At 25.4% G+C, this 72,089-nt stretch overlaps 4 pseudogenes; 3 read left to right on the forward strand and 1 right to left on the reverse strand.

Moving 5' to 3' along the window:
• The first annotated feature begins 15,561 nt into the window (after nt 1–15,561).
• Nucleotides 15,562–16,116, forward strand: LOC145832188 (ubiquitin-conjugating enzyme E2 D4 pseudogene; annotated as a pseudogene).
• Nucleotides 16,117–25,083: 8,967 nt separating this feature from the next.
• On the reverse strand, nt 25,084–25,643 carry LOC145832189 (ubiquitin-conjugating enzyme E2 E3 pseudogene; annotated as a pseudogene).
• A 21,945-nt stretch (nt 25,644–47,588) lies between these two features.
• On the forward strand, nt 47,589–48,245 carry LOC145832190 (ubiquitin-conjugating enzyme E2 2 pseudogene; annotated as a pseudogene).
• A 13,181-nt stretch (nt 48,246–61,426) lies between these two features.
• Nucleotides 61,427–62,297, forward strand: LOC145832191 (ubiquitin-conjugating enzyme E2 2 pseudogene; annotated as a pseudogene).
• Nucleotides 62,298–72,089: the final 9,792 nt, after the last annotated feature.

A 72,089-nucleotide genomic window follows, 5' to 3' on the forward strand; every position in this document is an offset into this window, starting at 1 on the left:
ACTTTTAAACAGTAGCATTAACAGTGACGTGTGAAGTTTTAGAACTTTCTACATTCATAACATTATGCAAATAAGTATGGGCACAATTATATGGCAGTTGTAGTAGAAAAGTCAAAATATGACCAATTAGTATACTTGTAAAGATTCAATACTTTTGGTTATTTAACTGCCTGAGTTGTTATCATTTGAGACAACGTTTTTATTTGCAATTTATTGTTGTTTAGGAGGAAATAAAATTACATTTCAGTTTTAATAAGTCTTTATACAGTATAGCTCACAGATATCATATTACAACAAATAAGATACTGTCTTTATCGCTTTTCAGATATTACTGTGATTAATAAATTTTGTTTAAACTAGAAGTAAATTAGATCATTTTATTTTACGCAGCTTCTAATAGTATCTTTGAAAAAGGTCCAAATAAGTATCACATTATAAAGTTAAATTTAAGCTTTTATTGATAAAAAGAGTAAATTACAATGAATATGTACCTAGTGAAATAAAACGAATATCAATGTTGTATGATAGGTTACAAGCTTAAATAAATTATTTATATTTGTGTTACAGCAAATAATAAATAAAAATCGATAAGAAAGGAAACCTTAAATATAAAACTAAGTTCTATAATATGTTTAAAACAAAAAAATTTTTGAACTTTTTTAGCATAGTTTTGTAAAACAAAAATAAAATAAACATTTTTGTTAAAATGTAACTGATTATAGAAACTTCTTCCTTTTAAATTATAACGTTCTAAATGCTAAAAAGTTTAAAAAACTTCATATATAAAAAAAAAACTAGTATCATCTAACAAAAAAAAAACTTAATCTGAACAAGAAAATCTTTATTCTAAGTTACAATACCACTACAAACAGTTTTTAAACTTTTGTATTTCTTATTTTGTTTAAATACTTTGTTATTGGTTTGTAAACTGATATAATTTAGTTATCAGTTGTATTGGCCATTATAATCCAATTTATAAAATTTTGACTTTGGTATGTCTGTTTTTTGAATGACGTTTTTAAATTTTATGGTTCAGTTGCGTAAATAACTAGTCTTTATATAATCTACAAATACAGTTTATTAAACTATGAAGGCAACAGTATTTACTAACATGTAGAGTCTTTGAAACTTTTACATTTAAGTATAATTTTAGGAATTCGGAAATTTCAATAAAAATTATTTAATTTCTTTTATTATATATTTAAGTTTTTATGTATTTAAGTATATGATTTTAACTTAGCATTAATAAAATTAAACTTTTTTATACTTAAATTTAATTATTTTTCTACTATACATCGAATAAATTAATGCTTATTTTTGTTTTTTATCAGTTCGACGTCTGTCTTAATATTTATTAACAACAGCCTTATTTTTAAGTATTTTGTAGAATTAAATAAACAAAACATAATTTTCTAGGTATAAGCAAGCAGTCATTTTTAAATTAATAAACTTTATTAAATATTATAATATTAAATTTTAAAATAATATTTTACAAAAATTTAACATATAAATTTCTCTAAATAATATTAAAATTTAATGTTTTTGAAGCTTTTGTTTCGAAATTTGTTTTACACTTTCCAGAAACTTAATACAATTACAACAATTCAAATAACATAATGATTGTGTTTTCCGAATATTTCAAATATTTACAGATAAGTGTGACATAATTCAATCAAACTTACATTTTACATAATGCAGTAAATAAGTAGGTTAATTGTCGGTATGTCTGCTGCGTGAACATTAAGTTGTATAAATTAAATCTAATTAGAATTTATAGCATAAAGTTACTAGTATATCAAGATTATATTGTTGCTGGGTTAGATTTAGAAAATATCTAAACTAAAATTTAGTAGTCTTTTAAAATTTGTAGATAACTAACAAAGAAAACAACTCTTCAACTAAAGCATAATGTTAAATATACTCCTTTTAAATCATCCTTTTCGCGGATAAAACAAGAAAACTATACCAAACAAGCCAAAACAACTATAAGAAACTCTTAACTAACAACATAACTAAAACTTAAAAAACTTTAAACGAAAATTTAATCGAACAAATAGTTGCCGAATCCTAAGAATTAATTACCAACAGAAATTACAAAAACAAACTATCAACCTCGGACGCCTTCATAACAGTAAATGATCACACGAAACAATTCCCTCTCAAAGTTAAGTGCAGACTATTAAACCCAGACAAAAACGAACTTTGGAGGATAAGCAAAAACATCTCAGAAAGGGCTGTGACGAAAATAAGACACGCGTCAAGATTTTTCTAGTGGAAAAACTCTTTTCAAGTAATCGATTGTTTTAATAATGTCCAAAATATATCGAAAAAATGCTTTATAAGTTTCGATATTGTGAATTTTTACCCCAGTATCACTAAAAATTATTTGACTAACACTATAAACTTTGCAAAAAATACACTACAATAGAAGACAGGGAAGCTAAATTAATTAAGCAAACATGCAAAACGATTTTGACTTTTAACAAAAAAATCTAGATCAAAAAAGACAACAACAACCTATTCGACGTTCCCATGGGCTCCTTTTTCGGCGCCAAGTTATGCGATTTAATCGGACTATATGCATTGCGTAAGCTTGAATCTCTTTATGATATAAAATATATCAGCTTGTAGAGACGACGGACTTGCAATTATCCAACCAAAAAACAACCAAGATTTAGGAAACAAAAAGGAAAAAACAATAAATATATTCAGAGACATTTGTTTTAAAATAACGATAGATACCGGCGCAACTATATGCAACTATTAAGACATAGCATTAGACGTTTCAAACAACTTATTTAGACCGTGCAAAAAAGAAAACACAGAAATTAGATACATCAATAGAAACTCTAATCATTCTAAAATCAATAAAAAGAACTTACCGACGATGATCAAAAATAGACTGATTAAATTATATAAAAACAGAAATATTTTTGACCAAATGCAAAAACATACCAAAACGCTTTAGACAAATCAAAGTTTAAACATAAACTGACTTATAAGGAAAATTTTAACAAACAGAAAAAGAAAAGAAACAGAACAAGAAAAATAAATTATTTAAACCCACCATTTTGCGAATCAGTAAAAACAAGTATAGGAAAAATGTTTTTTGAATTAATCAGCAAATATTTCAATCAAAACAACAGTCTAAACAAGTTAATAAATTAAATAAAAACAACTGTAAGTTAGCGTACAGTTGTATGAGCAACATAAAAATATTAATCCAAGGACACAACAAAAAAAACTTTAAATAATGTAGAAAAAACTGAAAATACTAACAAAGAAGATCCACTATGTAATGTAGAAACAAGAACTTATGCCCGCTAAAAAACAAATACCTAACCAAGAACGTTACTATAAAGCTACGGTTACGACAAAAAAAGAAATAAAGCAATACGTAGGGAGCACGGGATGAACTTTCAAAACAAGGTAGTATAGCCATAATAGTGATATGAAAGTTTACAAGGAGAACGGAAGCGAACTAAATATATTTGGAAACTAAAACACAACAATCCTAATTACGACATCAAATAGAAAATTTTACACCACATCGGGTACATAAGGAAACCGCAGAGAATCTGCAGGACCTGCACCTATGAAAAAATGGAAGTAGCGAACGCTGACGGGGGAACTTCTTTAAACAAAAGAAAAAAATTAGTTTGTTCTTGTGTACATTTTAAAAAGCTTTATTTTGAAACTAAAGGCATTTTGATAAGCAAATTACTATTTCAATTTGTACAAGCAAATATTCAAACCAATATATAATTACGTCTCAATACGATAGTCAAACTTTTTTTAACGAGTAAATTTCACATAATACTTTAGTTAAAGAATTGTTTTCTTTGATAGTTATCTACAACTTTCGAAAGACTACTAAATGTTAGTATAGATAATAGTTTTTTATTTTTACTTTTTACTTTCAATTGACACAAAGTGACAATGGCAGCATATGAAAAGCTGAATTTTAATTATTCAACTAAGAACATTCCTTTATGCAATAAGATAGAATACAAAATAAAGTTAATGGAAAAAATTAGAAGTTTCTGTAGACGAATTAGAATCAAACTTTACTTCTGCACCAATGATGAAGATAACACAGACATGATGGAAAATAAAGAGACATATGGTTTCAAATCAAAATTCACACCTAAGCAACCTGAAGAACTCAAGAATTTTGAAAATGAAATGTTCGATCTAATTAATCAAGTTAAATTTAGAAAATCTAAAGACAAATTCCAACAAGAGCTTCAAAAAGACTTAAGACAAATAGGCAAAACCAAAAGCCTAATAGTACCAGCCGACAAGACAAACAACTACTACAAGATTCCTAAATTAGAATACGACAGCCTATTACTAAAATCGATCCGAAAATCATATAAAAAAAGTGACAAAACAGTTATGAATGAGATAAATAAAGAAGCCAAAGAAATAGTAACAAATCTAAAACTTGAAAAGAAATTGGTAAACCACTTACCTAAGCAACAATGCTATATAACGCTAAAAGACCACAAAAAGGATTTCGCCAGCAATCCCAAAACAAGATTAATAAATCCTAGCTATTCAGACATAGGTCAAATTAGCAAAGGTATAATTGACAGAATCAACAATGTATTAAGAAAATCAACCAAATACCTACAGTGGCGAAGCTCCCAAGAAGTCTTAAACTGGTACAAAAAACTAAAAAAACACAAATACAAGTTCATGAAGTTTGACATTGTGGAGTTCTACCCATCTATAACAGAAAAGTTATTAAGAAAAGCCTTAGCTTTTGCAAAAGAAAGTACAAAAGTAAGCGAACAAGAAATTAAGATCATCTTAAACGCATCTAAATCTGTATTACATAACAAAGAAGAAGTATGGGTAAAAAGAAAGAGTAACACAGAAGAGAATGAACTTTTCGACATCACCATGGGAGGTAAGCATGGAGCGGAAATATGCGAACTAGTAGGTCTCTATATACTACATAAACTCAGGTATGCGCTCCCAAACCTAACAACAGGATTGTACCGCGACGATGGCTTAATGGTCATAGAAAAAAACAAAAGTAATGTTGATATAGAGAAAATTAAAAAATCCATGCACAACATATCAAAAGAAATGGGAATAAAGTTAGATATTGAAAATCCTTCACGTAAAATTAACTATCTAGACTTAAGCTTCAATCTATACAACCACACATTCCAACCATATCGAAAAGAAAACAGCAAAATTGTATATATTAATTCAAAGTCCAACCACCCTCCAGCAATACTGAAACAAATCCCAAAAATGATAGAAGAAAGAATTTCCAAAAATTCTAGCAATGAAAATCTATTCAATGAAATAAGTAAAGATTACAATGACGCAATAAAGTTAAGTGGCTATAATTACAAAATAAAGTTCAAAGATGAAGATGATGAAAAGAAACAGCCTAGAAAAAGAAAAAGAAAAATAATATGGTTTAATCCACCATACTGCAAATCAATAAAAACAAACATTGGCAAGAAATTTCTCCAAATAATAAACAAATACTTCGGAGTAGACAGTAAATTCAAAAAATACTTGAATAAGAACAACATCAAATTAAGTTACAGCTGTTTGCCAAACATTGAGACAATCATAAAGAATCATAACAAGAAGCTCACAAACTGCAACAAAAATGATGAAGATGAAACATGTAACTGCAGAAGCAAAGAGAAATGTCCTTTGAAAGGCGGTAACTGTAGAGCAAAAAATGTCATATACCAAGCCACAGTAAAAACAGACAATGCAACTAAATCATATATTGGCCTAAGCGCCAACCAATTTAAAAAAAGAGTGGCAACCCACAGAACTACAATAAATAGCAAACCAGAAGATAAAAATTATATCCAATACAAACAAGCAACTGAGCTATCAAAATACATCCACACATTGAAGAACGAAAATAAGAATTATGAATTGACTTGGACAATACTGGAAAAAGAATATGAATCAAGACCGAGAATCGAGACGTGCAGGTTGTGCTTGAAAGAAGCATTAAAGATCCTACAAGCAGATAAGAACTGTATTAACAAAAGATCAGAAGTAATGAGCTCTTGCAGGCACAGAAACAAATTTTTATTATTCTATTGGAATGAGTCTAAAACCTAATAATTTAAATATTTTTAGCATTTTAATCATCCGTTAGTTTTTTTCAGAATTTTGTTAAGAATTTGTTGTGTTTCCGTTTATATTAGTGCATTTAGTTTTTTAATTTCTTTTATTTTTATTTATTAATTAATACCAATATTTAGTTCACCTAATTATGCATTTTTCATTAAAATTTGAATAGTTAATGTTTATTTATTTTTTACGCATCAATGAGTTCAGATTCACATTACTGCCAATGTCTAAATGTTATTTACTGTTTTGAAATTATTTGAAAAGGTCGGCTTAGGCCCACTGAAACCGGTAATAAACCAAAGCAGTGCTTAAACATTTGTTTTTATTATATTTTTACTTTTTGAATAATTTTTAATTTTATATAACTGTTTAGTAACTTACATTTTTCTAAATCCAACTTAGCAACATTATAATCTTCATATACTAGTAACTTTAAGTTATAAGTTTTTATTGGATTATATTTAGTTTTTGTTATATATTTTTTTTTAATTTCATTTATTTAAAATTTAGCATAATGTCTTCCTACATGTTATTATATAATTTTTTTACAGATTTTAAACAACTGAAGATCTCGTTTTCAAACGATTGAAACATTGTATTGTAAATAAAAATTAAAGTTTGTTATTGAATAAGAATAAATCAATTAAAAAAATAAAAACTTAGCGACCAAGGTAGGGGTTAGAGGTTACAGTGATAGTAAAAACAAACATATTATTATTATTATTATTATATTGTTTATTGTGCAATGTTGGACTCAGGCATCAAAACCTGAGCCACTTAAACAGGACACACAAAAAGAGAAAAAGAAAATAAACTTATATTCAAAACTTTAAGATAAATTATACATATATATATATATACAAACATAATTTAAATGGAAACACAAAGTTAAACACAATATGATAAACAAATGAACTAAATTGAAAATTCAGTTCAAAAAATTCAAATTTATATATTACTTAGTACACACAGTAAAGAAGTTTGTCTAAAATCATGGCTTATAAAACAATATTCATAACTACAAAATATATAAGTAAACTAATAGTTTGTAGGGGGGAGGCGTAGGGAAACGAATATTTTTCCTTTTGTTACAGTGGAAAATTAGTTAATTTTACTGGTATTTATCGTATTTAAGTCAAATCTTTTTAGCTTTAAACGAAATTGTTCTACCCTCTCACAAGATACTATATCCTGAGGTAGTCTGTTCCACATAGCTTTTGCTCTGTGAAAAAATGCGCCTTGCCACTGACTGTTTTGAAAATCATGTTTACATTTTATTTTCAAATTATTTCCTCTTAATATAATTAAAAAAAAAATATAATAATAATAATAGAATAAGTTACCGTACGAGAGTAAGGGTTAGGGTTAGGGGTAACAGTGATAGTAAAATAAATAATTAAAAAAATAAATATCAAAAAAACAAAATAGCAAATAAAGAATAATCAATGTAAAATTGTCTGCTCATGCAATACTGTCTTCGTGCAATAAATGCCTACTTGGAAAAAAATAGTTTTTTTAACTCTTAGGACAGAATTTGTTTATATCTGAATAACAATTAGTTTAGCACAAGAACATCTGTGGTATTTATTCCGATAAGCTTAGCTTATCAGGATCTCCAGGATTTAATGCCTTTTAACTTTACATCTTAAAATTTAGTTTATCTAATTTCAAAATTTTGTTATTTTAACAAACCAGTTTTAATTTTGAACTTGATTAATATTTACTTAAAAAAGCTAATAATTTTTCAAAGTTTTTAGGCTAGCTCTTAATTAACGCTACAAATAACATTGTATTTTGTTTGAAATCCGAAACTAGTATATATCATAATTTGAACCAATGTTAAACAGAAAATTTTTGAGATAAGTTTGTTTAGCTATGCATTATGTGACAGGATATCAAACTGCATTTGATAACTATTTATCTTTAATGGAAAGTTTAGAGTTAAAATTGTTGTTCATCCAAGCGTTTAAGAGAAAGCCCACAAGTTCAAGTGTGTTACTGGTACACACTTGATAGAGTTTAGATAAAGAGAAAATAAAGAGTAGTCACAAGTTTACTGATGCAAGTTTACAATTCTATATTACAGCCACAAATAAACTCTAATCACTTCGAGCAGGCATTCATTTCTAGACAAACTTGCTGCTGATAACATAGTGTGCAAATAGACATTAGTATTTTTTGTTGTTTAATTTAAAGTTCTTTTTTAAACAATATTTTTTTTCTATCAACCAGTGTTTTTTTAATAAGTTCTAAGTATTTAGATGTTATATTATTTTCTACAACTTTAAGAGTATATTCTCTCAAAATTGTTTGTTTTTAGCCCCATTTATTTAAAACACTCTTAACCTTAAGTATAGTTTTTATTTTGTTATTGTTGTTTGCATAATTTTTAAATACAATATGTTCAATAATGACATGTCTAGTTAGCATACAGTAGCATTAAGAAGTATTTAATATCATTAATAGTTAGGTGAATGTTATCCTTTATTTTTTAAGGTCTACAAATTTGTTTGTAAATATGTTTTAGCCAGAAAGAATATTATATAAGTATACCAACATCCACAGGTTCTAATTATTAAAACTAAATAAACTATATATTATAGTTTAATATATAATTTATTAAAATTACATTGTATTATATTCCCTCAATTCATAGATAAAATTGTTTTTTATAAATTAAAAATAATTTTTTTTATAAAATATTATCTTAAAATATAGCAATTTAAGAGATCAATTTTTTATAATAAAAATAAAAAAATGTTCAGGATAGTATTTTTGTCTCAAATAATTCAGGGTTACCAAAAAACTTATATCCTGGAAAAACCTGGAATTTGACATTTTAGGCTTAAAATAACCTTGAAAACAAGAAATTTTAGAAAAAAGAGTAATTTTGAACAAAAATATTTAAAAGCATGGAATTTTGATAACATTTATATGTGAGTAGTAAAATTTTGAATTAACACAAAAAACATTGCATAGAAAAAGATATTTTGTCAACATCAAAATTTTTTATTACTAAAAAACACATTTTAAGAATCTTTAACATATCTATACAATGTCAATATCTTATTATTAAAATAAAAATAGGCATTAATTTTGTATTTTTAAAAACCTTAATAAATTTTGAAAACCTGGAGAAAATTTTCAAAAACATTTTTCAACCCTGGAAAGGCAACCACAATAAACATAAATTTGTACATCCCATATTGACCCTATTGTAGTCTTCATATTTAATCTGCTATATCTCAAAAATTTGTTTAAAAATAATAATATCATAAAACTAACTTGTAGCTTAGTTTATACTATACTATAGAAGATCAAGTTGTGAAAAATTTATTATTTATTTAGCAACCCCTAACCCTCAAGTTTAATTTATCACATTAGTAAAAAACATTTATAAAATTAAACTGAATGTTACTAAATAACTCATAATAATCAGAATTTAACTTAAGTAGTGGTATTTTTATTAAATTTTTCGCTCAATTAATTTATCATATGCACTTTCAAACTAATTTTGAAAATATAACCTGTTATTGTTAAAAACTTTTTTTTTCTATACTTATTATTTATTATAATTTAATTTTTATTTTGTAGTTGTAATGTATATAAATATATGCCACTACTTTTAAAGCTTAGAATCTATTTTTTATGAAAGTGTATCTCACTTTCACAGTCACACACTTAGGGAACTTAGGGAATTTAGGGAAACTCAGTAAACTATCAAGTTAAAAAAAAATATTAAGAAACTCTGGGAGTTTTAACTCCTTTTTTTTAACTCGGGCAATTTTTTTTTTTTCTAAAAATTTTCAGGAAATTTTAAGAATTTTTAAAAAATCTCAAGGAAAATGTTTTATAGGTCTAGAATGAAATTTATTTACTCCAATTTCAATATTTTGTTAAAAAAAAATAATTTTATTTATTTTTAAGTGCTTATTTAGAACTTTTTTAGCCTTGAAATTGAAATTTAAATATTCTTAGAACTAACATTGTCAATTTTTAAGAAATAATAAAAATTTTAAGGGGTTAAAAAAAAACTCAGGAAAACTAAGGGAAGTTTAAGGTTACTCAGGTCACTCAGAGAAGATTTTTTGACTTGAAGAATGGCAACACTTGTATCTGCACTTAGTTTAAAAAAAGTTTAGATATATCTTATTATATTAAAAGTAGTTATATATACATCAAAAAATACTTAAATTTTAAAAAATTGTACTAAAAATTGTTCTAAAACTTTATTTAAAATTATAAGCATGGAGGCCACTTAACCTAGAATATTGAAAAACCTGGAGTTTCAGAAACTTTTAAAAGACCTGATATTCATAAATTAGAACCAAAATAGTATTGTATCAATATTGTAAAATAATTAAAAAATAGCCAGAAAAATTATCATTTTTAAAGAGTTATTTTTAATAAATACTAAAAGGTTATATACATATATATAGTCAACAAATTCTATGAAAACAAAGCTTCTTTGTTGTTTTTTGAGGATTAAAAAAAATCTCAGAATGACTCTAGAAAGTTTAAGGCCATTCAGGATAGTTTTAAATCATTCAGGGTATTATTCTTGTCTTAAAAAAAGCCAAGATACCAAAAAACCTGAAAACCTTAAAAAACCTGGAAATTAACATTTTAGGCTAAAAAGACCTTGAAAATGAGAAATTTTGAAAAAACCTGGGATTTTTAACAAAAATCACTAAAAACCTGGAATTATTAGCAAAAATGACTAAAAAACCTGGAATTTTTAACAACTGTTATATGTGAGTAGTAAAATTATGATTTGACACAAAATACATTGTATAGATAAAGACATTTTGTCAACATCAATAATTTTTATTTTTCAAAAACACATTTCAAGAAGCTTTAAGATATCTATACAATGTAAATATCTTATATTTAAACTAAAAACAGACACTAAATCTGTAATTTTAAAAACCTCGTGAGGTTTTGAAAACCTTGAGAAAATTTGCCAAAAATATTTTGCAACCCTGAAAAGGCAACCACAATAAATTTAAGTTTGTACATCCCATAAGGACCCTTTTGTACTCTTTATTTTTAATGTGCTATATCTCAAAAATTTGTTTAAAGTGATAATATCTTAAAAAACTTGTAGCTTAGTTTAAACTATACTAAAGAAGATCAAATTGAGAAAAATTTTATATTTATTTAGCAAACCCTATACCCTTAAGTTAAATTTATCATATTAGTAAAAAATATTTACAAAATAAAAATAAATGTTTTTAAGTTACTCTTAACAATCAGAATTTAGCTACAGTATTGTTTTTTTTTTAATTTCCGCTTAAACAGATTTACATATGCATTTTCAAACTAGTATTAAAAATATAAATAGTTATTTTTAAAATCTTTTTTTTTCTTCAAGTTATTTTGTAGTTGTAATGTATATAAATATGTGCCACTGCTTTTAAAGCTTAGAATATAATTATTTAATGAAAAAGTATCTGCACTTAGTTTGAAAAAACTTTGAGTAGTTTTAATCATATTTAAAAGTAGTTTTGCATCCATAAATACTTAAATTCTAAAACTGTATTTAAAAGTATATGTACGAAGGTCAGTTAACCTGGAGTCCTGGAAAAACCTGGAGTTTAGAAACTTTAAAAAAGCCTGAATTTCATAAACTAGAACCAAAATAGTATAGTATAATTGTTGTTAAAAAGTTATAAAAATTATCAAAAATATTAATATTTTTTAAATTGTTATTTTTAATAAATACTAAAAGGTTCTAGTCAACAAAATTTTGTCCTATAAAAACGAAGCTTAAAAAGACATTAATTATTTAACGAATAAACTGTAAAAACCATTCTAAAAAGCTTCTGTTGACTAGTAGTACTGTTTTATTAGCTGATTTTTGATTAACTTCTTTATTGTTTGTTATTAATTTGAAATTCTAATAGCTTTTTATACTTTACCTGTGATGTTTCAAAGTAAAATAAATTTATAAGTACAAAGATTATTGACCAGTGATAACATTAGTTATATTTGATATTTACCTTTTCAATTTTTTAATTTATTTATTTATTTTCCTCATAACTATATTTGATATATTTGTATATGGACCACAAAAAAAGCGCTCAAAATGTTTGGTCCTATGACTTGGTGAACAAAGAACTTATAAGTGTTTAACTGGGTTTAAAGTCTTCCTCAGGATATATATATTATTTTAAATGTGATTTTTTATTTGCTTATTTAAATTATTTAAAATATTTTGAGAACTAGGTGACTTAGAGGTTTGTATAACACTTTTTCCTTAAAACCAAACAAGCTTCAAATGTATCCATAACCGCACGCTGATTTTCGGGATTTCTTAAATTTTTCTTAATTATGGTCACTTCGTGGCCTTTTTTTAACAATAAATTCACCTGACTTGATAGCTGAAATTGCCCCAAGTGGTGATATTAGTTATTTAAGAAAACCAGGTCTAGCTAGGTACTACTAATATTGATCTATTACTAGTAAAAAGATGCTGTTTTTCATTATCTTACACATATGGAAGGTTTTATTTAATTAATATAATATATTCTGATAAAATCTTACAATCTACGTAAAATAATTTGTTGTACTATATTTTGTGATAAACAATAAAAATCCTAAGTCAGTCAAGTTTAGTATTTTTAATTTGATTCAAGTTATACTTTGATAACAAGTAAAACTTTTTTTTTCACACTTACTAATTCATACTAATTAGTACAGTTTTTTATCTTAAACTCAGCTTTGAACTATAAATAGACCTAAAAAGCGTACTTAAAAAACCTAGATAGATTCGAAAAACCTGGAAAAAATTTCCCAACAAAGTTTGGCAACCCTTCTTTCTTTAACTATGAAGAAGAATAATAAACAAGAGGTGTAAGTAGCTTGCATCAGAGGCGGAGTTTATTATCCAAGAACCTTAAAAAGATTCAGAATTATTCAGGACAATTTAAGGCAGGTAAAAAGCAGTGTAATATTTACTCAAGCGTGTAATTGTTATCATGTAACAAATAGAACTTTTATGCGCTTCAGTGCTCAATTGACATGACAACTATTGGCATTTTGCCAACTCTGGTATAAAGTCACTCAGAGACTAGAGAATTTTTTTTTGAGTCAAAGAGAGGCAAACATGTTAGATTAAAAGTTTGTTTAATATTCTTTACTTAAAATAGAAAATTTAAATATGGAAAAACAAAACTTTTGACACATTTCATTGGTTATATTTAAGTTTTTAGTATCCAGGAAACATTTTTCTTATCATGATAAGCAAAGATCTAGTAACTGTTTGTTTAATTAAGTTTTTGAGAAACTTTGACTTAAAAAAAATTGTGTGTGAGTTAAAAATTTGAAGTTACAAATTCATTTAGTTTTATACAACCAAAATAGTATGCTGAATAATGTGAGCATATTTAAAATCAAGCTCAAAGAGCTGCCCGAAAAAATAAAGTTTTCCCAAATCAAATATAGTTTCTAACAAGTAGTACATTTAATAATTTTTGTACCTACTTTTAGGATAAGTTTAATGGCCAGTATTTTTATGTTAATTTGCTATATAGAATTAGCCCTAATTTGTGCAAAAAAAAAGTTTGCTACCTGTTATAAGTTTATAAAATATATTTCATAAAGATAGCTAGTTCAAAGATAAAGATATGGAAAATTTGTCAATACCAATAACCAACTTTTAAATTTCATTAGTTAAATTTTTCGCTTGCTTAATTTTATAAAATAAAAAAAGTTTTAATTACGAGAAGGCTATAAATTTATAAAGATAATTCAATTGTGTTGATGGAATTTTTGGATATTTTACTAAAAATAGATTATCTTATACACAAGATTTTTTAGTCATATATACAGGGTTGCCAAAAGAACTCGATTCCTTGAAAAGCCTAAAATTTTACAATTTCGGCTAAAAAAACTAGAATTTTAAACAAGAACTAAAAAATCTGGAGTTTTAAACAACTTTTACACTTTAAGTAGTATATTTCGTTTTGAAAATATATCATTGAGATAAAATCTTTTTGTCATTTTAATTTTCTTTATTAAAAAGAAATATTTAAAGTAGCTTTACAGTATCTTTTTAATGTTTTTATAATGTTTAACTCATTTTTTTACCTTAAACTAATAAAAAACCTGAGGGCTTGTACTTTATTAAATCTAAAAAAAAAATATTTAGAAACAAAAATAAAATTTGCCAAAACCATCTAGCAACCCTAAAATTAGTTTATTGTGCAAGGATTTTTATTTGGTGAGTTTAAGCAACTTTTTGATTCTGTTTTTTTCTTAAAAATTGTGCTTGATCGTCAAGCCATTTATCATTACTGCTGGAGAAAAATTAAAAAAGTACTTGTATTTAAAAGTTGAAAAATTTGCACAAACGAGGGAAAGATTTTTTTTCAAATTCCAACTCAAAAAACTGACAAAATGTTTTAATTACAATTTCAGGTATAATGTAGATAATTCGTCTATTAGTCTGTCAATACAGTTTATTGTTTAAAAAAATTTTACTCTTGTAGTTGGGGATGTAAATATTTCAAAAACCAAACTCTAAACAGGGTTCTAAAAAGCCTGAAAAAACTCGAACCTGATTTTTTTTTGTTTTTTTGCAATTTTGTACAAAAATCACCGTAAAACTTTGAATTTTAAACAACTTTTACAAGCAATAAGATTAAGATTTGACACAAAAATCTGTCGAATAGATAAAAATATTTGACTTAATCAAACATTTTTTATTTCAATAAATACAATTAATTTAAGCTTCAATATTGTTATACTACTTAATACACCTTAAACTTATTTTTTTACCTTGAATTTATTTTAAATTAATAATATATCCTAAAATATTTAACTTTTAAAACCTGGAAAAACTTTAAAAATCTTGAGGAAATTTGACAAAAACATTTGGCAACACTTTTTAAACAAATGTTTACACAATGCAGACGCTAGATTCCATGCAGCTAGGGACTAATTGTATATATTGACTGTCTTTTGGATTCAGGGTTTTTTTGTTTGATGTTATTTCAAAACACATTAACATACAAACAAGGTGGTAAGATTTTCGGTTGCGACTGACTGACGAATAATATTAGAAAAAAATTTAAGTCTATCAAAAGCTTATTGTATGGTAATCCTATAAGGTTTGATCAAACCTTGTCTTAACTCAAGTTTGTCTCACGACATAAAAAAGCCTAGGCTTAGGTTTTATGTTTTTTTCTTTAATTATTTTTCATATCTTATTTATACAGCAATATGAATTAGTTTTTTTTTCAATAATGAATACAAAAACTCTACCAATTTTTTCTTTAATATTTTATCATGAAAATTATCAGTTTTTTATGTTTTGCAGCATTTGTTTAAATATTGATTATTATGTCATCCAGTCACACAAACAAAATCGTAGACAACTTTAAGCTTTTAAGGTTAAGAAAAACAAAAAGGAAATGTTCTAGAACTATCAGTGCTATGCCAAACGTATCGTCTTTGGATGCTTACAATAAATCGGTACACTGCCAAAACTTCAAGATTGCTTCTGTAGATGACAATGATCATGAAACTACCGTTGCGAAACAAAGACTTCAAAAGGAGCTGAAAGAATGTAATTTAAGCTCTCCAGGTTACATAAGCGCTCACTTGAAAGATGACAACTTGTTTGAATGGGAAGCGATGATTCAAGGACCTGTAGGAACTCCTTATGAAGGCGGAACCTTCATTTTAGACTTGACTTTTCCGGCTGATTACCCATTCAGGCCACCGAAGATTACTTTTAAGACCAAAATATACCATTGCAATATCAACAGTGACGGTTATGTCAGTTTAGACCTACTTGGTTCTGGATGGAGCGGGGCTTTGACTGTACGAACAATATTGTTGTCAATTCAGTCGTTTTTCACCGACTGCAACCCTGATGACTGTCTTGTGCCAGAAATAGCAGCTCAGTACATCAACAATCGTGAAGAACACGACAGAATTTGCAGGAATTGGACAAAAAAGTACGCAACTGAAGAAGCTGACTTTTAGTGTCTTCATCGAATGAAGTACTGTGACTTATTCGAACATTTGTATTTTATAACATTTAATGTTAAAGTTAATCTGTTCCTAAGTTGAGTAGTATTTCGATAGAATAAACTTTAGAGAAAACTAAATAACTGTTTCTTTAATATGTTGGTATTTGCAAACAAGGTTGCCTGAAAAGTACATAACTTTTTTTATTGATAAAAGTTTGGTGATCTAGTAGCTTTTTATAATAATAGCCACAATGGCGATTGTGGTCAGAAATATTTAAGAGTTTTAAGATTTGCTAAGCCTCGTTTTATGTTAAAACTATCTTTCAGGTTTATAAAGTATGCATTAGTTCAATTATTTTAGAAATCTTTAAAATTATGAAAACTAAAACATGATGTATTTTTACAATAAATCTCTTAATTGTATTAGGGGTGTAATTAAAATACTATGATAATTTTCGTAAAATTAGCTCTATAATGTAGAGTTATCTATTTAAGTTTATAAGGTTAGTTTAAAAATAGTTAAAAGTATTCCTTTTAATTTTAGCGTTTACCACTAAGGCTTCGTGAAAACTTCGATAACAAAATTGTCAACCTTATTTCAAGTTACATAATATAATTTTTAAGTAGCTTTAGTTAAGTTTATACGATTAATAAAAAGTATAAATAAATATATTTCAAAATTGTTTAACTAAATGACCTTAAAATACTCTACTACGTTTTAATATATGTTAATTATCTTCAACGCACGCTAAATTGCTATTAACGTGTTAACAAATTGTTTTTACGCAGGTTTAAAAGTTTAAACTTTTAACGCATTACCATACTTTTAAAACAAATTGTTAAACAAAGTTAAAGTTGTTTGTTGCTTAACTAAGAGTGTTGACGATCAGAGCCTTAGTTATGGACAAGTACTAACAAAGTAAGACAAGAGTAGGACTACTAAAACTATTTTTTTATAAGCACAATAATAGATAGTTACTGGCAGCTTTATTATAGTTTTTGGACTTAAAAAAAAGGTCTAATATTTTAGTGCTAAGATCTGGTGCACGAAGAACACCTATACTTTTATTACAATAGTTGTTGTCGTCATTTTTTTTGATTTATTTGACCTTAGCTGAAAATGTAAACACTTTCAGCTCAGTGGTGGGTCAGGAAGATACCTTTTAAAGTATGTTTATATATGTTGAATATATATTAAACATTTTTTAAACTTAGTTTTTGGCCTCAAAAATGTTGCTTTTTTTATATTTTTAACAGTATTTCGGTATTATAATGTTTTTATGTAGTACTACTTTTGTCATATTCTTAATTTTTGTTTACAAACGGCTACTGAGCTTTAAAATATTTGTAAAAGTTTTGTTAACGAAAATGCAAAAATTGTGGTTTTTGTTGTTTAACCATTAACAAATAAAATGACTTGTATAAAGAACTAAAAAAAAGTTTGTGTTGGTTAATGAACCTGTTAAACTTTTCGTTATACTGAACTTTGAATATATAATAGTTAGCCAACTGAAGGTAGTAATAAATAGATGTTATTAAACTTATTTAAATATTCTAATCTTAAAATTTAGGTTTTTTTGTAGTACAGCTCTATATTCTTTAAATCTTGGTGAATAAATATTTTCCTAAACTATAGCTTTAAAGTTATTTTATTCATAATCATTTTTTCCCTTAAACTATTTAATTAAAAAGAGTTTTGATGAATTTGCCGTTTTTTCTGCTACAAATTATAATAATACTATATTTTGTTTAGGATTCGATAACCAATTCAAGATAATATAATTTTAAGAAAGCAATTGAATTGAAAGTTCTTTATAAACTGAAAAATATAAAATTTGTGCAAGCTACTTGCTTGAATGGTACAAACCTGTGTTTGGAAAAATTTTGTTAAACAATCTACTAGTTCATAATCAAGCTGATTTTAAAGAATGGTTTTAGTCAGCAGATATTTTAATTTGAAAATGTATATACACATTAAACCCATACGGCTTTTAGCTGATAAAACCTGACAACAATTAAGAACAAGTTTAAAAACTTTATAAGGATCGGCGTTACAAGAGTGCTAATAAGTTGCTATGCTAACCATAATGCTTTATAAGCTGTAGTTGTTAATATTAACTTAAAATAAAAGCTTGCGTAATTTTTTTTAATTTTGTTAAGTAGAAAAATATAACGCCTAATATGAAGTGTTAAAGATGATAAAATGAAATTCACTACTTAATGAAATTGATGATGGCCGAAATAAATACTGGCTAAAACTGATCAAACGAGCGCAGACTATAATCTCACAACAAGCTGACAATGTCTGAGACGTTGGGCTGTGAATGATTTAGCTGTGTCATTTTTTCAACTTTACCCACAAACTGTCGCTTCAGTACTTCGTACTTAAGCCAGCTTATTTAAGATCACAATAGAGGTTTCTCGCGACTATTCCTGCCTGATGAGTCATAATAAGGACGAAACCGGTCGTAGGATTGTCTCGGATGCTGTTGTTGTTGATCTTGCGGTGAAGTTCATTGTTTATTATCGATTGCATAAAACATCTCAACTTCGTTGATGATGGCCGAAATAAATACTGGCTTTAGTATACAAGAAAAGCTTATCAACTGTTAAAACAATTTAATTGCAAAAAATTCATAAAGTTCTTTAAAATTCACATGAAGTTATAAACTTAATAACATAAACTCATGTAAATATGTAGCAAAAAATTTATAAAATATAATAAATATTTGTCGTTACATTCTGAATTGAAGCTTATATCTTTTAGATTATACTTTCACTATATGACATTTGATTTCGATTTGGTAATGTTTAAAATTTTATCTTATTTATCGTAAATATCAATTAAAATTCAAAAAAAGAGAGCTAAAAATTTTAATTATAGTTAGAAGAAAAAATACTTGTTTAGGTTTTTTATCGGCCTTTTATTTTACTTGTATAACATTGATTATAGTCCTAATTAAAAGGAATTAATTAGTATTATTTGTCTATTTTACTATATACTTTCTATTAAAGACTTGTTAAGCAACTCTATCAAAAAATTGTTATAGTTTAACTAAAAACTTTAAAATTAAAAAACAAAATTCATCTCAAAATATTATTTAATCAATTAGCTTATTTTTATTTTTTGTTTTGAAAATAGTATTATAAGAGAATGGTCACATGAAACTTCAACTTCATATTGTTATATATATTTCAAAAGGTCAATTCTCAAAACCAGTTTAGACATCAGAAATAGTTTTAAAAAATACAACTAGAAGTTTTAATGATTAAGACAACGAAAAAAAGTATTTAAAAAAATTCATTTGTTATAATTGATAATTCACAAGCACTAAGAGTGTTTAAAAATGAAATGTCAGAACTAAATTATCAGATCTCAAACTATCATAAACCTATTAAGTTTTTAATAACATACAAGCAAACACTTAATCAAAATACTACTAAGGTATTTAACAGGTTTTATTTGTACAATATTATCTGTGAAGATGTTCATTTCAAAAAACATTGTTAAATGTTAGTGAATATGTTAGTTATATGTATATCTTGTTTCTTTCAGCTTTTTCTGAAGTTTTCCTGTTTCGACGGATTTTTGCACAGAATCGTCTTATACAGAAGCATTATTTACGTTGATGCATTTTACAGACTTTTTGTAAGCATTCAAATACGATATATTTTCTTGAGCTTTGTCAGAATCACTGTTTTCAAAATCCTTCCTGAAAAAGCTAAATCAGTTTCAGAATCGCCTACTATAAACTTTCATCTATCCATGATCCCTTATGCTTCGTTTGCTTGACTGAATGTCATTTAGTGATATTTAGACAGTAATAATTTGTATGTAATGTTTTTGATTATAGATTATTGAAGCAAAAACTGAATTGATTTGTTTTTACAGTTAGAAATATAATTTTAAATGAAATAAAACCCATACTATTATTTGATTTATATCACTTATCCTTTGTAAGTCATGTATTTTTATCTATAAATTTAATAACTAATACTATTTGGTCTTTTAGAAAGTGTCTTTTTGCAATCAAAATCAACTATGTTACTTTACTAATATTTCGTACCTAGCAGTCAGAACTAAACCTTTACTCTTGTTTATGGACTAAAATAAAGTAGTCTGTCTATAAAAGGAAAATAACATAAATTTAAGTAGAACACTTACAAAAATTTAACGTTGCAATTTAGTAATTATTCCAAAATATTTCAATTAACCTCTAACTTACTGACTAAAATTTTAGTCTAAGTGCCCGGTTACATATTATAGTCCATACAAATTAAAAGTCTTTTTTTTTAATCCTAAAACTTAGAAGAATAGAATAGCCAATCGCTTTTAATCAGTTTCAAATCTTTGAACTTATTTTTAAAAAGAAATCAAGGAATTCGCGTATGATCACTTAGGTATAAAAACCTATGCTTTGTTCCCAATATGGTGAGAAAGCTTTTTATTTTATTTCTGTATAAAACCGGTTTGAATTTTAACACCATATAAGTAAATAATGAAGCTAAAACTCTTTAAATGTATACATATGTGTTGATCTCAGCCCTAGCATTAAAAGTTTCAAGAACTATTTAAAATACTTAAATCGAACATCTCACATCAAAAGGGTAATAGTGTACTAAATGGCTGTTTTGTTATTTGAACATTTTGTTTTCAGCTATTACGTCGGGTAGGTGTCAGAAAAGCACAGCGTCACTTTAGCACAGAGTGACACTTTAGCACGGCGTCACTTTAGCACAGAGTGACACTTTAGCACGGCGTCACTTTAGCACAGAGTGACATTTTTGTACGTAAAAATTTCAAATCTTTTAAAATATTTATTTAAATAATATTTAACTATCTAAAAAAGTAACTTAACAAACAAACAATTGTGAAAATTTGTTTTAACACCTTAAAAATTTTTGTCTTAAAAAATTATTAATAAATTTTTACTATAGACTTAAAATGAAATAAGAAAGTTTTTAATCTTTATATTTCTCACTTTTTATTTAAACCCCACGCTTAAAGTTTAGTCTTATTAGAATTAGTTTAAGGATTTAAAAAAAAAATAATGATACTAGAGCTTGTATTTATTGCTAAATTTATTAAAAATATGTTATGTCGAAAATTTTAAAGTAAAAGTATCAAAATATTTTTATCTAAAATTAAATATTAAAACAAGTTAATTAAGTTTTTGAATTAAATTTTGTCGTAGTTTTAAGTAAAGCTTAAACTTGTAACTCATTTAAAGCTTGTTAAATTTTAGTTTACATGTTGCATAGTTCTTTTTTAGATTTTTTAAACAATACAGTACCTAATGTGATTTAGGCAAAGAAAAAATGCAAAATAAATTCTGTGCTAAAATGACACTCCGTGCTCAAGGTTCACTTCGTGCTAAAATGACGCCGTACTAAAGTGACACTCTATGCTTAATTTTCACTCCGTGCTAAAGTGTCACTCCGTGCTAAAGTGTCACTCTGTGCTAAAGTGTCACCCGCGCTTTTCTGACCCGTTCCCATTTCGTTAGAGACTAGTAAATTTAAATAAGTTTTCATTGTTATACAGTTGCTTTTTTATAGAGTTCTTTTTTCAGTGTATTGTTAAAGTTAACATTCTGTTTGCAATTTATTGAATTATTGTAGTTCAATTATATATAAGTGTCTTTGTCTAAGTGTTAGTATATAATAAGAAAATAGTCATTTATTAATAAGGTGTTTTAGATATTCATTTAACAAGTTATGTTGGACATCAACGTGAAGGTCTTATTACTTTCACGTCGATTGCCTTAAAATTGAACTCATTAAAAGTTATTTTTTTAAAAAATTTCGTTGTTTTGTTAAATCACAAAACTCATTCCTATAAAAACCACTTTAAATTATAATATTAAACAACCGCTAGTTGACGCATTTCGTTTTGAACTCAATATAGAATCAACCACCGATCACGCCGGGTTTTCATGCCTTAATCAGCATGTTACATCATACAATCATGTCTTGACCAGGTGATGTTATGTAAGAGAAGCGTATAAAAAGAGCCGAGCGAACGAGAAGGCAGATCATTTGGATTTCAACGTTAACAAGAAGCACCACTACGCCGGTTTCAGTCCGAAGCGACAGTCGCCATTTTGAAATTACAACGTCAATCGAAGATCTCAAATCTTATCTCATTACGTCACAATCAGTGATTGTGGCCGCACAAGCACTTCAAATTAATCATTCAAAGCGTTTTTTTGAGTGATTCTAATTTAATTACTACAACGAGGCGCTTAGCTCAAATTGAGGTTTGCGTGTCTTTAATTTTGTAACTTATAAATATCGGGGCGTCAAACTCGACTTGAGTTTGTAACGTGCTTTAGAATTTTAGCGTATAGCTAAGTCATTTTGATAGATAACTCCTAACGAAACCATTGCGAGTGGTATTGTTCTGATTAAGTCTTTGTTCAGCAACCCAACACTCAAAATAGTGTACATTTATTTTGTAAATATTTCTTGTGTAAATTAAAATTTTATTTCGCTTATCGCACGATCACAATTCAACGACCACGACCAAGAGAACGTGCCCAGCCCGACCCTTCGAGGTAAACCATCAACGGAGTCTGAGCAAAACAACCACTCGTCACACCGCAGTGAAACAGAGCAGAAAGCATATTTCTGCTCATTTTCCTAATTTAACTGAACTTTGCAGTTATTTGTGTGTTACTTGTTTTTTTGTATTTTTTATTGTAAATAATAAACTGAAACTATAAAAAACTCATTGTATCTAATCTAATTAAATGTCCTCTATTGAAAAAACCTTAAAAAAGGTTCTTAAACCCCCAAGAACGCGATCCAGGACCGAAGTACTATCGCAAACCGAGAATACTTCAGAAGAATGCCCCGGAACTACCGCGAATCTAGCTCCTGTTGAGGCTGTTGAACCTGTTACAGGGTTGGCTTCAGAGGAATCTGGGGACGCCGGTAACACCGGGAGCATTAGTTATATAGTATCAACTTTTAAGTCATTAAAGTTTTTATTTTAATTGTATAAGTAACCACATAACTCAGGTCTTAAGGATTAAAATAGCCCTTTGTCGCTGGAAAACTGTATTTACAGTGTACTTAATGAATTTTTAGTACAGACTTTTTATTTCCACTCAGACAATGTGTTTTTTTTGAAGTGACCATTGATGCAAATAAAAGGGTGTAAAACAACCTGTTGTAGTTCTATTACAAATCTCTTTGTTGCATAATCTTGTTCATTCTTCGGAGGACTTACATCTTCAAATTTAGTGACTTTCTATACATCCTTCAAGATGACAGTTTTTTTGTTCCAAACAATTTATCAACCTTGAAATTTAAACTTTAAAAACAATAATAGCTAGAGATATACATCGAAAAATTATAAGAGATCCTAATGTTTATTCGATAAAAATTTCTTAATCGAAAATATCTGTTTATTATTATAAATATATCATTTAATGGCAATATTCTTATTTGATTAAGTTAGTAGTTAGCATTTTTAAATAGTTTACTAAAATTAAAAATGCTAAACTTTGAAAAGTTGAATAGTTAATAAATGTAAAATAAATACATGTAACAAGCATTAAAACTGTTTCTAATCTAATTAGCAAATAGGTTCACTGGTTTGATTTACATTATTTTTATATGTTTGTAATAAGTACAAAATTGAAACCAACTTTTTCGGACTAAACAAATATTTTTAACTTGTAGCTCTAGTTTAAGAAAAAACGGCTAATGATAAAAATTTTTAAATCAACTTATTTAAGCAAGTATAGCAAATTCAATTATTTAGAACTATAACACAATTCGTTGTTGAAAAACCAAATTAGTTAGGTTGTAAAAAATTGCTTTTGTTTAAAAAATAATAAAGTTAAGCATTTTTTTATTAGTGTTTTTCAATTCAGTAATTAATTTATGAAAGTAATATACATTTAAAATAACTAACAAGGTTTTAATTAATCTTTTGGCTAAATACTTTTAAAAAATGCTATTTAGATTGTTTTAGAACGTTATATATTTTTCAAAATATTACAAACTTTATCTGTAAATATAAAATTGTAAAAAGAAGTACATTAAAACATTTCAAAATTAAACCAAATATGCCCATAATTTTCAGCTTTACTTCTGAACATCCTTACTTACGCAACATTCAATTTTAAGTTTATTTAGCAGTTTTTTTTGAGAAATATACTTTAAAGATTTGAATCTTAGATATGTTACAGCAGTTTGTTTTGCTTATAGCAAACTCAGCTTTTGCTAAAGTTAATACTATAAGTGCTTATAAATAATTGAATATTTTAAGCTTTTACTTTTCTAACATCGAAAATTAAAAATTTTGTTTTAATTGTAATTTTTGTTATTAAATATATTCATACTACTTACATTTAAATTATAATTCCTGCAAAAAGTTAATAATTTTGTAAAATCAAAGTAAATTGAAATGTAGAAAAAAACTTTATCATACCTAAAAACAACTCTACGTTATTATTAAATAACTCTACATTATAAGTTTTATTTTACTAGGATTAATAAAAGCTGTTTATACAACCCCTAACAAAATTAAAGCATTATGATAAAAAGACATCATTTTTTAGTTGTTGTAATCCGATAGTTTAAATTTTTTTTAATAAATATACATCAATGCACATTTTTTAATCTAAATGGGTTTGCTCGATACAAAAACTAATCTGAACAAAACTTTTTTTTTAATTTTCAACCATAGTCGTCGTTTTTGGTTTCAGTATTTCACATAAAACTACTAAAGCATAAATATGAAATTAAAATTAAACTTAAAAAAGATTTTTTATTAATCATCCAGTAATCACAGTACTTTGTTTCTGAAAACCTTGTTAAAAATCACTATATAAAAAGAAAGACTTTTGCATGTATTTTATAATTTATTCCACCGAAACACTACTTTCCTTAGAAACTAGCATACTACATCACATATTATAAAATATAAATGTTCAAATAAGTCAAATTGCTTTATTCATTAAAGTCACTACATAGTATCTTCTTCAGTTGCGTACTTCTTTGTCCATTCCCTGCAAATTCTATCGTGTTCTTTGCGATTGTTGACGTACTGAGCTGCTATTTCTGGCACGAGACAGTCATCAGGGTTGCAGTCGGAAAGAAGTGACTGAATTGACAACAAAATTTTTTCTACAGTTAAAGTTGGAACCCAATTAGCACCTAGAACATCAAAACTGATGTAACCATCAGTGTTTATATTGCTGTGGTATATTTTAGTTCTAAAAGTAACCTTTGGTGGTTCAAACGGATAATCAACATGAAGTTTTAAGTCCAATGCAAACTTTCCACCCTCATAAGGAGTTCCTGGTACCCCTTCAATTGTAGCTTCCCATTCAAACAAATTGTCTTTTTTCAAATAAGCTTTGATATATTTTAGTGAATTCACTCTTGTTTCTTTCAGCTCTATCTAAAGTTTTCTTTTTGCATCGGATTTTCGCCGAGGATCGTCAATTAGAGAATCTTTCTTTACGTTTTTGCATTGCACCGACTTCTTGTCAGCATCCAAAGACGACATTTTTTGTTGATCATTTTTAGAATTGTTTGCTCTAGATACCTTAGTTCCCAGGATACTGATGCCTATTCTTTTGTTCAATTTTCTGGATGACACTAATCAATGTCTTTAAAAACCCTATGTAATATTTAGAAATGACATTTTGGTCATATACTAACAAAACAAAACTTTATTTTGACGAGCTTCGTGGTTAGAAATGTTGTTTAAAAAATTAAACTAAATCATTTTTCATTAATATACTTTATATATCTAAGTTTATTTGTTACGTTTGCTTCATACATTTAAAAACCAATACAGTTTGGTGTTTTATAATAATTTTTTGGCATTTAAACACAACTAGGTTTAGTAAGCTGATAGTTGTGTTTCTAACAGTTAAAACTAGATCAGCACTTTGTTTTATACAATTCCAGATCTTAAAATTAATTTGTAGTGTGAAACAGGGTTGTCAAAACGTCCTTTCACTAAAATAAAATTGATCTGTATAAATAGAATCACAAAAAATATTAGTAAAACAAAAACAAAAAAACTAAGTCAAAATTTCGACTTCATGTGAAATATTTCCTATTTTCATAGTCCAAGGCGCTAGGTGAAATATTATAGTTAATATGAATATAATGTTTTGATGAAATCAATCAATCTTTGACAATTGGGTAGAAATCCTCTTTTTACTAATTACAAATTAAAGTAGTATCAAATTTAAACTAAACTATGCACAAAATCGCGTAATGTCACTTATGTGTAAATAATATTTATTTTGTGTTTAATTTGGTAAGGAACTTTTTTTTTACCTTATTCTATTTATTTTACCTTATTATTTTTTTTAACTTATTTAAAGTTAAACACCATACATGTAAATACTGAAACTAAAACTCAATTAATATAAACAATTGTGTAGATCTTAGTCTAAACAGCAAAATGATCAAGATTTATTCAATATACTTAAGAACAGCATCTCACACCAAAAGGGCAAAAGTATTTACAGAATAATCTATGATTTTTTATAGACTTTGCTTTTACCTTTTTTCTCCAGAATATTTTGTCATCGATGAATTTTAAGTTTTGTAAATCAATAAAAACTAATAATACACATCAAAAAAAGTAAAATATATTATTTAGTCTATTAGATAACATTTTATTTCTACTAAAATTTTATTTTTATCTATAAATGCTTTTTTTTTGAGTGGTAAGCTTGTCTATTGGTTAAGTTAGGAGTAAGCACTTTATAAAAATGTTTCCTTTTAAATTACAACTATTGAAATTTTGACGGTTGAATACTCTATTAATATATGAAAAACCTGTAACCAGCAGTTAATTTTGTATTCTAATTTCTAATTAGTCTTACTGGTTTGCTTTGCAGTATTTATAAACGAATAGTTTATTTATTAAAAACTTTCTGTTTCGTAACTAAGCATTTTGAGAGTCAAGCTCGTGACTGTGTAGAGATACTACTACAGAATACAGTTATACAAAAAGTAGGAAGGATGAATACTCGAAAATCGCTGTATTTATACTAATGATGTATGTAATCAAATGCAGCTTTATAAAGTTAATCATAATAGACATTTTTACAAGAGTTCTTTCTTTAAAGTTATTTAAATATCCATGATTCTATTTAAAATTTAAAAATTTATTGCCAATTTAGTTTGTATTTTTTTTTAACAAAAATCACAAAATAATTCATTTAAAACAATACTATACTTAAAATGTTTTATTTATATATTAATCTTCTAATATTTTTTAATTTAAAAAATAATAGAAACCAAGTCATTTGTGAATGAGCATTTTATTTTTTTCAAAAAATATTTTATGCACTAATGCAAATTAGTTTGATTTTCATCGTATTTATAAATAAAAAGAATTTTTGTTGTTGAATTTTAATTGACTTAAATTTGTGTATACACATACTTTATATATCGTGTTAACAACTATTTGCTTAAACGATTTGTAATTAAACATAGTTCAAACCGTTTTTTTCAAAATTGTTTTTTTTTTCATGTAGATTTAAATATTAGTTCATACAGCTAAAATTTTTTTTTTTTAGTTTACTTGAATCTTTACTAGATTCTCTTATAAAATAATATACAGTTAGTTTTTATTATTTTTTCTTTCAATTATATATTTATTTTATTTTTTTTGCTTTTTATTTTTATTTCCTTGATGATTAACTGTATGAATATAAAAACAAACAATTAAAAAATTAAAAAAAAATTATATTTACTTATATTATCAATAAAAAAAATATTCTTAAGGAAGTAAAATATTTTATATTTAACTAAAACAGAAAGTAATAATACTTTAATTTTAAGTAGAATTCAGCTTAAAAAGCTCATTGATTTGCTTTAAGTAAGCCTGTGTTAAAATTAAATTGATTTTAATTCAGTTTATATGCAATAACTTTGTAAAAAAGTTCTTTATTTAAAAATTAACGCAATTTTGCTGTTAGCTTAGTAAAAACGTAACGAAACTTACAAGTACTCCTTTAAAGTTTAAAAGTACTCGTGTTTCATAGAGCGCATCGTAAAACGCTTGAGGCGATTTTATTTCTAAAGTTGTGTAATGCAGCTAAAAAAAGTTTGTTAATAGTTAATAAATAGTTATAAAATAAAAAGTAAAACTGTTTAAAATGTGACTATTTTAACTGTGAAATAATATAAAAAAGTTAATTTATTTTTTGCGCTTTGAACAGTTTTTATTACAAAAGTTTCTTTCTTTTTTTAAATTTATATATAAGATAAATTTCTTTTGAGTTTTTAAAAAATCAGTTTACGTTTGAAATAATCAGTTTTTTGATTTAACTATTATAAAGTAATCAACTAATTAAAGTATATGATACGATTAAATCAAAAATGGCTTAAATAACAATTTAAAGACATTAACTAAAAATAAAAGAAAATGTTAATATACTTGCTAGCCAGGTGTATATTTTTGATTTAAGTTTAAATTAAAATAAAACTCAAAAAATTTTTTTTTAATTTTATAAATATGGTAGCAGTTATAACTGGTACACACTTTAAATTAGTTTTAAAGTGCGTACTCAATAGAAAGTTCATGTTTACGAAATATTACAAAACTAAGATTGCTGTACTTAGTACACTATGATATACAAAAGGATTAGTACAATGCGTATGTTACTAAAACTTTTTAGAATTTTATTTTTAGTTGCTTTTATTGTGATTTACACTAATTATTACTTGAAAAAAGTACTTAAGTAAACTTTTAAAGGCTTGGTGTTATAAAGTGTATAAAAATCACAAAACTTATTTATTAACTCTTGCTTAATAATCTTTGAAATCTTTTAATAAATTTTATAATAGGTAACCTAAAATTATATTTGTATAGTTACAAACTATTGTTTTAACTGTACAAACAGGCATAAAACGGTGCTAACTTTTAAAAGCTTTTAATCTTTTTAAACTAAAATGTTATACTTAAATTAAAATTGAAACAATCTTTGAAACACTTAAAAAAAAAAACTATTCTCCTTTACTAAATTGTGAACACAATATTTTTTTCTATTAAAATAAATAAAAAATAATAAACTTAAAAAATTTAAAAACTACCATAGCTAATTTAGTTACTATCTGACAAAAATAGTAAAATTTACTAAATTGTTTCTAAAATGTTAAAGAATTAACTTAAATTATTCACTGAATAAAATTTACTTTCCATTTTGATTTTATACAACTTGATGCTATCATTACTTTTAAAAAGTTTTTTTAAGTTTTTATTTTTGTAAGACAGAAATAAATTGAAAAACTTGTAAAAATTGTAGTAAATTAATTTAATAAGTCTAATAAATGCTATAGTGTAAAATCTATTTTGGTTAAGAAAACCCCGAAAGAAAATTAAAGTATACATAAAATGTAAAAACAAGAGTATACTAGAGATTTATTTTTAAATTATGTGATATGTCGATTTCTTATATGGATTTTAGCAAAGTTATTATTTATACCGCATTCAAAATTGAATGATATTTTTCATTTAAGCGACGTCTCATACGTATGAAATACTTTAGTTTGCAACATAAATCAAACGAAAATCGAGTTTTTAATAAAATTTCGTTATACTAAGGTTTTTTTTAATTAAGCTTAATTATCATCACGGTATACTAAACAAAAAAAAAAGATAAAAATGTCTTTTTTGTTTCATAATAATTAAATTAAACTGATTAAACTGTTGATATAACGAAAAGCAAATATACTAGTACTAATGTACACTATAATTAAGTTATGCTTACTAAATAACAACTATAAAAAACATATTTTAGTGTTGCGAAAAATTATAAAAACCTACCAAGCCAATAATCAAAACTTTTAAAATTAGAACATACTTCACGTAATTAACTTTGAAAAACTAAATTAAAAAGTTTTTTTTTTAACATAAAAATGTTTAATATAACTTTTTTCTTAGAACTAAAAAAACTTAAACGAGTATATTTTTAAAAAAATACAAAACTAAATCAACCTGTGTATAACAATAATTTTGATCATGAATTTTAAAAAATGTTTACTTAATATAAAAAAAAGTAGATAACCGAAATTTGATTTTTTTTTAATTTTTCCTATCTAATAATTAAAGGCAACTTTTCTAATAAATTTATTTTAAAAAACATTGATTTAAAACATTAACATTTTCAAGCACTATCTAAATTTAAAAACAGTCTTTGTGTTAAAAAGTTTTGCTTACGTAGTAATAAAAAAACCACAAACATTCGCTAAAGTTTTAACTATATTATAATAACAATTTTAAGCGAAATTCCGACTATCTTTGGATTGCTTTACCAATTTCTTGAATTTTAAAAGTTGTACTAAGTACAACTAAAGTAATAATAATGATAAAAATGTGCGTACAACTTTGTAAATTTTTTTAACAAGATTGAAAAACTTATGCTGTTTAAAAGAGTAATTAATAATCTTTTTAATTTTTTTAACTTGAAGTTTATAGATTTTTTTTTTCAAACGAAGCAGTTTGAATTTAATAATATATTTACTAATCATCTCATTAATTTTGTACAGCTACAAATAATTTTAGAAAGCATTGAGCTAAGACTTTTAAGATTACTATATACAAGCATTAAATGTTAAAAATTATTGGTTTTTCAATAAAAATTTATAATTTGTTGTAATATCATAGTTATATTTAACAACGTATAACAAAAAAAATTATTTTGTAATTATCTAATTGGTAAAAGCTATGAGGTTTTTGCCTTTTACAGTTTAAAACTCTTATTTTTATTTATAAATTTCTACTTAAAAATTTTATAATTACATAAAACTTAAAGTAAAAAAACGAACTTAAAATGAAAAAATCAAAAACAAAAGAAGTTGCAGCTTTTAATGATAGCCTCGTATTACCATACATAGCAAAACCCACAAACAGTATTTTGTAGTTTTACTATATAAGCATCTCAGTTTTACAAGTTTATTTTTTCCGCAACTCTAGTTGCATTTCTGGTTTTTAAAGCTGCGAAACACAGCTAAATTGATTTTTGTTAATGTTTAAAAATAACTAGTTTGTAAAGGTAAAGCTGTATTAAGTGTCCATTATATTTTATTATGTTGAAAGGTTTACATAAAGAAATAGTTCGTTATTGTTTTGTTGAACGTATTGTATTATTTAACCACAAAAAGTTTGACTTGATTTTAAATTGAGTATACAAATATTTGTATTTAAATTTTCAATACTAAGTTTGCAAACTACTATGTAAAAGCTACTAAATCATAGAGTATGTAGTGAGATTACCTTTGAAATTAAAAAAAAATAACTAAAAATAAATAAATAAAATCAGATTAAATAAGTAAGTTGTAAGTAAAAAAAAATAACTGGAAAAAATGTTTAAATGGTGATTATAAATTACACAAATGTTTTATAAAAAAAGTATCTTTTAGCTAAAATATTTAAAAAGGCTCAGTGCTTAAACAAAATTTCTAAGTGCAATTTTCTTTTTATTTATTTCTATAAGTACTTCTTATATTGTTATCCTAACAAAGGTTAAATACAATTTATTATTTAATATATGTTTTACTTGTTGTTTTTTCTTTGTAAAGGGTGTTTACACCATTTGTAGCTGTAATAAAAGTATAAAAAACATAAGTTTAAAGTTTTTCAAGTGAAACTAGATGTTTTAAACACACTATTGTAAAAAATATAATATCATAAGTTTTTAATAATCCATTTTTGTTAAAAACCAATAAAGTGTTTTAAATGAAAAATTTTTGCATTTATTAATTTTTTCTAAAAACTGTATTTATCGGTTTTTTCAAACTTCTGTTTTTAATTAGAATTAGTATTCTCTTTAAGTGTATTAAGTTACTGAACTTTTTTATTATAATAACAACATCATATAGCCCTTTCTTCAGTTGGAAAGCATAAAAATTTAAACATAAAAATGAAAATATTACTTACATGTAGTATGTTACAGAAAATAAACATTTTGATATTTTACGTAGACAAACAAAATGTTTTCGATTTTACACAAACTAATTTAAATCTGGCGTTTTTCATTTAGTTTACTACAAGAATGTTACTGTTTAAACTCTTATTTTTAAATTTTATAAACTAATTCTATTTGAAGATAGATTATATACAAAAGACAAAGTATTGTTATAAAAGGTAAAAACATTTGTTGTTGCAATGTAAAATTATATTTGCTACAGTACTTTCCAAAAGTATTCATATACACAGTTTAAGACAACTAAGTAAACTATAAATGAGCGAGCCTAAACTGTTTCTTGAGTTTGTAATTCTACTTCAACCTCAAGAGAATAAAAAGTTTCAAAAAGTGACATCGAATATAGAAACGAATGCCAAAGTAGTTCAAAACGTTGTTTTGTAAAGCTCAAAAGTAACGATCGGTAGTTATAAAGTTTGCAACAGTTTGAAAATAAAAACTTCTACTGACTTCTTTCGTAAAAACCACCTAAATCCTATTTTTTTCTTAAACACATTTTTTATAAAATTTATTAGTGTTGTGAAGGTTCGTTTTATTTAAAGTTAATGGGCAATTTTTGAATTCGGCTCATATTCTATTAATAATTACAAATATTATTAATTATTTAGTAATTATTTAGTCTAGTTTGGCAAGTATGCCAATTTAATTAATCATCTATAACATATTTTCATAAAATCTGTATTTAAAGTTTTACTTTTTTGCCACATTAGCCGTTTATTAGCCGTATTTGCCTAGTAAAGATTTTATATTAATATATTTAATTAATGATTATTATTTCTACCACAATAACTTATGTTTTTAATAATGATGTACCGGACCCACAATTTCGGGTCCGGCCGGACCCGGATCCGGACTTTTTTTTCAAATTAGAATCCGGCCGGAACCGGATCCGGACTTTTTTTTCAAATTAGAATCCGGCCGGAACCGGATCCGGACTTTTTTTTCAAATTAGAGTCCGGCCGGAACCGGATCCGGACTTTTTTTTTAAATTAGAATCCGGCCGGATCCGGATATCAGACAAAAACGGCAATATCCGGCCGGACCCGGACCCGGATAGTGAGTCCCGTACATCACTAGAATAAACTAGCCTGAGTCAGAACGAGTTTTTTTTAAACTGAAAAAAAAAGAACTTTAATCTAATAATAAGTAGAACAGCTAGCCACAAGGTTTACAAATTTAGGTGTTATTTACAATTAAAAATCTGAAATTAAGTTCTTGAACAAAATACACTAGAAAATTACAAAATATTGAAAACTGGATCAGCTCAAGCTCATTCAAAATCTAAAAGAAAACTAGCCTGGGTTTTATGAAAAACTAAACTAGCCTGAGGCAGTCCAAGATTTTCTAAAATTCTTAAAAATTTTCAAACTAGCAGGGTTGCCACTGTTTAAGTCAATAAATCTAGCTAAAGTGAGTATAAACAAACCTGACTCAGAATAAGTTTTTAAAAACTGAAAAAAATTGCTTTAATCTAATAATCAGTAGAACAGCTAGCAAAGGTTGACAATTTGTTAGTAAATTTGTGGACTGATTGTGGTACACTTAACTTGTTAGTACTACCCATCATAATTAAATCCTACCTTATTTAAATAATATCTAACAAATACTAAATTCTGATTGAGACTACTTTCTATAATCAGACACGACAGTTTTGAGTGATAAATCTTTTATATAAAGCACAACAAGAAATACTAGCATATACAAAATTATTAATTACTTTGGTAACACTTTAAAAACAGAAAGTTATTTAAATCTATATCAAAAGACTTAAAAAAAAACTAAAAATTAAATAAAACTTTTAGTAAACAAGAAACAGTAAGATTTTTAATAAACTTTTAAACTATAAACCTGGCTTAAATATCTAAACAATTAAACACCTGTTGAAATATTCACTTTTAAAACAAAACACTACTTACAATAAGCATTCACAAAAACGTTCAAGATATTTTGTTGCTTCAAGCTACACACCAAACTAACTAACTGCTTATATATAAACTGCCTGTCATGTTCTGATGTTTTGTTGCATCAGTATTTAGTTTGAAACATTTCGTCATATGACTCTAATTGGCTCGTACATCCAACCGTATTAACTCTAAATATTCTCTCAGCTCAACTTTAAACAATAAATAATGCAAGTCTTCATTCCAAAGTTTTCAATCTTACAACATAAATAAAGAGTTGCATTTCATGAAATGTTTATTTCATAGTTTAAATGTAAACAAATGTAAATTAGTCAGGTGTACAAAATGAGCGAATCACGGTAGGTGTTTAATTTTAACAGACGAAAATGACTCTTATTAATTTACACAGGGTTTGTTTTTGAAAAAATAATTTTCAGTATGCTCTTTTTTACTAACTAAATCCGGGTCCGGCCGGACCTCTGTTAGGATCCGGCCGGACCCGGACCCGGACTTTTTTTTCAAATTAGAATCCGGCCGGAACCGGACCCGGACTTTTTTTTCAAATTAGAATCCGGCCGGAACCGGATCCGGACTTTTTTTTCAAATTAGAATCCGGCCGGATCCGGATATCAGACAAAAATGGCAATATCCGGCCGGACCCGGACCCGGATAGTGAGTCCGGTACATCACTAGTTTTTAACATGTAAATTCAATTTTTCTATCCCTGTTAAGATGGTTCAAGGAAAATATTTTTATTAGGGTATTTTTTGATCGGCTACAATATGGCTTTTACTTTTAAAAAAATTATTATTACAAAATAAAATATTGGACATATTTTAATGAAAATTTTTCAATTATTATATCAGTTTTCTTTCAATACCTGCTAAATGTAGCTTACTATTCTTGTTTATTACGAGTAAAGAGATGGAATCTATAAAAATTTTAATTAAATTGTTAATTGTTATGTATTTAATCAGGTACAAAAAGTATTTCATATTCTTAAGCATGTATTTATTCTAATATTTTCTTGTAATAACCTTCATACATACATGAAATTAACTCTACCAAAAGTTAGTTTATCTTGTTTTTTATATAATGAATAATTCACAACAACGTTTCACCTTGTTGTGAATAAAAGACTACTAATTTTGTAAGCATTTTATAAGTAAAAGCTAAATAAAAAAAAAGTTGCAAAAAATTCTGGAGACCTGAAAATACCTGGAGTTCGACAATTTATCCTAAAAAAAGCAAAAAAAAAACCTAGAATTTATCAAATTTTAATTAATAACCTAGAAATACTTGAAAATTTGAACAAAAATCACATATAAACTTGAATTATTTATATAAAACTATAGAATTTTGATTAAAAAAAAACTAAATGCAAAGAACAAGTTTTTTTGTAAAAAAACATTAAAAGTAGCATTACAGTATCAATTAATTATTTTAAACCATTTCAGAAAGTTGTGTAAATCTTAAATTTAATTTAAACTTATATAAACTAAATAATTTGTCTTGTAAAACCTGGAAAAAAAATCAGAAAACCAGAAAAAAAAAATCATAATACTTTGGCATGCTTGATAGATATACAAAACTATTCTGCTGATTTCTGCAAAAGTGAAAGTGTGAATTTTAATAAATTTTTTTAGTTGTTAATAAAACACTTGAAATTTTTTTACAGTTTATAATAAACTTCTTAAATTTTTATCACCTTCATTAAATTAGTTTATAGTTATTACAAAATTACCTCTTCACTTATTTTCCTTTGTTTTTACTTTTTTTTGTAACACTTGACAAACTCTTTAATAACTCAGGTTTACTTTACTTACATTCAAGTTACTCAAGGTAACTCAGGCATGTCAAAACTTTAATATCAAGCTCAGGCTGCTATTAAACTAAAATAATTTTGGTAATTTTCATAAATGCTAGTCTATTTATGATTTTTTTTTCAGAATTGTTAGTCTCTATATTTTCATTAGTTCCTCAATTACAATTTCAGTGTTATAGAATATTTAAGCTTGGTTAACAATATTTTTATTTTTTTTGGCTTAAACAATTTTTTTGTATTTTTCTATAAACTCAGGCTATTTTGTAGCTCATGTTAGTATTTAACCACTTAGGCTGGCTTATTGCCACATGAGTTGCAAGCCTGTTATAAATACACTTTCTAGTAAAAACTATATTTTCTTTATAATACAGGGTAGCCACAAGGTCTGGAAATGTCAGGTAATCAGGAAAAGTCAAGAAAAAATAAAATAAATGACAAAAGTCAAGAAAAAATAGGGATTTTTGAAAAAAAAAGTCAAATCATTAGGAAAAGTCAGGAAACTTGATAAAATTTGAAAAAACAAAAAATTAGTTATTTAAAATTTACTTAGTTCCTTATTTTTCAAAGCCTTCAAATTATAAAAAAACTAATTAAATGTTGTTTAAATTCAGACAAAAATTGCAAAATTTTTCTAGAAATATACAAAATTACCTAATTTCCAATGCTTTTATCTGGTAAATATTAATAAAGTGTTCTTTGTAAAACTGCAAAACTTTTCTACTATCATACACAGATGGAAGATAGATGATGGAAATAAAAAAACTGTTGCTTTGACCTGAATAAAATAAAATTAAAAGCTGTATATAGTTTTTAGTGTTTGATTATGTATTTTAGAATAAGTTTAAATTAAGGGCATAAAGGGAGTGATCCAACATTTTTTTTTACTAAAAACAACATTGGATCTCATATGAAAGCTTAAAGTACAAACTACAAGCCAGTTTTTATAAAATTAAAAAATATTATTTAAACATTTAGATATTGTAATTTTTGTAAAAAGCTTCGAGTACAAACCTATGGACCGCAAATTTTTTTGGTAAAGTTTCTAGGAAATTATAAAATCACTAAAAGTTTATCTTCTCCTAGTTTTACGAGCTAGCGACCTCAAACTTTCAATAAACGTTTATCTTATATTTTAAAAGAATTTGAATTTTGCAAATTAAAAAATATTAAAAAATAAAAATTTATATATAAAAACAATAAAAATCAATATTTTTTTGTATAAAAATTCTTTTTTTTTAAATAAAATAAAAGCCTGCATTTAAATTTTTAAAAATTTATTCATAAACTCCCTGTAAAAATTTGAACAATATTGGTATAAAATAAAGGAAGTGATAGGTTATTATTAAAATGATCTTTTTTGTGTTTTTGGTTTGGGTCTTCCATTAGGAACCTATTAAGGTCTCGGACTTTGATCGCTTCTATCTCCAACATTACTTAGAATTTTTTCAAGCAGTTAAAATGTCCTATAGTTAAGATAAAACTCTAAAAAAAAGACAACTTGTAAAAAACAAGGTAGACCCCCTATGCTCCTAGAAGTTTAATTTGGAAAGTCAGGAACACTTAAGTAAAATGTCAGAAGAGTCTGGAAATTTTTCTCGGCTTGATTTATGCAACCATGATAATACTAAGGACTATATATGTATTTTGTAAAAGACACTCATAAATTGTAAATGTGAAATTTTAATATAATTCTAAAGAGTCAACTGGAATGAACAATTTTTAAAACACTGCTTTTAATTTTTTAGTTTTAAATTTGTTTTATATTCTAATGGAAGTAATAAACTAGAATAAAATTGTTCAAGATGTAAAAAGCAGGGTTGCCAGAAATCCTGAAAAAAACTGTAATTAAACTAATTAGGCTAAAAAATCTAGAAAAACGTATAAGAACTTGAAATTTGAAAAAATTTAAAATGAAAGTGGAATTTCAAATAAAAATCATAAATAAATTCGAATTTTTAAACAATTAATATATGTTAAGTAGTAAAATTTAGGTTTTACACAAAAAATCTAGAATGGAAATTAAAAAAATAGTCAGAACCTTTTTTTTTTATTAAACTTATTTAAGTACCTCTACCATATCCTTTTAATGTTGAAATACTATGTAACACAGATGTTGTACCATAAACTTATTTTTAAATTAAAAACAGGTACTCAGGATAACTAAGGATATTTTAAAATTATATAAAATCTCTAGTGGACTCAGAGTAGCTCAAGATATATAATTTTTTTAATTTAGGATGGTTTTAAAATTTTCTTAATTTAATAAAACTCGCAGGGTATTTGAAAAATATATTTTATTTTAGATCTAGAATAAGATTTAGTTGATCCAGTTTCAATGTTTTGATAATTTGTATAAGCAATTATGTTTAACTAAAGAATTTACAATGATTTTTAATTTCTTTTAAAATTGTTCTAGCATTACTAATAATTCATCAATTTTTTAAAAGAAAGGATTGTAGTTACTATTTTAAATTTGAAATTAATATTTATCATGATTTTAGTTGGTTTATGTAACTTAATATTTTATGTGGCCAAATTAAACTTAGCCAGTTAAAATTTTAAAAGAAAACTTCAAACTATTTTCTATTTTATATAAATTTTACTAACATGGTTACATAACGCTATTTTTTTTTACCTCAATAAATTCAAAACTTCAACATCAAATCTTTGAAACAGCATTTTTCATAAAACAAGTGAAAATCTAATTCAGATTACATCAATGCATCTACACATCAGCAAACATTAGGTATGAGAAGTTAACACTAGAGTCAAATTATTTTCAAGGATCTGAAAAAAAAAACTCAGGATGAGTCAGAGTACAGTTTTAGGTTACTAAGAGACCTAAGTAGATTTTAAATGAGAGAATTGCAACCCTGTTACAGAAGAAGTTTGTTTATTACTTTATTTTAACTTTAAATTTTTAACTAGAAAAAATAGATAAATTTAACTAGTTAAATTTAACTAGCTAGAAAATTTTTTCTCATCATATTTAATACGGGTCAGGTGACAAATATGATTTTTATTTATTTTTTAATAACAATTTTAGATACTTAGTGTTATAACAAAATTGTTGATAAAGTTTAAAATTATAAGTTTCTATTATGAATATGTTTTGTTTTAGAAAAACTAGCTAATATGTTGAATAATACATCTTGAGTGTATTCAACTAGTAGTTTAAGCAGCTACCAGATTTTAAGAAATAAAAGGTTCCGAATTCTAAATAAATGTTTGTCTGTTTTAATACCATGCTCGAGTAATTTATCAGTGGCAAGTATATCAAAGAAATCAGACAATTGTGGTGTACAACACATACACTATAAAAAATATTAAAAAAACCATTAATTTAAATTTTTACACCTCTGTATAAGTTTTTATTTAATCTTTTAATGTTTTAAGGTTGGTGTTTTAAAAAAAATGATAAAAATATTATTAAACACTATAATATTTTTTTTCATACTACATACTTGTATGTAAGTGCTTAAATAACTCAGTAAAGTAACTTGATCAAAATTAGTCACATAAATATTGACTAGTTATGCTTTGTCTTCTACATTTCTCTATTAGAATTTTTAATACTGGAATTCTACTGTAATTTTCTTGTTAGCTTCAAACTTTCTTTTTTATCTTACTAAAACATTAAAATACTTATATTTTTTTTTAAAAAGGATATTAAAGCGTTTTTTTATTATCCATGTTTCTTAAAATAAATATATCAAATGAAATTTCCAAACACTTGTTTATCAAGTACAACAAGACTTTATTTAACCATTGTATTAAAAAGATTCTGATTATAGTACTTTAAAACTTAAAAGAAACTGTGACACATTCAGGGTTGCCACACGGTCAGGAAAAGTCAGTAAAAACTAAAAAAAAACAAAAGTCAGAAAAAAATGGAGGTTGTCGAAAAAAGTCAAGAAATTTGACAAAATTAAAAACAAAGTCAGATTTTGCCTGATTTATTTTACAAAACTCCTTATTTTCCAAAGGCAAAAATTCCTTTTTTCTGATGATAAAAATTAATTAAAAATCCTTTTAAGTTAGAATAAAATTGCAAAGTTTTTCTAAGATTTACAATATTTTTAATTTCCAATGCCTTCATCTGGTATAAATTAGTAATATATCCTTTATAAAACTGCAAAATTTTTTTATTAACATATGAACAATAACCCTACTTGAAAAAGCAGTTTCTTTATGCTTTTCAGTATTGATGATCTGTGGCAAGGACATTTCCATAGTGAAACTGATATATACACAAAAATTTTCTTGCATTTCTTTAGTCATGTGATATCTCTTATGCAGCCTTTTTTGACAATTTACCAGGGTACCCAGCCTGTTGTTGCCTTTATGCATGAGGACATTTCGTGCTTGGTAATTAAATTACTTTGTATCATTATGAAAGACGTGGTAGTTACGAACCTCAGCCTTAGTTATTCAAGGTTAAATCAAATGATCAAGCGTCCCTAAAACATGCCCTTGATCTTGGTTGTGCTGCAACCAATTTGCTTGCAAATTTGAGGAAAAAAGACCTAGTTGAGAAACAAAAGGTCATAAGTTTCAACAAAGAATTTAGAGTATTTGTTATAAAAGAGGTTGAAAATCTATGGAGCAGAATGGCTATTGGAAGTACATTCGTAAAAAAAGTATATGATGCCTAAATCCACACAGCCTTAAAAAATTAGTAGTCACAGCGTTTTGCTAACTTTGTGCACACCTTAACAAAGTAAAAAATGTGCTCCAGCTCTGAAGGTGATACTAACATTGAACAATTTAGATCCTTGGTAAGTTGTCCAATGAATGCATTTAAGTTCAAGAGCTTCAATTAAAAGGAATATTGTTTGGACCAATTCTATTTTAAAACTTTAAAATTTCCTGCCAAATCTTTTCTTGGAAAGTTGTTGCAACCATTATTTGTGCATAATTACCAGGCTAAGGTCGAGCTGGGGTTTATTGTTAACAAAGCTCTGCTTGAAAACAGTATGAAATGAGAAACTAATACATTCATAATAAGATTTAAAGGTTGTATGTATGCATATACACTAGAACTGTATCAAGTTAGAAAATAGAAGTATTTTGCTGATAGAACTGTTTATTGCAAATACTTCAAACATATACAGATAGTTCAAGTGGTTTAACGGAAGTTAGATGATTGAAATCATCAAAAAAACTGTTGTTTTAACCTGTATAAAAATAAGATTGTTTAGTTTCAAGTGTTTGATTATGTATTTTAAAATAAATGTAACTTAAGATTTTAGATTTAGAAAAGTCAGGAAATTTTAGTAAAAATTCAGAAAATTTTTCTTAGCTTGATCTGTGGCAACCATGCACATTAGGACTACTACATCCACTATACTTACTCTGGACATTCTGATTATCTAAAAGAAAACTTAAGATATTCTTTTAAAGACTTTTTTTCTTTCAATAAATATCATTAAAATATGAATTTTTAAGCTTCCAAACTTGATTTATAGTAATTTTTTCAAATTTTTAACTTTCAGTACTTTAATTGAAATTATTTCTTATTGTCATAACTTGGAAATTGATACAAGATAATTGCAAAAAAAGCTGGTTGTTAAGAACTTAAAATTTTATTTAATTCGCTAACATTTAAAAAAAATTAAAATTGAGTTAACTAATAAAGTCTAGTTACTGCCTACAAAAACTAAAAAAAAAACAAAAGTCAGAAAAAAATGGGGGTTTTCGAAAAAAAGTCAAGAAATTTGACAAAATTAAAAACAAAGTCAGATTTTGCCTGATTTATTTTACAAAATCATAATTGTTTTTGGTAAAAAAGAAAATTTTCTTTTCATAGCATGGCAACCTTAATGAACAAAAAGTTAAGTTTATAATTCATTATTAAGTGCAACTTTCTCAATAATAATTTTTGAGTACTAGTAATGGGGTTGCCACAAAAATAAATCCTAAAATAGCCTTGAATTTGGGAAATTTTGAAAAAAAAAACAAGAAATAACTAGAACTTTGAACAAAAATCACTAAAAAAACTAGAAGTTTGAAGAATTTTGCATGTTAAATAGTTTCATCATATACATAAATTGTTTTTTATCATCAAATTTTTTTCAATTAAAAAACGCGTTTAAAGAAGCTTTAGCATATCTTTTTGATGTTGTTATTTTTTTTAATGACAGATTTTAAATCTTAATAAATTTTAAATAAAAATAAACCAAAAAGGAGTTCTTTAAAAAACCTTAAGAAATTAAGATAACCTGAAAGAAATTTCTCAAAAACCAGTGGCAACCCTGTAATAAGTGTTTTAAAATACTATAAAGCTAGAACTAATTATGTACTTTAATGTTATACATAAAATGTAACTAGATTTGAGCGGAGGGCATTGAAAAATAATACGTGCAGCTATTTCAGCTAGGATTAAAAGCTTTGGGTGTAAAACTGACACAAGTCAAAACAGATTTTCACAAACCAAGTATAATTTCTAAAAAAAAATTATAATAAACCTAAATTTTATTTATTTGCACTTATTTTTTCAGATGAGTTTAATGGCACGTACTTTTATGTTTTTTTGCTATATACAGTTATTATTAATTTGTACTAAAACATTGACTTGCTATCTAATAAGTCTTTCTAAAATATTTTTTTTTAAATAACAAATCTAAAGTTTAAAATATGGAAAGCATATGAGTTGAACATTTACTAGCCTAATTTTATAAATTACAAAAAAATGCAGATTCCATGAATGATTTAGGTTTATAAAGTATTTCAATTGTGGAGATGAGTATTTTTTGGATAATTTGAGGGTTACCACACACTAAGGGAATTCAGGGAAATTTAAAGTTATAGAAAATTTCAGGGAAACTCAAAAAGACTCAGGGAAACTCAGAAAGACTCAGGGAATTTCGATTCTTATTTTTTAACTCAGGGAAGTTTTGGTTTTTTCTAAAGATTTCAGGGAAATTTTAAATTTTTGTCTAAATCTCTGGAATTTTTTTTTCTAGATCTAGAATGAGATTTATTTAATCCAGTTTCAACATTTTGTTCAAGAAAAATAATTTTATGTATTTTCAAGTGCTTATTTAGACATTTTGCCTTGTGGCTAGTTATTCAATATTCTTAGAATAAACATTATAATTTTTTAATAAAAAATAAAATTCTTAAGGATTTGAAAAAACTCAGGAAAACTCAAGGAAGTTTAAGGTTATTCAGGGTAGTTTCTGATCACTCAGGGAAGATTTTTTGACTGAAAAAGTGGCAACCCTGTATTCACAAACTTTAAATTTTTCACAAAAAAGTAGGTTATCTTGCAGTATTTTATTAAATCTAAGGTAGTGTAAAAGTTTTTTCTAAAATTTTGACTAGTTTATGCAACGTTGTATTTCATTTTTTCTTATTTAATTGTTGTGTTTAGTTGTCAAGCTTTTTGTTGCTATTACTAAAAAAAACAAAAAAATTAAAATAAGTACTCTAAACAGGGGTAGCTATTTAATTTGCACGAGCATACACAATTGCACAATAATCCTTTTGCATGAAAACTAATTTGCACAAAGCACAAAATTTCACGAAGATAAAAATGCACAAATGGTCACTTTTTTAAAAGACACTTAATCACGAGCAGACAATTTTTCAGGGGTTTAATTTTTTTTTTTGTTTTGGTATTTCTGTCTTAATTTTTATTTTTTTTACTTTCACTGTTACCCCTAACCCTTACCCTCGGTCGGTAAAATATTATTATTATTATTATTATGTTTTTTTTTTTTGCTATCACTATAACCCTTACCCTCGGTCCGTAGGTTTTTTTTATAAATAGTTTTATTTCATTTTTTTAAACAATAACTTTATTAGTTGTTTTTTTTATTTTTACTTTCACTGTTACCCCAACCCTTATCCTTGGTCAGTGACTTTTTTTTTTGAGTTATTTATATTTATTTTTCACTCTCGTACAAAAATGTATCTCATGCAAAATTGACTCTTGGTGCAATTTGTTCCTTCGTACAATTTAGTCCCCTCATGCAATTTAGTAGCCTCGAGCAACTTAGACTTGTTCCCCTTCACAAAAATGCCACTTTACCTGGAAACCTAATAAAACCTGGAATTCGACTATTTAGGCAAACAAAACCTGTAAAAATTGGAATTTGAGAATTTCGTAAAAACGTGGAAAACCCTAGAATTTGAACAAAAATCTGGAAATTTTCATTTAAGTTTTTGTCAATTTTTTTTAATAGCTCAAATTAAAACAATTATAATTTTTATTATCTGTAAATTTGTAGTTTTAGCTAACTTTGTTGTTATGGAAACAATAATGTTTTAACATTAACTTTTTGTTGATATTTTTAATGAATGGAAGTTATTAGCAAAGAAATAAAAACATTATTTTGTACTTGTAACATAAAGGTTACAATTTTTTTACAGAAAAGTATGAAGAATGGGGTAGAGAGTACAGCACATTTTAGGTCATATTGTATTATTCATTTAAGTCCATATGATTTGGATGTTTTTTTTGCTTCATTAAGAAGAATCTGTAAAAAAAAGTTTGCCGCCCAAAAAACTAATTTCACCCCGCAAAAATCACATATTTTTTGATTTTCCGACTTAAATAGTAAAAAAATCACTTAACATGTCCTACACTTATAATTTATGTCTTAAATGAAAGCTCATACTATTGACATATATTTGAAGACATATTAACTGCTTTTGATGTATGACGCCATAATCACCCTAAATGTGCAAAATTTGTCTGTAAAATGTAGGGGTAGAGGTTACAGCACATTTTTTGGTCATATTGTAAAATTCAATTAAGTAAATATGATTCGAATGTGTTTTTGATATACTAAAAAGAATTTAAAAATTTATAATTTTTCAATAAAAAAAAGTTGCTTTTGAAAAAACTGATTTAAACCCAAAAAATCACTTTTCTTTTGTTTTTCGACTTAAACAGTAGTAAAACTACTTATACATGTCCTAGACTTATAATTTATATCTTAAATGAAAGTTTGTAATTATAGGCATAAATTAAAGACATTTCAACTGTTTTTGTTGTATTATGTTGTCTTTATTACACTAAATACAATTGTCTCAAGTGTCGTACATTTTTTTTTAATATAAAAAGCAAATTCTTCTGCTGTTTTACTTTTAGTTTTTTGATTTAGAAAATAAAATGTGTCGAGTCAGCTAGACAGAAAGATATTACTGATATAGTGTCATTTCAACTGCATGTAGTGTCATTTCATTACTGATCTAGTGTCATAGATATATATAAAACATTTTAAATTACTTTTTGTTATTAGAAATTATGATTATTGAGAGAACCTGTCTATAAGTAAAAAATCTAGAATTATATGTTATAGAAAGTGCATGTAAATTTATTGAAATAAGTGTATTTTTTATTCTTAAACTTAAAAAATTTTTCTTTAATTAAACAATAAATGTTTTCGAATTACTAATATTTAAAGTTTTTAAAAAATTGTACATTTAAATAAATTAATACTTAAATTTTAAAATCTATTTAAATGTTTTAATTCTATAATTTCAAAGCTTTTTATCAAATATTTTTTAGTTTAAACTTATAGCAGTTAATTGTTGTTCTTTCTGCTTATATAAAATGCTCTCAATAATTATAACTTCTAATAACAGAAAGTGATTTGAAATGTATTTTATATATACATCAACATGAAAATGAAATGATATTGCATCAGTAATATCTTTCTGCCTAGCTGACTCGACACACTTTATATTCTAAATCAGAAACCTATAAGGAAAAAAGCAGAAGAATTTGCGTTTTATATTAGAAAAAAAAAATTACAGACGAAATTTGCATATTTAGTGTAATAACTACATCATAATACAACAAAAGCAGTTAAAATAATTTTAATTTATGCCTTACTTAAACTCTATGTATATTTTAATAAAGTAGCAGTTTAACTTGCCGTTTTATTTTTTTAAAACTGATCAAAATAAAATCATTTAACTGAACTAAGTATTAAGGTAATGAGAAATTAAATATCAGAAGTAAATAAAACTGATGTAAATATTTATCATGATCAGAGATATAGTATGTGTGTATGAGTATGTTTAGAAGAAGTTTATTTATTTTATTATTAACTATATTTATTCTTTCAAAAATTATTTTGCAAACTAAGTTAAAATAGTTTAAAAATAAATTTTTTAAAGAATAAATATATTACTTCTCCTCCAGCAGTTGAGATCTCTCTATTTGTTTTCTAAAAACCAAAACATACAATATTATTATTAACTATGTTTACTTTTTACAACTAGTTTCTGATTTTAATGTAAATAGTTAAATATCTTTTTATTCAAAACATTCTCAAGTAACTTTTTATTCATAACATTCTCAAGTATCTTTCTCTAGGATATATTGTTTTTGAAAAATTAAGTATTTGATTTTTTTAAAGGTAATTGTTGTTATTAGTTTTTATAGTATCTTTAACCAAACGCTTAGGTTCTGTTGATTACGTTTTTATAAACTTTATGAAGATACCAAAACATTGGAAATTAAAAAAACACTTGTTTAGTCATCGATTAAGAAAATAAGTAGTTACTTTTATACATTACTTTTGTTTATAAAGGAATAAAATATTTAATTAGACTGTCAGCTTTTTGAAGGACTTTACTTAACACAGTTTGTGAGACAATAATATATGTTATATTGTTATTATTGTTTTATAAAATTTAATTAATTTTCATATGTTACAAGTTTTTTTAGTGAATTACATAGTTAAGTAAATAAAAAAAAATAAGCTAACTTTTAGCTATTTGTATTAAACCAATATTACGGCTTTTAAACAACCATCTTAATAGAATTCAATACAGGTTCTAAAATAATAAAACAAATTTTAATACTAACAGTAACTCCTAAGTAATTTATATATTTTGACTATCAGTTTTTTAAACAAATAATAACTTACTAATAAAAAATATCAAAAGTGATCAGCTTTTAAAATTCTGGAACAACATCTGAATAACCTGGAAGAAATTAGGAAAAAACGAGTGGCGACCCTGTCTTCATCAAACTAAAAATTTTCCAAGAGTAAGAACAAACAAATTTTTCAAAAGAACAACTTTAATAATTGATGTAGATGCTTTAGTCTACAATTTCAAGTGTTATGTAGAAAATTCATCTATTAATTCGTAAATGCAGTTCATTTTCTATAAAAGCTCTTACTCTTGTAGCTTGGGATGCAAATGTTTTTAAAACATGAAAAAAACTAGAAATCTTTAAAGTTTTTACATAATAAGTAATAAGATTTTTTTACCTTAAACTTAAATTCAAACTAAAGATAGACCCTAAAACGTGTTATCTGGAAAAAATTTTGATAGCCTAAAGAAAATATGCCAATAACATTTGGCAACCTTTTTTTAAACAAACACTACGCCATACAAACCCTTAATGCAGCTAGAAATTAATTGTATGTATTGACTGTTTTTTAACTTAAACATTTATTTGTTTGGTGTTAGTTCCAAAATATTCACATACGAACAAGATAGTAGGTTTTTCGGTCGCCACTGACTGAAGAGATTCAGTAAGAAGTCTCAGTCTTTCGAAAGCTTCTGGTTTGATAATCCAAGTGCTATGATCAAACCATATTTCAACTCCAGCTTGTTGTAGGTCATGCAACAATCCAGGCTTATGCCTATAGTTTTTTTTTGTATATTTTAGTTATTTCATTTATACAATAATATGAGTTTAATATATTTTTACAATACTAAATACACAAACTTTACCAATATATTTTTCAAATAGTTCATCATATAAAGTTTTAGTTTTATACATTACGCAGCATTTGTTAAAATATTGATTAAAATGTCGTCTGGTCAAATAAACCAAATTGAAGACAACTTGAACCAGTTGGATTTGGTAGAAGCAAGTACTGATACTAAAACTGAGAGCGATTCTTTCGATAACCAACAAAGTGTATCTTCTATGGAAACTTACAAAAAATTTGTTGAAAACCAAAGCGTAAAGAATGCTTCTCTGAAAGACTATAAGAGGCAAATTACTTATGCGAAACGAAGACTTCAGAATGAGCTGAAAAAACTTAACTTAAGCTCACCAGCTTATATAAGCGCTCACTTGAAAGATGACAACTTGTTTGAATGGGAAGCTTCGATTCAAGGACCTCCGGGAACTCCTTTTGAAGGCGGAACCTTCATTTTAGACTTGAGTTTTTCAGAGGAATATCCGTTTCTACCACCAAGGGTTACTTTTAAGACCAAAATATACCATTGCAACATAAACAGTGAGGGGTACATCAGTTTGGACAGTCTTGGTAAAAACTGGACACCGCATTGGTGGGTAAAAACAATTTTGTTGTCAATTCAGTCATTTTTCACCGACTGCAACCCTAATGACTGTCTCGTGCCAGAAATAGCAGCTCAGTACGTCAACAATCGCGAAGAACACGACAGAGTTTGCAGGGAATGGACAAAGAAGTATGCAACTGAAGAAGCTGACTTTTAGTGACGTCATTGAAAGAAGTACCGTAACTTAATTGAACATTTGTGTTTTATAAGACGTATTGTAGTATAAAATATATAATGCTCATAAGTTGATTAGTATTTCAGGAGAATAAACTTAGATAAATGAAAAATTGTTCTTTTTATATACATAAATTGTAAACAAGTTTATCTATAATAAAGCACGTAGAATAATCGATATAAATTTCTTTTTTTAAATCAAAACTCTGTAGCTTTATGCTTCAGTAAGGTTGCCTAAAATTAAATTTTAAAGTACATCAAGTAATTGATATAGGTTTTTTTTGACCTGAAATCTAAGCATCAGATACTTTGTGCGATATTTATATACCCACAATGGAAGTTATGGTTAAAATTTAAAGTTTTTTAGTTTTTGCTATAGTTTGTTTTTATGTTAAAATTATTCTTCAAGTAAACAAAGTATGCTTTTATCTAAATATAATAGAAATTTTAAAATGTTCGATTACGACAATTAAAACATGTTGTCTTTTTACCATAATGCTTTTAGTTTTATTAAGGGAGTTTTATGAAAAATTGTTAATCAACGTTTATAATGTAGAGGCATTTTATTAATATTTTTAGGTTAGTTAGGGGTATTGAAAAGTTTTTTTATTTTATATAGTTTACAGTTAGAATTAAAGTTTTCAAATTAAATTCCATAAAAAAATTATTAAACTTGCAAAAAGAAATTTTACTGAATTGTAAGTATTATGAGTTTAGTTGAAACGACTATTAAACAGTAAAAAAGAATTTGCAAAAGCTTTGATGGTAGAAAAGTAAAAGATTAAAACACTCAACTGTTCTTAAGAACTTATAATACGTAAATTTACTTAAATAAAAGCTGAATTTGATGTTAGCGTGTTAACAAAATGTTGTGACGTAGAAAAAAATTTAAACGTTTAGAAAGTATTATATTTAAAAATTAACAATAATTTTAAACAGCACTCTTTCTTTATCAAAGTGAAACATTTTTCTGTTTGTTAACACGTTATCGCACTTAAACAGGGAAACGGGTCAAAATTGCACGAAGACAAATTTATACGAGTTACAATTTTGCACGGAGTCTCATTCTTGTACGAGAGTAAGAAAAAATGTATTTGTATATAAATATAAAAAAACTAACAGATAAATTAAAAGAAAGTTACTGACCAAGGATAAGGGTTAGGGGTAACAGTGGTTGTAAGCATAAAATAAGACATAAATTTAAAAAAATTATATTAAGAAAAAACGAAAAGTAATTTTTTAAAAAATTATTAGAAATCAAAAGCTACCAACCAGAGGTAAGGGTTAGGGGTAGCAGTGATACCAAAAAAATAAAAATTTATGTGAAAAAAAAAACTACAACCCGTGCAAAAATGTTTCCGTGGGAAATTGTCTGTTCGTACAAAAATTTCTTTGTGCAAAAATGTTATCGATCAATTTAGTCCCCTCGTGCAAATTTGACACCTACCCGTTCAACAGAGCTCTGTAAGAAATAAACACTGTAAGGAAACAGTAAAAGCTATAGTAAATGTATAAATATGTTCATTTCAAATAAGTATTACAGACTTTTGTAATTAAATGACTAAAAATAGATATAACAAACAATGTCAAATGTAAATGTATAAAAAAGCAATAAAACTATAAAAACACTTTTATTATTAAATCTAAATTACGATTTAATAAAGTAAAATACAACACAAAACAACAAATGAAAACATAAAGCACTCATATAAGATTGTAGAATTACTAATCCCTAAGACTAAATCATCTCTAAACATTCGAAAAGATATCTAATAATTACGTCACGACATTATTTTATAATACATTAACATTAATAAAAAGTTATTTACCTTGCATTGCAAGGTAGATAGTTTATTCTTTGTGTTCAGAAAAAAATAACAGTTCTTTAAATTACATAAAATCGATCTTATGTAAATAAAAAAAAAAGCAAAACAACAAACTTTAATTAATGATTTAGTAAGTTAAATGATACATTTAAATTGAAGTGCTACGAAATGCTGTATACATATTATTTGGTATCATTTAAAGTGATATGCATTTTTAAATGTTAAAATATGAATTCAGTAAGATACGGCTTATAATAATTTTTTTTTGATTTAAACAACTTACTCGGAAACCTAATAGAATCTAAAGCAATAAACTAAAAAAGCCTAAGTAAAACCTTTTAATTCAGTAATAAATACAATGATCAAAAATTTTTAATAAGTTAATGGAAAGGCTAAAGAGTTTCTTAATTCTAGATTGAAATAACAAAATTTTAATTTTGTTTCAAACATTATTTAAGTAAACGCATACTAAAAGAATTTGAAAAACTAACTCATACTTGGTAGCTAACTCACCCTTGGTAGCTAACTCATACTTGACAGTCAGCTCCAAGTTTTGTACCTTAAAAAATAATATGTCTGTATTCTACAACAATTTTGAAAATAATATTATAACAATTCTTTTTTACCATTTTATTGAACTTTTATAGAATGTGTTCGTATAAATATATCGATAACTAAATGACAAATTTAATAACTTTTTTTATATAATTTTTAGTTAAATGCTTGATGCAGTATCATTAAAGTTTATTATTTCAAATTTAGAAAGATAAGATGATTTTAAGAAGTTGTTTGAAAAAAACATTTTATTACGAAACAGTAATATAGCTAAACTGATTAAAGTTTATTTATTTCATTTGGGTAATGTAATTTTTTAATAACAATTTTAATATGAAAATGAAGCATATCTTTTAATACACTTCTTTAGCTAATTAAATTACGTTCTTATTATTTATACTACAAGTTTACTACATGTTAATTTATGCTTTCAATAAGATGATAGTTCGTTGCTTAACTGTTTAATTTCTTCATAACTAGAAACAACTATAATATAGTTAATTATAAACGAAAACAATATTGAATATTACGAAAAAATCTATTGCCGTTCAAATATTAAGATTTCCTGTAGATTTAAACTAAAAAATTCTAGTTTGTTTTGATTTTAGGAGACAGTAGGGCTAGACAAATATTTAAGATCAAACTTTAAAAGGTAAGAATAACTTTTAGGACATTCAAAAATTTGAAAATCAAAAAAATTATTTTTTTGCTTTTTCCCAGAAAGTAGTTTTGGCTTGACTAGTTACATCGCTAATTAAGCACATCACCTCTGAAATGTAGAAAGAAATTAAAACTGAAGTATCAATAGATGGAATTTATATTTTGTACAATAAAAAATTATAATACCTAATTTAATTTGCTTAATTTCATTATCGAGTTTTTTCTGATGAAACCTATAACTGTTTACTTACTTAAAATTTATTTATAGCATTAGTTGCTAACAAAAGTAGTTTATAGGGGCTAGCTGAAATTTTTTTTAATTGTTTACTCAATAAAAAAGTTTTTTTTGAAGAATCTTGTCCCAAGTTTTTGTAATTAAACAAAAACTAATTTGTAAAATAGATTTGTAGCAAATGGAACTTAAAAATCCATATATTATAGCTAAAATAAATTCTTTAAATAACTAAAATATAACTCACATAAATGTTTTTAATTTTATTTTTCTTAATTCGTATAGTTAAAAGAAATTACGGCTTTAAGAATTTTGTACCAATTTTATTAAACAATGATTAAAAATATCAAATAATCATTCTTAAAATAGATCCTTTTTTATTTCATGTTATTCTTATAGATGCTGCTCATTAAATTTTAATTGAGTCAAAAATGAACTTAATTGTGAAAACAATGTGTAACATGTATAAAAAGTATGTAATATGTTTAAAGACAAACTTAATTAAATAAAGAAATATAATACTTTGTGTAAAATCAATAAAGTACACATATCCATCTGTATTACATTAGTATAAGAATTGTACTTAATATGGGTAAAAATGACATAAGCAAAACTAGGCCAATTACAAAATTGCTTACCTGCAAAGGGTGTTAATAAAGTTTAAAATCAATTAACTGTCTTAATGTTCATCAAAAACTTTAAAAAGAGAAAAAACAAGACAGTAGAAGTGTATGTGACTAAAGTTATGGTCAAAAAAGTAATCTAAACTATTGTCAACAAGTTTATACACGATAAAAACCATACAGTTTAGGTGTTTCTGGTAAGAATTTTGTCCGAAAGATTGTTTTTATTTTGTTTAAAGACGCATGCTAGTACATATGTAATAAAGAAATTTCATTACTACTTTTTATTTTTTCTATCACTGTTACCCCTAACCCTCGGTCGATAGCTTTTTTTTACTTATAGTTAGTACACTTTTAATTTTTTTTCTAATAATTAGTATCTATTGTTTGTATAATAATAGTTTTTATTAGTTATTTTTTAATTTAATTATCACTGTTACCCCTAACCATTACTCTCGGTATAACTCTTTTTTTTTTCTTTTTCTTTGTTTATTAGTTTACATTTAAGTTTTTTTTTCTGTTTAATTAACGTACAAAATTTACCTTTGGTGCAAAATTGTCTTTGTGTATTTTTTTTTACCTCGTGCAATTTTGTCCCCTCGTGAAAATTTTTTTACGTACAAAAGTATCTTAATGCAATTTTGTGTTCTCCTGCAATTTACTGTTTTGCAAGTTTGACAAAACATAGCAATAGATAGCAAATTATGGTAAAGGATAGCAAATACGGCGAAATATAGAAACTATGTTAAAATATGGCAAATATGGCAAAATACGTCGAATTTGAAATTTATGGCATATTTAAATAAAAATGTTAAAAGTATTTTTATTACATCTACATTTAAAATTTATGTCCCTGATAATAATTCACTAATCTATGTTATACATTTGAAATTTTTACCCTCAATAATATAGTTTAAATTAGTCATATTGGGGGCTTTGTTGATTAGCTACAAAATGGCTCTATAGTCTACTATTTCAGAAGGTACGTTAACTAAACAAAATTTTGGATTTATTTATTACTATATTATATACTTGAAGTCTTTCAATGCCAGATAAAATTAGTTTCCAATTGTTTTTTATCACCAATAAAAAGATACATTAGTTAAACTGTTCTGACAAATGTTTAATTTTTTTAATTTCTCTTATGTACTTGTTGAGTATAAATAACATTTAAATTCCCTATAAACTTATTAGTTTAAATGTTTCTTGAAGTAATTGCATACTTACTTCAAGGTTGCCAAAAAACAATGAATACTGGAAAAACCTGGATTTTGAAAATTTAGGCTCAAAACCTTAAAATTTCATCATAAATCACTAAAATATCTGGAGTTTAAACAAACTTTACATTTTAAGTGGTAAAATTTTAATTTGACAAAAATATTCTACCATTTAGATAAAAAAAGTTTTGTTATCATCAACAGTTTTTTTTAGTATAAAGTACATTTAAAGTAGTTTTACAGTATCTTTTCAATGTTGTACAGAGTTGCCACTTTACCTTGAAAAACCAAGAATTTGAAAATTAAAAAATTAAACCTGAAAATCCCTGGAACTTGAAAAATTATAAAAAAAACTAAAAAATCTGGAAATTTAAAAACCAGTGGCAACCCTGGTTCTTATACTATTTTTCACAACTTTTAATCTTAAAATAAGCTTTAAAATAAAAATGACTCAAAAACCTGTACTTTTAAAAAACGTAAAATTTCTTTAAAAATGTGACAATCCTGATTTTTGTTAATTAATCGAACATAAATAAATTTTGCAATAATAGCTTCGTTTTTTCATTTAAAAATAAAACAGTTAACATTTATTTTTACCTTTTTGTTGATAAGACACTACTTTGTTTGTATGTACAAAGCTAAATAAATCAGAGTTACAAAAAAAACTGAAAACCTGAAAATTCCTGGAGTTAGATAATTTGGTTTGAATAAAAGTATAAAAGCCCAAAATTTTATAAAATTTGAATATTAACCTGGTAAAACTTGGAATTTTGGACAAAAATCACATAAAAACTTAACTTTTAAACAATTTATTTATGTATGATATGGAATTTAGATTAGTTAGTAAGAATCTACAAAACTCAGTTTAGCATAACAATTTTTTGTTGAAAAGTTTTTAAAATAAAGACGCATTTAAGGTAGAATTGCAATATCTTTTAAATATTTATAAACCACTTCAGGCAGTTTTTCACCTTAAATTTGAACTTAAACTGAAAACATACTTTTTTTCTTTCTTTTTAAAAACCTGGAAAAGGTTCAGAAAACTCTGAAGAAAAAATAAAAAATATTTTGAACACTTGCTAAGTATAATAAATTATACAACTGATTTGTACAAAAGTGAAAGAAAATGCTTTTGTTGTTAAAGTGTGATAAAACAATTTTCTAATGGTAAAAAGGCACTTAAAAGTCACAAACTATCTATTTTAACTTGTTTTAAATTATTTTAAACGTTTGTCAACATGATCAAAATAGTTTATTATTATAACAAATTTACCCTTTAACTGACATTTTTTGTTTTTACTTTTTCTTGTCTAATACAAGACAAACTTTTAATAACGTCAGGGTTGCTTTACTTACACTTAAGATACATAGGGTAACTCAGGCACCAGTGGCGTCGCGTGGTATTTTTTTTAGGTGGTGCAGAATTTAAAAAAAATCCCCTACTTTAAAACTCTTTTTCATCTTAAATAAAGACTTTTTTCTATAACAATTACATTAAATTGCTAATGTAATTTGGGAAATTTTGTTAAAAAATAAAACATTTATTTTTTCAAAAAAAAATTATTTAAGAAAATAACTTTAAAAAAAAAAGGTAAATACTTTGAAAGTTAAAGTAAATATAGGAATAGAAAAAAAAATTAAGTAATTTAAAAGACTCAAAAAATGTTAGCTTACTTATGAGTATTAATTTTTAAGAAGACTTTAAAGTTTAAACTAACAGTAGAAAAAATTTAGACAAAACAAATTTTTATTATATTGAAAAATACAGCAACTTTATTAGTTCTTCTTTTTGCCTCAACTTTATTTAAAAGTATTTGATTAAACATCATACTAAGAATGGTTATTTTACTAATGTTTAACTCAACAAAATAATAAATGTCTTATTAGACTTGGCAAGAAAATTAAAAAGTCTACAAACAAAACAAAAAAAGGTTTTGTATAAACTGCAAGTTTATTTTGAGTAAAATTTATTTTACTTAGTAGAAAATAATTGCTTATTTACTGCTAAATATTGTAAAAATAAACGAGTATCAACTTATAACTAATTAAAACTGTTGATCTTTAAAAAAAACAGCTTGACTACTAAGTTGAAAACACAAAAGTAAAATAAGCAAGCTCATAAATATAAAATTTTACGAAATCTCTAACTTACAATTTATATTAAACAGACTAATATTATAATAAGAAAATACAGCAAATGAAATGATAATTCTTTTAGCCTCAACTTTAGTTAAAAAATATTGGATTAATTAAACTTCAAACTATTTATAATTATTTTATTAATATTTAATTTAAAAAAAATCTATTTATACTTGGCAAGTAAATTAAAAAGTCTACCAACAAATAAAATGTTGTGTACAAGTTGAAATTTTTCTAAAGAATAACTTACATTACTCAGTAAAGAAATTTTAAAGAATTTTAAAATACAATTAAGATAAAAAAAAGTTTGACTAAGTAAAAAACTCAAAAGTAAAACATGCAAACTAAATAACATTAAGTTTTACAAAGGCCCTAAAGTTAAAACTTAAAGTAGCTTACAGTTTAGATATAACAAACTTATATTTTAATAGAAAACACAGCAAGTATAATAATATTTCATTTTAGCTTCAACTTTACTTGAAAAATATTGAATTAAATACCAAACTAAAAATAATATTTTTACTTATTTTTAACTAAACAAAAAAGGAATGCATAATGAAGCTTGGCAAGTAAATTAAAAAGTCTACAAACAAAGAAAATCTTATGTACAAATAACAACTTTTTAAAGAAAAACTAAACTTGCTTAGTACAGAAAATGGTTACTACTGAATGTATACCTAAAAAATAAATCTGAAGTTCTAACTTTGCAAACATAAATACTTGAACTCTTACTTTTCACCTTTGTAACTAAAATTCATTCTTCTCTACTTTTGGTTGATAAACTTCTCCATCACCTCTTCCTTGAAACTAGTACAGTTTTTAAGTAAGTCCCTACCAACTGAAATTACACTTAAAGAATTTAAGCTTGACTGATCTATGGTGTTTCTCAAAAAATTTTTGATCCTTTTCAAAGATGAAAATGTTCTTTCAGCTTCTACACTAGTCATGGGAATAGTTATCAAAATTCTAAGAAGCTTTGCAGTCTCATTAAATATTTTAGTCAGGTTATATTCTTCAAGATATAACAATATGTTCACTAGAGCATCCTGATGCATTTCTGTACGTGAATAAAATGTTTTCAGTTCTCTTTCTAACTGTTTACATTCAACTACAGGATAACACTTGTTCACTGTTTCTATAAGCTTTAAAGGAAAACAAGATTTATAAACAGTAAAATATTTTTCCAAAAATAACTGCGAAATTCTGAAATGGCCATAAAACTTGAACCTTTCAGTGATGTTGAAGCTGACACTATCACAGACTTCTTTTGCTGAAGAAGAAAGGCTTTTTTAACATTCTCTGTACTACTTGAATTTCTTATACTGTTGACTGCAGCTTGAAATGTTTCCGAATGTTGTTTAACTTTTTGAACAGTTAAGTCTGTGCATTGCATGATGTTATACAAAACTTCAACTGCAGGCATAATTTCCTCTGTTAACTCTGATAACTGGCATGATTTAAGCTTAGAAACTGTCCAATTTACTTGACTAGTATTTTTCTGCATTTTCCTAGTTATAAAATCTATAAAAATAGCAATTACCTTGTTCAACAAAAAATTGTTTTAGCTATACAGAGTAAACTAATAAACAGTTTTAATATTAAAAAAAATAAAAGCAAGGTTGCCACTTTTTGAGTCAAAAAACTGTCCTGAGTGACCTTGAGTCGGGATGAAACACTTTTTTCACAATTTGATCTTATTTTATGTAGTTTTTACTAAGCTACAAGATGCTTTTTACAGATTTTAAAAATTTAAAATATTTTTTTAGATTTAGCTGGTCAAAGTCGAAGGCAACAAAAGGTTCCTTATGGGAGGCACAAACTAAAACAGGGTTAAAAAAAAAGTGTTTTAACCCATCCCCCCTTTTAAGCCCTTATCATCTACTTTAGAATTATTTCAATAAAATTATTTTATACAGTTTTAATTTAACTACAAGTCATCTTTTATCAATATAAAAAATTCCTATTAATTTTTGAGATATGGTAATTCACAGTCAGAGGTACAAAAGAATCCTTATTAGTATAATATAAACTCAAACAACATATAAATCAAATCACTAAAATCATATATTTTTTTATATGTTGGTCTCAAAATCTTTAGATGTTTCTTTTATAAAACAAAACAATTTGCTAAAATAGATATTTAAAACACTAAGAAAAAAAAAATATTAAAAAAGTATTTTTTTTTGTTTATATAAAAATATATATTGATACTTAAAAATTTAAAACTTCTTTTCAACAAAAGTATAAAATTTTATAAAAAGTAAGATGAAAAAGTTTGATAAAAATTGCTTTAAAAATTATGGAGAATATAGGTTTTCAGTAAAATTGTATTTTTTTGCTGTTTTGGTTTGCTCCTTGTATAATAAATAATTGTACTCTCTGGCTTTGACCGGTTGTATCTAAAAGTTTAATTGGAAATTTTAAGTTTATTAAAGAGTAACTATTAGCTTTCTGATAAAGTTAAAATAAGAACAACAGAAAAAAAAAGAGCCTATACACCCCCCCCCCCCTTACCCCTGACTATATTGCACATTTCTTTTTACAAACATTAAGATTTTTATTAACTTTTTTTCTAAATTTAATGTTTTTTGTTGGAGGTTAAAAATTTAATAGTTTTTTAAGGGTATGTTTTCTTTATTTAAATTTAATCTGTTTTTCATTTTGATGACAGTATTTTTCTCAGGAGCTCAATTTTTTTAAGTTTGGTTGGTTAGGCTGTTGACTTTTCAATAAATTTAAAGATAAATTACAAATATGTAACCATTATAGCAATAAAAAAAATGGTTAGTTAGTTTTCATGTGGCCATAGGGGTAAAACACTTATTTTTTAATTTTAAATAAGCTTGTTATTTTCAGAATAAAAAACTAAAACTGCTTTAGTCGGCCTGAATATTTTTCTAATTTGGCCTGTTTTAATTTATCTTGGGTCATCTTGAATTTTTTTTTAGTTTCTAAGTTATCCTGATTATGAGGCAAGGCAACCATGTTTCAACAATTTTATCTATAATTTTTGCTTTGTTTATGAAAAAATTCAACCAAAAGTCATATAAAGTAGACTAAATTTTCCTAAAATGTTAAACTACTCTAAGTAATCAAAGTTTCTAAGTTAAGGCTATTTACTTTATTTAAATATGTGACTGTTTCATTAATACTAATTTTTATTTAATATAAATCTAAATTATTTTTCTGTAAGAGTAAACTAGAAGTTTATAATAAACTTCTTAACATTTTTTCAGAACTCAAATTTTACATTTAAATATAATTTAATTGAATATTTTATTAACCTTATGATAACAATAATCAGTTATTGTTAAGTTTATGTATGCAGATTGAAATAAAAAATCAAATTTTTAAGACTTTGGTGATTTAGGTTTTTGATCTATTTTTTCAAAATATGTAATTTATGACAAGTTTTGTTCTTTTATTGTTTTGTTTTAATAGAAGTGATCTCTTAAATTTAAAAATTCATGTGGGTACATAAACTTAAGTTTAATCCTTTGCAGTAGGTTAGCTTTGTTTTTAATTTATGTTTACAATAGCTTGTAGATGATACTTAAGCAAGTCCTGTTTTAGGGAATTTTCAACTTAACTTATTTACCGCAAGATATTGATTTTGCGGTAATTCTTGAAGAAATTTTGCTTTTTTGAGTTCATTTGCGGCAGTCAGCTAAGAGTTTGCGGCAGTGAAGTGGGCAAAATGGTCGTTTTCAAAATTAGAGTTTTATAAGAGATTTCGTTCTAAAAAGTAACGAAAACGTTATAGATACTTTTTTTCTTACAAAATTTCAAGGTGGTGCAGTTGCGGCAGTGCAACACCCCACGCGACGCCCCTGTCAGGCACTATCAAAAATTTTTATCAGCTCAGGCTGTTATAAAACTAAATAGAATTTTGATAATTTTCACAAATGCTCGTCTATTTTGAAATTTTTTTTTTCAGAATTATTAGTTTCCATATTTTTATTAGTTCCTCAATTACAATTTCGGTGTTGTTTAATATCTAAGCTTGATCAACAATATCTTTTTTCACTTTGTGGCTCAAATTATATTTTAATATTTTTCCATAAACTCAAGCTAGTTTTATGAAGTTCATGTTAGTTTTTAATAATTAGGCTTGCTTTATTACCACAAGAGTTGCCATCCTGTTATATATACATTTTCATTCTAAAATATTTATTTCATTCAAAAAAGTGTAATAATACTAAAAAATATATACAGTTTTTTTTTTAATATGTTACTTAATCTGAATAATACTAGTTTTTCTAAAAAGCACTCATCAATTTCACAGTTTTAATAAAATTTCACAGAATTTATTAAAATAAACATTCTTTAAGACACTACTCTTATTTTCAAGTTTTTTCTTTGTTTTACAGTCTATAGTTGGTATAAAAAATTACAATAAAATTATTGTAGATGAGAAAAAAATAACTTTAATATTAATTTCTTAATAACTTTCAAAATAGTAATTAAAATTAGTTTAAGAATAGAGAGACTTAAAAAGCTTTAACTTATAGATGGGATGCCACACATTAGGATACTCAGGATAACACAGAATATTTTAATATTTTATAATATCTCAAGATAAGTCAGGATAGCTCATTTTTAATTTAAAACTTAAGATAGTTCAGGACAGTTCTAACTTTCACAAAATCTCAGGGAAGCTTTTATGATAATTAATCCAAAGACAGATTCTTTTTAGATCTTTAATTAGATTTAGTTTATGCAGTTTCAATATATTTTTGCTTTATATAACCAATTTTTATTAAGAATATGATCTTAATTCACTTTGAAATGCTTATACATTACATATTAGCCGTGGGTAGTTCTTCACTTGTAATAGAATGAACATTGAATTTTTTGTTATAAATCTGATATCAATCTCTTTCATGATTTAAGCATGTGAGGATTTTATGTGGTAAATTAATTTATGTGGTAAAATTAAATTTAGTCATGTAAGATGGCTAATAAAATTCAAACTATTTTCCTATCTTATATAAAGGTAACTAACATGATTACTAAAAATTATCGAAAAATTTTGGTTTAAAGTTATTAAAATTTTGAACCTTGAATCTTTGAAAAAAGTATTTCTCATAAAGTTAGTGAACATCTAAATCAGTGTGTTAGAAACAAAAACTATTTTAAAGGACTTGAAAAAACATTAGGATGACTCAAGGCAGTTTTTAGTAACTCACACAGGTTTTCTAACTTGAAGAATTGCAACCCTGTTACAGTAAAAGTTTGTTTACTTTTTTTAATGTGGATAATTTAAGTTTAAAAAAGTCTTCTCACACAAATCTTTTAATTGTGGTGAACAAAATGTAGTCTGTCATTGATCTAAAAATAAATTAAGAATTATTCAATTTGAACATTCATTTCTGCTCAAGCTTTTTTAGTTATTTTTTTGTTGTGCTAAAGTTTAAGCGAATATACAAATTGTAAGGAATATAATTAAATAACATTAATCAATTTGTTTTATATATGACATATTTGTATGTGCAGTCGTCACTGCCTAGAACAAGTCAGAAAACATTAAAAGCAAAAATAGCCACATAGAGATTGAACATTTAACTTTGTTTTATAAACTTCTGTAGAAATAGTTTCAATACTCTTTCTATATAGTAGTTCTCTATTTAGCTTCAAACTTTCTTTATCTTTTATTTCACTGAAGTACTTAATTTTTTATTTGTGATTTTTGAAAAGGTATTTTTGCTAGTGTTTTTCCCAGTAAAATATTTCAAATTATACAAAGTTTTTTATACTATAAACATTTAAGTTATATGGGATTTACAGATATTTTTAAAACTTACAGAAACACTTGTTTATTAAGTACTGTAAAATTTTATTTCATAATGCATTAAATCGTATTCTGAATGTAGTATTTTTTAAATTTAAAATGAATTGTGACACATGACGATATGTCGGCTGCAGTGGTGAGGTAGTTTTTTTTTTCATTTGTAGCAATATGCAAACTGGGTAAAGTGATAATGAAGCAATAAGTTAATAAAATCTATACCCTAACCCAGCTTACCCGTATATATAAAAAAAATAAAGAAAAAATATTAAAAATTATAATTCAACCTATCAAAAGCGACCCTAGAAATGCAGCCGATGTCATGAGAATTTTTATTCCACTCAGCTCTATGTAAATAATTAAATTAAAAAAAAACTCAGACTTATTAAAAATAATTTAATTTTCTGTTGTTAAATAATAAATTAAATATAGTACAGACTAATTTAAATTGAAATATTTCATCCGTGGATGATTACAAAATTTCACTGAATTGTAAAAACGTAAAGAATGATTCTCTAAAAGACGATGATCAGCAAACTACCGTTGCAAAACGAAGACTTCAAAAAGAGCTGAAAGATCTTAATTCAAACTCACCACATTACATCACTGCTTATCTAAAAGAAGACAACTTGTTTGAATGGGAAGCTGTGATTCAAGGAACTCCAGGAACTCCTTTTGAAGGCGGAACTTTTGTTTTAGACTTGAGTATCCCTGCCGAATATCCGTTTAAACCACCAAAGGTTACTTTTAAGACCAAAATATACCATTGCAATATTAACAGCGAAGGTTATATCAGTTTAGATATTCTTGGTTCTAATTGGGCTGCGGCTATGTCTATACGAACAACATTGTTGTCCATACAGTTATTTCTCACCGACTGCAACCCCAATGACTGTCTCGTGCCAGAAATAGCAGCTCAGTACTTCAGCAATCCTGAAGGATATGACAAAGTTTGCAGGGAATGGACAAAGAAGTACGCAAGTGATGAAAAATAATTTTAGTGACTTCAGTCAATGAAGCACTGTAACTTATCTGAACATTTACATCTTACAATATGTATTAGTATTTTATATGGAATGTTTCCATGTTAAGTAGTATTTTGATAGAATAAATTTCAGAAAAAAAGAAAACATGTTTCTTTTTATATACGGGTAGTTGTAGGTTGTCTTAATTGAAGTTCCTTTAGTTATATGGAAAAAAAAATAAGTTGAAATTTTATGCTTCAGTAGTTTTAACAAATACATTTATACCTACAGTTTTGAAAGGTTTATGTTTTGCTTAGACTTGTTTTTGTTTTAAAACTATACTTAAAGTATATAGAATATGCATAAATTTAAGTGTATTAAAAAAGTTAAATGTTTGATAACGACAATTAAACCATGACATAATTTTATCATAAGGCTTTTAATTTTATTAGGAGTGTTATAAGCAACTTTTATTATTTTTAGTAAAATAAAGTTAATGATACAGATATATTTAAATAACTTTATTAGGATTTCTTTTAAAGTATTAACTTTAGTATAATTTTTACAATCAAGAACAAGATATAAAAAGTGTGATATAAATGTAAAGAGTATGAGTGTAATTGTTAAGATAATAAAAATGCACTGGTATGTACTATATACTGGTTTGTTAACAAGGTTTCAAGAAACAAATTATTCCGATTAATTGATACTCCATTGAAAATTCTTTGCCTAAGTTAAGACTTATGCTTGAGTAGTTTTGTAAGAAATACTAGAACCTTAAATGGCGACTTTGGTTTCGCTAGGATTTACTTTTATATCGAAACTATCCTTAAAGTTTATAAAATATGCATTAATAAAAACAGAATAGAAAACTTTTAATGTTTGATTACGACAATTAAAAGGAAGTGTTTTTATCATATCGCTTTTAATTTTATTAGCGGTGTTGTAATCAGTTTATATTTATCATAGTAAATAAATTAAAAGGTAAATACATTTCATTATACTTTTTCGGTTAGTTAAAAAGTTATAAAGACCTTTTTTTATTTTAGACTCTGACGACTAAGTCTTTGTAAAGAATTGGATAACAAAATTATTAACGTTACTACAGGAAATATAATTTAAATGTAAGTAGCATGATTATAGGTAATACGACAATTAAAAAGTAAACACAAAATTCTTACAAAAAATTTTATGGCTGAAAAGTAAAAGCTTAACATATTCAACTATTTTTATGCACTTATTTTATGTTCATTAACTTTAATAAAATAAAATTTAAACATATTTTTTAAAAGTTTAAATGTTGGATTACGATAATTAAAACTTGATATCTTTTTATCATAATGTTTTTAATTTTATTAAAGGTGTTTTAAACAACTTTTATTAATTCTAGTAAAAAAAAGTATAATATAGAGGTATATCATTAGTTTTTCAGGTTAGTTGAAGGGTGAATTTTTTTTTAATTTTTTGTTTACTTTTACAATTAAAACTTTGCAACAAAATAGATAACAAAATTCTTAACCTTATAAGAAAAATGTAACTTAATTGTAAATTGTACGAGTTTAGTTAGTACGATTACTAAATATTAAAAAAAATATTACAATAACTTTTTATCGTAAAAAAGTAATAGATTAGCATTTTTAACTATTCTTAAAAACATATAAATAGTAAATTAACAAAACTAAAGCTGAATTTGCAAGAAGCACGTTAACAAGCTGCTGTAACGTAGATTTAAAATGTATATTTTTAGATAACACATAATTTTGTAGATAATGATAACAAATTTAAAAGTACTCTTTTTTATCAAACTGACACATGCTTCTGTGTGTTAACAAGCTTTAAAGTAGCTCATTAAAAAGTTAATACTGTAAGGAAAAATTGAAGTTAAAGTAAGTGTATATATGTGTTTAATAAAAATAAGAATAAATACTATAGATAGACTAATAGATAGACTGTTGTAGATTAATGGTTCACAATAGATACAATCTATAATGTTAAATCCGACTGTTTAAAAATATACAACATTTATTATTTAAAAATGCAAATTATGATTAAACAAAATACAAATAAATAACAAATCAAAATACAAAGCATTCACATGAAAGTTTTAGAAATACTGATTCATATGACTAAACCATCAAAAATCATTCAAAAAATGTTTAATAATTACGTCAAAAAATTATTTTCTAATAGTATTTGAAAAAATCATTTACGTTGCAAGACAAATAATTTCTTCTTTGTGTTTGAAAAAAAAACAGTTAGACATTTTAGTTTAAATTTGATTTTAAAACAATTGTTTTGAATACAAAAAAAAGTAATCTCTTGTACAAAAAAAAAGAAATAAAACAACAAACATTAATTACTGAATTAGTTAATTAATTTACAGATTCAATTTGAAGTGCCACAAAACTTTGTATACTTATCGTTCAATTATTATTTAAGGTATTTAAAGCTAGAGAAACTTGGGGTAATATAAAATATGAAATAAAACATAAGTAATCAAACTAATTATAACCAAAATGATCGGCTAAATTTAACGCGAACGGGGCTAAATTGCATGAAGACAATTGCACGAGGGGACTAAATTGCACGAGAACAGAATTGCATGAGTGGAGAAAATTGCACGAAGCCAAATCTGCACGAGAAAACAAAATTAAACGAAGACGATATTGCACCAAAGGTCAATCGTGCACAAGTACATTTTTGCACAAAAGTTAAAAATTAAAAAAAAAATTTAAATAAAAAAAAGTATAAAAAAAAATTTGAATATTAATTTAAGAAAAAGAAATACTGACGAGGGAGTATATAGATAGTAAAAGTAAAAATATAAAAATAACTAATGAAATTTTAATAAAGAAAAATAATTTTAAAAATTAAAAACTTGACTAAAAAAATAAAAAAAGCTACCGAACGAGGGTATGGGTTAGGGGTAACAGTTATAGTTAAATAAAAATTAAAAAATATGTATAAAAACTAAAAACCATAAACAGTAAAAGTTAAAAAAAAACGAAAAAAAATAACTTACCGACCGAAGATATGGGTTAGGGGTAACAGTGATAGCAAAAAAAAAACTTATTAAATAAAAAAACTAAATTTAAAAAAAATCGTAATTCTTGCAAAATTGTTTGCTGGTGCAAAAGTTTCTTCATGCAAAAGTGACCCTTCGTGCAAAAGTATCGTCGTGCAATTTCATCCCCTTGTGTAAAATTATCTTGGTGCAAATTTGTTTACTCGTGAAGTTTTGTACGCTCGTGCATTTTTTATGCGGCTACCAAAATTTAACGAGTTAATAAAACGGTTATACAGTTTCCTAATGGTAAATTTTAGACAACAAAGACTTTTTTTTTCTAAGCAAACATATAATAACAACTTTCAGCCTATACATTTTCTTTTATATGAAAAACTAAAGTTTTAGTACAAAAATTAAAAAAAAAATTCTGTGTAATTAGAGTAAAAAATAAGTTAAAGCGGTTTTACTACAATTAACTGCAATATTCAAGTACATGTTTTTAAACAAAAGTCAAAACTAAATTACACATTATATTTAAGTATAAACAGATGTTATTTTTAAAAATCAGCTATAAACATCATTAGCACTTCTGAAAAAACTGGCTCATTCTATATCTATTTAATGTTTTGGTTGAAACGTTTTGACAGTTGTTATAAAGCGTAGTTTATAGGAAACAAACTATACACAAAATAATTTATTTTATAGAAAAATTTGTACTCTATAAGTTTTTTTTTTGAAAAAGTTCATTCAAAGCCTTCAAAGTTTTTTTTCAAAATTTTTTTGCCCCTTTTTCTTTGACACTTCGATAAATTTATTCAATAAACTCTTCTATAATAAGAAAGAATGAATAAAAACTTATCAATTATAGTTTCAAAGCTTAGCAATGTTTAAAGTTATCAGGTCAAAAAAGGATATTAAATTTAATGTGTAAAATATTTTAAAACTTTGCTATTGTTTAACCAGATCTAGTCTTTTTTCAAACCTCACTTATAATTTTTGTAAGTTTTTAATTTTTAAATCTTTTTATCGCCAGTATAATTTTTACAAATAATCTTAAACTACAACGACATTTTGTGGCTGAACAGTTATTGTATGAAGATTAAATCAGCAAGTAGTAACTCATTTACTTAGATTTACATTATAAATTAAAACAAAGTAAAGTGGATTCAGTATTGGGAGTATAAGATCTATTTTTAGTGGAATTTATAAATTTTGATCTGAAAAATTTTGCAGAATTTCTTTTATTATTATAATGCTTTCATATTTTATTAATTGTTATAAGTATACAAGTAACGATTTTTTTTTCTCAGCACACTACAATTTATATAAATGTGTTAATGCATTCGAAAGAAAGTAAATTACTATCAATGTACAAAACGGTTACTTTAATATTGGGTCCTATTTTAGCTGACCAAGACAGACTCTAATATAATACAATAATATCATAATATCATAACAAAAACTTTAAATGTAGAGATGTTATATATACTATTAGATATAACTATAAAAAACAAACAATTATTATCTGGTAAACATAGCAAGTTATGGCAAGTAGCAAAATATAGAACAAATTACAAAATGTAGCTAAATATATATGTAGCAAAATATGTCTAATTCGGCAAATATGGCAAATTCATTTAGCGTCCATAATATATTTTTATAGCTTCTGGATTTAAAGTTTGATATTTTTTGCCATATTTTTTAATATTTTCAATATTTGCCCAATAATCATATTAGTATTAAAGTATCTAATTAATAAAAAAATAGTAACTTATAATTCTTAATCTAAATTTAAAATTTTTGTCCCTGATAAAATAATTTAAAATAAAATATAGTTTTATTAGGGGCTTTTATAATTAGGCACAATATGGTTTTTTACATCGTAAAAGGAACTTAAAAAAAATAAAAATATATATAATTTTATGAATATTTTTTAGTTATGATATTAGTTTTCTTTCAATACTTGACAAATGCAGCCTACTGTTATTTTTAGCACAAAAAAAAGGATAAATTAATTAAAAATGTTTTAATTCATATAAAACTTTTATTTAAACTCTGGAATTATTATGAAATTAATTAAGTGTAAAAGCATTTCATATTCTTATGAATTTTATAGTTTTGAATGCTTTTTGTAATAAGTTGCAGACATACTTGAAATTAAAAAAACCAAAAAAATAGTATTAAAGCAAAAGTTTATTTTGTATTATGATATAATAATAATTAACAACCATATTTTACCTTTATGTTGATATGAATCTACTTATTTTGTAATTATGCAGCTAAGTAAATCAGGGCCTCAAAAATGCCTGGATACCTAAAAATACCTGGGGTTAGACAACAAGTTAGCCTAAAAAATATCTAGTAAAACCTAGAATTCGAGGAAATGTTCAATAATAACTTGGTAAAACTTGGAATCTTGAACAAAAATCACATAAAATCTTATATTTTAGAAAAAAATATTTTTGTAAAACTATGAAATTTAGATTAAATAAAAAATATTTTTAATGCAAAGAAGTTTTTTTTGTTTAATTTTTTTTCATCACATTTAAGTTGCATTACAATACCTTCTGAATATTTTTATACCTTTTCAGACAGTTTTTTACCTAAAATTAAAATTTATACTGGATTTAAACTAAAAAGTTTATCTTTTTAAAAACTTGGAAAAAATTCAGAAAATTTGAAAAAAAGTTCCTGAAACCTTCGGTAACCTTGTTAGACTAATAAAAATATACCACTGATTTCTACAAAAGTGAAAAAGGCCTTCGTATTTTAAGTGTGAATTTTAATAATTTTTTAAATTGGTAATAAAGAACTTAAAAATCATATCTATTTAAATTTGTTTTAAACTATTTTAAACTTTTATCAGCTTGATTAAATTATTTCATAATTATTGCAAGTTTGATTTTTCACTTATTTTCCATTGTTTTTACTTTTTTTGTAATACGTGACAAACTTTTTATTAAGTCAGGGTTGCTTTACTTACGCTCAAGATACCCAGTGTAACTCGGGCATGCCCAAACTCTATATTAAGCTCAAACTGCTATAAAACTCACATTTTTCTTCCCTGATTATCAGTTTCCATGTTGTTATTACTTCCTCAGTTTATACTTTGGTGTTTTTAAATATTTAAGCTTGTTTAAAAATAATTATTTTATTTGTGGCTCAAACTATGTTTTTATATTTTTCCGTGAACTCAGGCTAGTTTTATGAAGCACAAGTTAGTTCTAATAACACAGGGTGACTTTTTTGCCACAAGAGTTGCAAGCCCGTTATAAATACAATTTCTAATGAAAACTATATTTTATATAATAAATATACTAACACTGAGGACCATATGCATTTTTTTAAAGTTAACACTTAATCTGAATAACACTAGTTTTTGTATAAAGCACTCATAAGTTGTATATCTGAAATTTTAATAAAATTTCAAGAGTTAACTGGAATAAACAGTCTTTAAATAAGAGCTCTATTTTTTTCTAACTTTGTTTTCTTGTGTATGATAGATTCAATAACAGAATAATATTATTCAATTTATAAAAATCAGGGTTGCCACAAAACCTGAAATCCTGGAAAAATCTTAAGTTTAAATATTTAAGCTAAAAAATCTGAAAAAACCTGGAATTAGAGAAATTCTGAAAAACAAACCTGGAATTTTTGAACAAAAATCACTGATAAATCTGCAATTTTAGACAAAACATATCAAGTAGTAAAATTTTCTTATTATAAAATACATTTAAGTAGCTTTACAATAACTTTTCAGTGTTGAAATACTATTTAAAACGGTTTTTGTTCCTTAACCTTAATTTTTAACTAAAGTAGACAAAAATGTGCACTTTTATAAACCTGGAGGAATTTTTTAAAATCTGGAGAAAATATGCCAAAAGCCAACCCTATAAAGTATTTACTTTTTATATTATTAGTGAACAACTTTTCAAATAGTCACTAAAACTAGTTTAGAATAGTGAGATCAAAATGCTTTAATTTTTAGCAGGGTTGCCACACACTAGGGTACTTAAGAAAACTTAGCTGTTTTAAAGTTATGTAAAATCCCAAATGGATTAAGGGTAGCTCAGTAAATTTAATTTTTTTTAATTCAGGATGACTTAGGAGAAATCTGATTTTCATAAAAGTCTCAGGGTATTTCAAAGATTTTTTTTAATCTCAGGACAATTTTTATTCTAGATTTAAAATGAGATTTAGTTGATCCAGTTTCAATGTTTTGGTATTTATAAAAATAATTATGGTTATAAACATAATTGTTATTGATTTATAATTTGTTTCAAAATTGTTCTAGCGTTGCAAATAGTTCTTCGATATTCTTAGAAATAACTTTGTAGTTTCTATTTTAAATCTGAAGTTAATATTTATCATGATTTTACTTTTTTTCATTCAAGTGATTATTTACTTTACCATTTATTAGTCAATTAAAATGTCAAAAAAAAAGTTGAAACTATTTTATATCTTATATAAATTTAATTAACATGGTTACATAAAACCATCCGAAATAATTAATCGTAATTGATTCAAAATTTAAACATTAAATCATTGAAAATAGCATTTCTCATAAAATTAGTAAACATCTAATGCAGATTTTAAACATGCATCAGTAAACATGAGGTATGAGTAGTTTGCACCTAAGGCTTTTTTTAACGGTCTTAAAATAAAAACTCAGTGGGAGGACTGTTTAAGATCTATCAGAGACCGGAGAAGATTTTTGACTCAAAGGGGGAGTAAATCCTCTTACGCTATTTTTTTTTTTATTAAGGAAAGTTTTTTTTTAGAGTAACAAATTATGAGACAGGTTACTAGTTAAATTTAACTTTTTATTAACCAAAAAATATTTTTCTCATTTTTATAAATAAAGATCAGGTAACAACTTAGATTTTGTTTTATTGTTTTTGAGATACTTTGTCTTAAAGTAAAACTGTTTATTTAAGTTAAAAGTTATTAGTTAAAATTATTAAGACATTTAGTGTTATAAAAACAAACTAATATTTCGAATAGTAGAGCATAAATAACAGAATAAGTTTTTAAAAATCAAGTATACTTTCTAACAATAATTTTCTATAAACTTAAGTATTTGTTTTTCTGTACTTCTTTTTTTAATGATTGCATGGGATGAATTTAATGACCAAAATTTAAATGTTTATTTGCTATATATAACTTAAATTAATTTTTACTAAAAAATTGACTTGCAAATCTTTATATATTTCTAAAATAGTTTTCTATAAAAATAACAAATTCAAAGATAAAGATATGGAAAATTCATCAATATCTTTAGTTAACTTTTGCATTATATGAGTAGGTTTTTTTTTTGCTTCTTTAGTTTTATTATTCAAAAAACAATTCAAATATGTGAGGGATATACGTTTATAAGGATAATTCAGTTGTGTAGAAGTGTTTGTATTAAAAATAACTTACATACTTTTTTTTTCTTTTTTTTTTCTATTGGCTATTTTTCAGTTTCGTATAAAAGTTTTTTTAACTATTGTTTAGTTTATCCAGTTTTGCAATTCAATTTTTTTTTCTTTAAACGTTGTGTTTTGTTTTCTAGCTGATTATTAATATTTCTGAATGAAAATTAATAAAATAAAAATAAGTATTTTACTTTTATTAATAAAAAAAAAGCACGAAAGAGGAAGAAATAAATTTCTCAATAGAATAACTTAAATGAATTTTGTAAATGTTTTTACCTACAATTTCAGGCATTCTTAAGAATATTCACCTATGATTCCGTGAATACAGTTTATTGTCTTTAAAGGTTCTTAATTTTATAGCTGGAGATGCAAATATTTAAAATCCACGCGCTAAACAAGGTTGCATAAAACCTGCAATCCTGAAAAAAAAACAGAAAAGATCTTGAAATTTTAAACAAAAGTCTTTAAAACCTGGACTTTTATAAACTTTTACATGTTGAGTGGTAAGATTTCAATTTGACAAAAAAATATCCATCGTATAACAATTTTAACTAAAAAAAATATAAAATAAAACATACAAAAAAGCTTTAAGATGTCTTTTCAATGTTGTTATACTAATGAACACATTTTTTACCTTAATCTTGAATTTAATTTAAAAATAGACTCTAAAATGTGTAACTTTGAAACCTAAAGAAGTTTTGCAAAAAAAAAATTGGCAACATTTTTAAAATAAATATTAAACCATACAAACGCTAGATTTCCAACAGCTAGAAGATTATTGTATACATTGACTGTGTTTTGGCTTCAACATTTGTTTGTTTGGTGCTAATTTCAAAAACATTCGCAAACAAACAAATTGACTAATCGAATAATTTCAGTAATAATTCATTCGAAAGTCTCTGGTATAATAATCTAAGGGGTACGACCAAACCTTATTTCAACTCGAGCTTGTCTTAAAGCATAAAACAGCCCAGATCAAGGACAACTAGTTTGTCCTTGATGTTTTTCTTTTAAATTTTATTCAACAGTTATATTTAATTGATATTAATTATAAAACCAACTATTAATGACTGCAAGTTTTTTTTTTAAATAGTTTATCTTTAAAATTAAATTTTTATACAATACGCAGCATTTGTTTAAATATTGATTAATATGTCATCCGGTCAAATAAGCGAAATTGAAGACAACTTAACCAGTTAGAGTTGATAGAAGCAGATTCTGCTGCTAAAACTGAGAGCGCTTCGGTTAATGATCAACAAAGTGAATCATCTTTGGATGCTTACAAAAAATCGTTGCAATGCAAAAACGTAAGAAATGCTTTTTCAAAAAGTTATCGTTGGAGTACTATCCTTGTATCAAAAAGACTTCAGAGAGAGCTGGAGCAATTAAACTTAAGCT

The sequence above is a fragment of the Thalia democratica genome, chromosome 3, assembly GCF_965202585.1.
Source record: "Thalia democratica chromosome 3, ktThaDemo2.hap1.1, whole genome shotgun sequence".
NCBI lineage: Eukaryota > Metazoa > Chordata > Thaliacea > Salpida > Salpidae > Thalia > Thalia democratica.